A 72,089-nucleotide genomic window follows, 5' to 3' on the forward strand; every position below is an offset into this window, starting at 1 on the left:
TACAGTAACACACCTCTATGCTTCCTTCTACGGTCAAGACAAACTGGAATAGACCCACTGCTCTGACTTGAGCTACTTGTAGACCTCGTGTTTTGCTTTTTGCTTCCAAAGGAGCTGCCATTTCTAAACTTGCACCCATACCTCTTACCTCTCCATTTTGTTATTGTTGAAGGCTTAGTTTGTTTCATAGCTGCTAAGTTAGTTTCTGTCATTAAGGCTCGGTCGAGCACATCCACATACGTAAGCAGTTTCAAGACCCTGACTCGGTCAAACACTTCCAAAGTCAAGCCTCCTTTAAATTTTCGTGCCTTTTTGTAATTGGTATCCACCATGTGTGGAGCAAATAGGGCCAATTCAGTAAATTTAGCTTTATACTCGACTATTGACATATTGCCCTACTTGAGCAGGGAAATACTTCAAATAGTTTTTCCATTTCAAGTAACCATGTATCTACCCTTAATGGTTCAATACCACCTAAGAAAGTTGGTGGTTTCATTTTCATGAACTTTTGAGTCAGGTTGATTATATCATTGTTATCCGGTTCAACTTGCACTAGCGGAGGCGGAGGGGGCAAAGGTTGTTGCCTCAAAGATTCTATCAAGGCTGCAAGCATTTGTTCCATTCGGCTCATTCGAGCTTCGGAAGAGTCAGCCGTACCATCACTCCTTGTATTTTCCATTTGCTACAGGTACACAAAAACAATAGTAAACAAAGGCAATAACTCTTTTCACGAGGTTCACATTCAGTTCATTCTATTTAGAATTCACATGTTCTTATTGTCGGTTCCTTATTCATAAAATTTACATGTAGATATAATGTCTCTAATTCTTACTTGAACATCTTGTAGCTCATATGGACTCGTGTGTGCGGCATAACTTGTGCTCTGATACCACTTAGTCACAACCCAAACTCGCCCCTATAGGTTTAGCGTCGTAACCGGTCAGTAATCATTGGATTACCCTAGGCCTCTATAGAGAATAGCATACAAGTAAGAGGCTAGCGAAAGCAAGTAGATAAAACATACATAGCCCAATGAGTTGTGCTAACATACATGGGACATAAAAATTTAAAACTTATATACATGACTTACATATGACATCATGTTCACATCTATCTTACATCGTCATTACACATATATGACAAAAGAACTGTTCACAAAACAAAAAAAAAAAAGTCTTAAATTTATAATTGATTCACAAAATTTGACCACTTGACTCTTTCCGAAACCTCCTCAGGAGGCACAAAGGTTGGCCGACAAAACAGACTTTCAGACAATCATCACTGAACCTGGTTACGCACCTGATCACCTACATACATAAATAATAGAGTGAGCGGGAGCCTAGTGAATAACAACAAAGTAAAGATTTTAATGAATAATGTCCATATCAAATTCAAATTTCAAATCGGAAACTTAGTCATAACCATATTCAAATCATGTGTGGTACATCCATTAACATTAACATATCACGTTGGTCAAGCATATCAAGTTCTATAATGGAACCTCTAGTATGGAGTAACATATCTCATACGTGGGCCACAATATTGTTTCTCCCGGGTGAGGGCCTGTGCCACGGTATTGTTTCCCCCGGGCAAGGGCCTATTCCACGATATTGCTCTTCTAGGTGAGGGCCTCATGACCATAAGCCACAATATTATGTCCCCTGGGTAAGGGCCTCTGCTAAGGAAACCACAAATACATTTCAAAAAATTGAATCATCATTTATTCATACAAAACATAACATTTTAGAAAACTGATCGTTTCATATCATCAGAAAATAATTGAAGTCAAACATAATTTTACAGAGTCATTACTCATAATTGGCTCCAAAAATAGACAGACAGAGCAGACCGATCAAATAGCTCACGGCCCGTGACCTGCACAAACAGATAACGGATACACTTATTGAAACACACACTCGGATAGTACTTAACTTATTTCATTTTGTTCTTAGTGTGGTTCTAAGTCTTATCCTCATTATTGTATCTTAATTATGTCCTAGAAATGCCTATGATGCAATGAGGATGCCAAAATGTACTTTGAAACACTTAGTAAAATTTTCAAAAATAGGGCACCTCGCTCGAGCATCACTTTCTACGCTCGAGCAAGCCCTTAGGTTTGCAAAAGTACTAGTTGCATGAATTTTCCAATTGATGGACGCTCGATGGTCGCTCAAGCGGAAGACTAAATAAATAGAGTCCTCGCTCGAGCTCAACTCTTGTCGCTCATGCAGTCTGCAAAACATGCAAAACTTTTGAGAGCATGAATTTTATGCTCGAGCTTAGACTTCTTCGCTAAGCTTGAGCGGAAGCACAAAATAAAGGGTAATCGCTCGAGCGCAACTTCGATCACTTGCGCGGAGAGTCAGAATTCTGGAATTTCCAGATTGCTCTTCTAGCTTCAAAACTCAAATTAAATCACACAAAACACATATTTTTGGGCCCAAAACTTGAGAAAACAAGTCTAAACTTGGAAACATTGAGAATTAAAGATCATTACATGAAATCAAGGCCCAAAAGCATGCCACTTGTTCAAAATCAAATTTAAAATGTTGAAAACATAATATGCATGTATTAATTCATGTTCTACACTTTGAAAACATGATCAATTAATGTCAAAAGATGTGAAATGAGACCAATTGTCAAAACCATACTAGAATAAACACATGCATGTAAGAATTCCTTGGGAACAACCTCAAAACATGATAAAATAAGCATGCATGCATGAATCATGTTCAATTCTACCATCTAAACTCACTTCTCTTTGAATCGTGTATAAAGTAACTTAAACTCATAGAGTGTGAGTTAATTTCTTACCTAAAGTCCACAATTCCCTTAAATACTAGCTAGGCTTGAATAACTATCACAAATTCTTTCCAATTCTTGATCAATCTTAGCAAATCTCCCTTAATCTTTTTTAATTAATATCTTTCCTTGGTCTCTCTCTCTCTCTCTCTCTCTCTCTCTCTCTCTCTCTCTCTCTCACGTTTCTTAGCTCAAGGAATGAAGGTGAAGTGGTGTATAAGAGAGTTCTAGAGTTGTATTGGCCTTATATAGGCTACTTAGTGGGGCTTAATTAAGCTTTGCTTAAGCTAATCACTTATCATTATTTTATTCTAGTTATTTGGTTCCAAATCGAATTCCGATATTTACCTTAAATTTCTAAAAATTTCAAATAACACATAAATTAAGTCAATTTCATGATCAGATGCCGATAAAGCCTCTAATTCGCTTACCGAATCAGAGATACATGCAGATCTTCCTACCATGAATAGATATAAATGCAAATGACATATAACGCATGTAATTAATGTAGAATCTCATCTTAATTACTTATTAGGCATTCTTAATCATGGGTTATAGGCTAATCACAGGTCGGGGTTGTTACACCTAGCTTGCCATAGTGCCAGCAAGCGTTTTTCAGCTTCTTAGCATCTTTGTCGAGTTGGCAGATGCACTTATGCTTCCCTTTGTTGACCTTCTTGCCATCTTCCACCATATGGATCATGGAAGTTTGAGGCACCTGGTTATCTTTACTTTCAAGACGCTTTGTCTCTTCCTCCACTCGGGGGTGTTGAGCTAATTCCTCTAAAATAATATCTTCTTTTTTGTGTTTTAGGCTCTTCTTAAAATCTTTCCAAGAAGGTGGTAATTTGACACTACAACAGTTTCATCTATATTCATATTCTTTTGTTGAAATTAACTTAGAATATATTGAATCTCTTGGAATTGTTCCATGATAAGCTTTGTATCAATCATAGTAAAATGCATAAAATTACTAACAAGAAATTTCTTACTGGTGGCATCTTCGGTGAGGTACTTGGTCTGTAATGTGTCATAGAGTTGCTTTGTCGTTTTCAGATGTTGATACACATCGAATAGAGAGTTTAACAACACATTCAGAATGTGTACTCAGTAGATGTGTTCTTCATTCTCTTATTTGGTTGTGGTACGAGTTTGCTCCACTATCTCATCTTTTTGATCTGTCCGATATAGGGTAGTCAACATATAGACCATCTTGACGGTGGTGAGCAAGAAATACATTTTCGTTTGCCAGCATTAGAAATTTCCTCCATCAAATCGATCCAACTTCATGAAATCTTGAGTCATTTTCTGAATAGACATTGCCATTGTGAATTATTGTCTTTAGATTGTTGGAAAAATTTCTTGTAGTGGTATTTGGATTCAAAATTTAGCGATCAACTTAAAATAAAAAATGGATGCTTCAAGTCACATTACTAAGTCACTTTTCTAAAGACAATATTTTCCGTCAACAAAAGGTGTGCGGAATATTACCAACAAATTCGCCTCTAGGATACAATGGAGCCTGATCTAATGATCAAATCTATCGGTGTCTGTACTAACGATAGTAAATTAGAATACTCTTGATATGATCAAGAGAACCAAAACACTAATAGTCAAATATGCAGAAAATGATTATTAGCAAGGAAAGCAAAAACTTGCTTTAGAAACTCTTAATTGAAAACTCAAAATCAAACGGGGGAGAGAGGAAGAGAGAGAGAGAGAGAATTATAGAATGATTCTGGAAATTTTGATGATGGAAATGCAAGATTCGCACCTTATCGAATGGGTTATGTCCCTTGATCACATTCGATCAAATCTAATCGTTGGATCGATGATCCATAGTGCGGATTAATTACACACCGAACAGACACCTTAACTGGTCACACCTGATCACAATCAAGTGCCATCTGATCGGGTCGATTATGCGCTTATTCAATTAACGACTAAGATCAAGCCTGCAACATCCTCATATTTATGAAACTCCACTCATTGGATACAACCCACATTCATTACCCAATTCCAATTATCAATGGTATTAAACATGCGGAAGCAATAATTTATCTCAAACATGTCGATAATCATTATGATAGTAAATCTGCATCTTCATTATATTTCATTCAAATGTTTCATTATGAGACTACAAAATTGGATTACATGCAATTATACATTCACAATACCTAAGACTTGAATCTATAACATGTAATATAATAACTACAAAAGTAAACCATATCCAATCTATGCCCTATAGGCTTACACATTTCAAGGGTCTTGCCCAATTACAACAAAAGTGGGTTTTGACCCAAATAAACTTAAGCCCTAGGCATTACAAAAAGGAAATAGAAATGAGCTTCATGCTCCAAATCCTCCATGCCTTCATCTTAGCGGAGGCATGTCGTCGACACCTAAAACATGGTTTCCACATAGGGATAAGCATAAAGCCTAGCAGAGATAATCTTAACAAAGTGCATGAGTTTTAATAGGATCATGATTATGAGATGTAATGATGTGCCATGCTCAAAATACACCTTTTATTTCTGAAAGATCATGCCATGCACTTTCCAAAACCATGAATAAATCAATAACTTTCATTTCACCAAAATTCATAGGCGGTAAATACAACACGAGAATATGCTAGTAGTCTCTCAAAGTACTACCAAATACCCACTTTACCGGCTATTAACTAGAAGAAAATTGGAACCTATTCTGCGCATTTTTTAGGACTTTCACCATGAACATCAAGCCAATTTAATTCTCAAACACAACTACACCCCTAACCGAATTTACCAATGTATATACTCCTTTTCTTAACATTTTTCAAAGGTTCTCAACAAACCAATCACGATGCATTTCTCAAATGTGATACAAATTAAAAACCTAAAAATCATGGGATGTCAATGATATGCATGCATTTGCAAACGTTTTGATTTTCTTAATTTTCATGCAATTTCTATACAAAAAGTCTATCCAATCCTCCATCAATTGCCAAAAAATTATCTGTATCAAAATATTCGAATAAGGAAATATATATAGAGCATAATTCACAATTCCCAATTCTTTTGAAATAAGATATGATTTTTCAATAATCTCATCATTCCTCAATACACATGTTCAATACTCATAATTTTCCAAGTATTCAATGAATTTCAATATATAATCACATTCTTAAATTCCACATTTTCTAGGGTTTAAGAAAAATTGAGAATTTCTCATTTAAGGTGTAATTTTCTCAAATTCAAGTACTACACTTTAACTATAAATAAAACATTTGAAAAGTTCATGATTATTTTAAAATTTCCCCAAATTGAAGAATTAATATCAATATAATCAAAACGCTAATGAACATAAGGAACGAGTTTAAAATGAACATAAATGTAATTTGAATTGGAAGGGAGAAAAAAAAATAAAAAAGAAAAGAAAGAGTTTAAAATGAACATAAATCAAGCTACAAATTATGTTCTTAAATAACTTTTCTAAAAGTAATTCTTTCAATTTTTTGTGCATAGAGTTTAATACTAAGGTTACATTTCCTACTTAAGGACTACTAAATTTAATTCAAGTTGATAAATTTTTAGAGAAATTATAAAATGAAAAAAAGATTCATAATTTAGCCCTTGTAAAAAAATAAATCTTGAGTTTTTAATTTTATCAATTTAAATTCTAAATTTTGATTTATTTTTAATCTAAACTATTTGTCTATTTTTTATAAGTAAAACTAACGAAAAAAATATAAATTTTAGTCGTTAAATTCAATGAAAAATGATATTTTAGATATTTTATGTATAGCTACATTAAGTTTAATAGTTAAAATATTTTTTTCGTTGGTTTTTCTTAACAAAAATAGACTAATTAGTTTAAATTGACAAAATTTAAAATTTATTTTGTTATAATGGCCAAACTTTATGATTTTTTTTTTATAGTTTTTCCTAAATTTTTTAAATCATAAAATTTTATATACTCAAATTACTCAAGTTGGTTCTACGCTATTGGTCTTCTCTACGTTAGGTCATAGGATAAAATAAATTTTGCTCAAAAATTTATAATTTGAAAATTCATAATAGATATCCTTATTATATATCTCAAATATAAAAGAAAATAATTTTATAATTTAAAATTTTATACAATATTAATAGATTTCATTATCATATGTATTTAACTGAATAACTACTAGTATATGATACAAATTAGAGATTGACAAACAAATATAGGGAGAATTACTTATCAGTTTGACAGGAAAAAAAATAAAAATAAATTATACAAACATAAAAGAACTTGCACCCCAACAGCTTTTTACTTGCACTCTCTATGTTTTTGTAAATTTTTTTTCCAGCTCCACTTTTAAGTAGCACCCTAAACATATGCAATCAATTAGGCAACTCTTGATATAGCATGAGTGTCACAACCCCATCCCGCCCCAAATGGAATAGTAGCAATGACCGATCAATACTGTCTGACTACCAAAGACCTGACAAGACAAGACAAGATTGTACTATAACCTTGGGGCTTATGCGGAATAACCTGTTCATTATTTTAATTGACATCCTGTAGACACCCCATTTTTTACCGTTCCCAAGACTTGGACGTCATCGCTCGTGCATTCAGTGATTATGACTATTTGTGCTCGTTTTAGTGCCCGAAGTCCTCAGCGGAATGTCCTGTCTTTGAGCCTTCAAACCCCATCCATTCTATGCCCTGTTTTGGACCAAAACTTTCAAGCTTGCAACCCCTGGTGGCTGCTAGCCACCAATTGAGGCTGCCGGCCATCACTGGTGGCTTGCCAGCCACCAATGTCTTTTTTCAGATATTTTCACAATTGGTCTCATCTCCATACACGTGTATGGATGGATTTTTCTCAGCCAAATGCATGTTTATCTATATATATGAGGTCTCCTCCCCCATTTTTAAAGGTTATAAATTTTGCAACAAAAATCTCTCTCTCTCTCTCTTTCTCTCTCTCTTTCTCTCTCTCTACATTTCTCTCTTTCTCTTGCAAATTTGTACACACTTGTCTAGTTACACTACATTTTTGCATACACTACCTTAACCAAAGTTGATCATCTTTGAGCTGAGGTTTCTTGAGGCCATCTTGGAGCTCTTGAAAGTGGTTTTGGCTTGAGTTAACGCCTAGAATTGAGCTTTGCTTCAAAAGGTATAACATTTGCCTCTTTACTTTGATTTTGTATACTTGTTTTCCAATCTTTTCAAATTGTTTTTGGGCTGTTTTTGAGCTGTAAAAACGTCTATTTTTATGGGCTGAAATTGGTGTTTTAGGCCATTCAAGGTTAGAGGGGTGTCTCACCCTTCTTTATTTCTTGCTTTTAAGGCTTTTTCATCTTTGTTTCCCACCTTCAAACTATCTTTTTTTGGGCTTTTTAGCACTAAATTTCAGAGTATTTTCAATGGAAAAAAATCATGTTTTAAAGTCCAAAATTGGAGGGGTTAGCCTCCCCTCCTTGTGTTTTGTTTGCTAGCCTAGTTAGCTCCATGTGTTAGCTTTATTTTCTAGCCTTTTGTAGCTTAATTCCAGCAATTTTTAGGCTCTATTTTAGATTGTTTTAACTCTGTTTTTGGTTGCTTATTGCATTTGAGTCTTGTTTTGCATGCCTCTAGTGTAATAGTCCTCACAAGCTTGGTGTTTTAGGCCTTTAGGCACCACTTGTTTGAGTTGATTGCATGTTTTAGTGCTTTTCTCACCTATTTTTAGCACTTATGATCTCTGCAATCTCCCTCATTTCTTCACTCTTTATTTGCTTTGAGGGTTGTTTAAACCTTAGGATAGTTTAAGCTTAAGACTGAGGTTCATTGCTTAATGGTTTAATCCTCTTTTGGGGGTTCATTACCAACGGCATGACATCTCTCTCTTGCCTTAAACTATCCCTTGTTTGACACTTCATTCCTTTTAGAGGACTTCTCACCAATGGACTTAATTGGTTAATGAATGGAAAGGTAATTAAAATGGGCAAACAAGTTAAAACTAAAAGTGTGCAAGGTAAGAAATTGGTTTTGTTTTGATGTGTTCAATCGAACGTTAATTGAACATAAGGAAAATTGGGACATTTCATACTCAAAGTGATGAAATGTGCCAAGTTTCCAAGGTCTCCATTGCCCTTGATCATGCATGATAGGGTGATGGTCTTTTTGGTCTTATTTATGCATTTATTAACTTGTACACCTTGGTTCTTTGGAATGCATTTATTAACATCTCAAATGAATGAAATTGCTTGATTGATGGTTTCGGGAACCAAGTGTATCACTCATTTGAGATGTTTTGATGATAAGAAGAGGTACACAATACATAGAACCTGTGAGAATACCCTCTCTTTGCCCTGTTTGCTCTCTGTTGCAACATGGAATTGTGCATCACCAGTGGCCAGCCGGCCACTGTTACTGGCTAGCAGGCCATCACTGTTGGACGGCAACCCCTCGATGGTGGCCCGCCGACCACCACTTTTGCCTGCTGGCCACCAGTGAATTGTGGGCAGTGTGCTTGTGAAGCATGGTAGAGTTGATCTGGAGAAGGAAATAGTGCAAGGGTTGTGCAAACAGAGGCTTTCGAGGCAGACAACGGATATTCTTCGGGTGGAAACCGAGCACGCATGGTTCTCCCTCGCTTCCCGGGACTAGTTGGCTAGTTAATTAGTTTAATTAGCATTTAATTATGCATTTGTTGTAAATTAATTAGTTGTAGCTAATTAGTTTGTGTTGTAATATTTAAATTAGCTTAATTAATTGTAGCTAATTAGTTTACTCATTTAATTAGTTTAGATTAATTAAATTAGTTTGTGTTGTAATATTTAATTAACTTCGCCTAGTTAAATTCTTAATTAATTAGCTTAGACAGTTAGTTAATTTTTCATTCAAGTGTTGTAATAATTAGTTAATTAGTTTAGCTATTTATTCAAGTTTTGTAATAATTATCTTAATTAGCTTAGCCTAGCTTGGTTAGATAGTTTATTCGTTTGGACTCTCCTCCGTGAGAGTATGTTGTAATAATGTGCATGTCTTCCAACCCCACGCATTTTTCCTTTTTATTTACCCGCTTTTGATGGTTAGATTAGGGACATGTTTCAATTCGCATACCTTATGCTTGCATCCATTCATCTTGTATTGCATGCACCGAGGCTCGGCGCATCATTCAAACTGCATTGTCACTTCAATATTTCGTTAAATACATGTTTAACCGCATGTTATCAAAATCGATCCATATAACATGTTAAGTAGCCGAGCCTATTAATTGCATTCTTCGCATGTGTTGCATTAGACATTTTGCATAAGTTAGGAGTCATGCATATTTCCCTAACTCTTTTGTTTTATCTTGGCTTGGAGTACTAGGTGAGTTTTTAGTGCTTTAGCATACTTGCATGAGTGTGAGTGATTGCCATGTCTAGCATACTTACCATGAGACTAAATACTTAATTGTTAAACTGCTTGAATGCCTATGGATGAAGGCTTGTTGTTTGAATTGGAACGATTCAATAAATGTACCTTTTTTTAAGCCCACTATGTCTAGTGGCAAATTCGCAAACTTTAAGCCCACTTGAGATGGCAAATTCAAACCCTTTTTTTGGAAAAACAAACGTGAATTGAATTGTTCCAAGTTGAGCAAACTAGTCTATACTTGTATGCACGCATCACATAGTAATGCTAGCCTAATAACTGGAACAAAAGCATATAAGGTTGATAAAAATCATATCATGATTAGTAGAGGCCGATCTCTGATCGGGCGAGCGAGGGTGCTCAATCCATGACCTTCCCCTCTCATACCTAAGTTCCTGAGCCGAGGCAACTTTGGTGATGACGAACACGTGGCCTTTGGCACGAGTTATGGATTTCCTAAATTTTTCCAAAAATCTTTAGGTGGCGACTCTGTATCTAGCAAAGTAGTCCAATTTTGGCATTTTCTATTCAAAATCAATTTTCCCAAACAATTTGCTGCATTTGGACTCTTTGGTGTTTATCAATTTCACATTGTACTTGTGAAATTAGATTCAGAACCGTGGAAGTCCGAACTGTAAGGCTTCTTTCAAACCTCCGAGAGGGGACACGAAAAAGCCGAGCTACACATCCATTCAGAGCAAGTGCATAAGTAATATGAAGTCTAAATAAACATACATTTTATTCATTTACCCTGATATTTACATGTCCAAACAAAAAAGGAAAAGGTACAACAGCAAAAGTCATCCTTACAAAAAGCAAACCATAAGGACAAAACTCTGATTAGGAAGTTAAAACCTTTCCAATAGACAAAATAAAAGAAAAAAAAGGATTCTAGTGCAACTCCTCTTTGTGTCCTTGGTCCACATCTTCACCTACATACATATAAGGGAGAGGGGTGAGCTATAGCCCAGTGAATAGTAATAAAGTAAGGCGATAAATGAATGAACATTGTAAACTTTTAAACATTCTTTCAAAATAACGTATATGTTTAACAAGACAAAACATAGCTTGGCTTGTGAGCAAAGCATATAATATTGATGATCAATCCAAGGATGACAAGGTGCTTAGCCAACCCGGGTACCGGCTAAATGTAACAAGATGAGCTCAGCCATGATACATGATTGGATATTCCCCCAATTGTGGACATGATCCATAAATGCCATTAAAGTACATGATATAAAAATATAGAACGTTCATTCATAGTAAAACATGTCAAGTTTGTAAACATAGTCAAGATTTGCAGTGGAAACATAATTTGTCAAACATAGCATTATGTACGGGGGCGAAATATCCTCTACTTTCTGTACTCCTTGTACTCCAAGCTTCTCTTGACGATGTCTACCTGGCAACATAGAGACGGTGAGCTGCCCGGCGGTGGTGTGCCGGATAGACCCTCCAACAATCAAGTCAGTCCACTTGAGGAAGAAGAAGGCTGATAGAGAGAGAGTATTATCTTTGGGGAAGAAAATTGCATACCTCTAACGTTCGTCCTCCTCCATATTTCAAGGCTGGCCATGCAGCCTCAAGATTATGCGCGTACTACCTCTGCTGTCCTTCCCAGGACAGGTGGCAGTGCTCGCCTCTCACCACCTTACACGTGTAAAGGCTTAGTCCTCCCACTAGTACACACAGAACTGTCCAACGGTATTGGCGCATGCTTGGAGAAGATTTCCTTTATCCCTCACGCCATTGGCCCAGGAGGCACACTTGACCAGAATACCACGACTGGCCTATCACTTGTGGAGAGTTGCCATCACATGCTGACAACCGAGCTATGCATCGCCGGACTGTCCCCTGCGAAGGGGCCAAAGGGCGATACTCATGGCCGAGCTGATATTAACCAGTTCATTAGGCTAACCGGTTATGAGGTATGCCGGTCTCCACCCGTCTTACCTTTATTCTCGGTCACACGAAGCTCACTTATCTCGGCTGGTCGATCAGAAGCGTGCCGGCCCTAACCGCGTCCATAGTCTAGCTCGGGTTGCTCTTAGCTTGGTCATCAGACACTGCTGCGCGCTCGGCCGCGTTATAGCTCGGCCAGGCATTGGTTCATGTCTGGCCGGTCGACCTCTTCGGCTGTAGAAGTCAGGTCGCTGGGCCGAGCAAGAGAGGAGTCTGCTCGGCGGCGTGCGGTTCGTCATGATCGGCGTTATCGTAGCTCAGCCGTACTAACGCACAAATCTCCCCTCTCAATTGCCCCTTAGCCCCATCTGACCTAGTCATGATTGGGGTTACCATCGTGACTGAGCTAACGGATTAGTTGCGCCATTACCAAGCTGAGCACGGTTGGGGGCATACCTGTCGCCGAGCTGTCCCATTTGGTCGGCCATTTCCTCCGCAGTCCCATCAAAGGTCATACAGCCGTACTGACAGCTGCGTTTCCAGTGCCACGTGGCTTCACGCCATTGGGTCGTGCAGCCAGCTGTTCTGCAAGCGCAGAATTCAAACGGCGCAGCCGTTTGGGTTCCTTCCCCTCTCTTTTGTATTCCAACGAAGGGCCTAAAACCCATCACTTTTCACCTTCTCTTCCACACAAACCCTAAACCCTAGCTTCCATATTTCTGAGAAATTGCCCTCACTGCCGCTGCATCTCACCTGCTTCCGTTCCTATTTTTTGTTTCTTGTGAGGTCACAACCAAGTTCAAGAGGCCCTGTTCTTGCATCTAGTATTTGGTAAGTCCTCCTACCCTTCCGTCAAACTCTCGTACTCGAGTTCCACAAGTTTTCCACTTTTTTGTGCTTGTATTCTTCATGTTTATGCTTGGGGCCATTAGAGTTGCTTTCCCTTGCTTAGATCTTGCACACCCTAGGGCGAACAAAAACAGTAGGAATGGATGGGGCTTTCGTGCCCCTTGCTTCTCCTGGGTTCGAACGAGTTCGTCCTATTTCTGGGATGAACAGTTTGAATATGGGTAGAACCGAGCTAAACACTCATTTAGATCCACAAATGGTACTACGGCTGAGGAAAAAACTGGTTGGTGGCTTCTCGTAAAGGCTATGGCCGAGCCGAACCACCAATTAGACTGGTAATAGAACTGAACGGGGCGAAAACTTGAGGTCGTTACTTGGGCCTTGACCGGGCTAAAGGCTCAGTTAGTTCGTCAAATAAGACCCGACCGAGCTATAGGATCTCCTTCTTGGACCTTGACCGAGCCAGAAATGGAGAGTTGGAACCGAACTAGGAAATCGACCAAGTAGCCTTGGCGAGGTAGGGGTCGAACCGGCCAAACACTAATAATCCCTTCACTGAGCCAATTCCCATAGGGGCCGTGTAATTTGTGCTGTGCTAACCCTTGGAATTATTTTTTAACATGCAGAACAAATAGGACCGACCAAGCCAGTCCAGCACTATAATTGGTGGAGCTCAAAGTCCGAGCAAACACACCAACATTTTCGTCTGAGATACCAGTTAGTTTACCAAATAAAACCGAGATAGATGGGCAAGTACCGATTCATGGTGAGCTCGCCCGGTGTGATGACCGAGTTTCGTAGGGAGTACAACATCCCAGATGACGTCGTCTTAGAGCTCGCCAAAAAGGGAGACACCCCTTTGGGGGATCTAGACCGGTGCCCCTTCACCGTCGTATCAATAGTAGAGGGAGGGCTCCGCTTCCCGGTTCAACCCTTGATCTGTGAATTTTTGAGGCAGACAAGGCTTTGCCCGACCCAAGTTTCAAATAACACTTACAAAATAATAAACGGGGTCGCCGAGCTGAACCGGAGGCTCGGTCTCAATCTCGGTCTGGCCGAAATTTTCCATCAGTATAGTCTAAGTAGAAATAAGAGTGGTCTTTGCTGGTACCTCAAAGTCAAGAAGGGCCAAGCAAAGCTAGTAGAGGGCAACCCGGACAAGGAGACCAACGACGACGACTTCTTGTGGGTGTCCGGTCGCTATGAGGACACCGAGGCACCCATACCGGGATGGTATATTAGAAAGGATTTTGGCAATGCCGGTGAGTCGCTCGGCTAACTACGCTATTTTCTTTATGCATCAATTACTTTCCATGCCAATCTAACACTTGTCTTCTTTTTGCAGATAAACACCTAGCAGCAAACTACTACCAGGCCAACCAAGAGGCCATCAGAGCCCTGTTGTGCCATCCTGCTGAGAAGAGGGAGGCTGCGAAACTGCTCGGCTTCGAACAGAGCTACCACTACACCGCGCCGCGCAAGAGCCGGGTTACCAATTTTCTGCGTGCGCCAACCCCAGAACCGGATCCAAACCTACCACCGATCAGGCTTATTCCACTCACCGCTAAGCAAGAAATGGCGAAAATCAGGGCCATCAAGTCCATGATCACCAGGGAAGAAGACGAGTCCCAAAAACCAGAGGCAACCGGGGGGACATCCTCTACACTCTCCGGGCAACAAGAAGGGGCAGTACTGGCACTTGCCAGCGAGCAACCGGCTAGTCGGTCCAAGAAGCGGCCGAGGAATGAGAAAACTGGGCCGCGTCTGGCGGATGAAGACTCTACCGATCGCGTCTCCACCGAGCTCGAGGACCAGACCGAGCAACCACAGATCGGCAAATCCAAGGGCCCAGCCACCCCCCCAGTCTGGGCGCCCGAGTTCAAATACCAGGGCCGAGCAGTTTCTGCTGAAGACTCTGTCTACGCGGACAAGGACTACTCGCTTGGTTTCAATTTGACCAAGGGATTGATCTTGCCCGCTGATATGAAAAAACCGACGAGCTCTCCGACCTCAAGGTCCTCCACTCGGCGGCAAAATCCATAGTGCTGGTAAGTTCTCCATTCTTTGCGTCAAACTATTTGCTCGGTTTTTGCTCGGTTTCTTGAATACTCACGATCTCTCGCTTGTTTTCAGGCCGCGCAAAAGAACTATTTGGCCCACGACCGAATAATCAAAGTGCGGCAGAGCCTGCGGGATGCAATAGTTGAGAACAAGGCCCAACAGGCCGAGATAGCGAAGCTTAAGGCCGCGCAGGAAGCGGTTGAGGCCGAACGAGATAACCTGAGCCAAAAGGTCGACCGAGCTGAAGCGGACAAACAGCAGGCCGTGAAGTTGACCAAAGCCTGGTATCTTGCCGAGCTGAGGAAGCTGCGCGATGCCCACAAAGAGGAGAAAGATAAAGCGGTTAGCAACGCCGAAGACAAGGGCTATGCTCAAGGCGAAAGAACGTATGAACGGCAGGTGCAGGCGACCAAGGACATCTTTTTCCAGTGCGGTTGGAAAGCCGTAGTGGAGAAAGTTGGCCTTGGTCAGGATGCTGACATGTTCCTACATCCGCCTGCGGCCTTCATACCGCACTATATGCAGGCCTATGCGAGCGCCGCGAAGAGGAGGCTCATAGAAGAGGCCAAAAAGGAAGATGCGGAAGAAGCCGCCACCGCGCAACAAACCGAGCAAACTTCTCCTGAAGTGTCTCAGGATGCTGAAGATCAAGTAGCCGATCGGGATGTTGTCGTGGTGGAGGGCGCGGATGATGGGTTGGAAGAAGGCCTGCCCGAGCATATCCCGGAGGTGGCCGAGCGGACTCTGGAGGTCGCCGAGCAGACGGTTGATCTGGAGCTGGACTGAAATGCCTCCTATTTCTTGCTTTATTTTCATCTCTTGTCTTCTTCTTTTTTTTGTTTAATGTAACCGGGCTAGGCCCCACAATTGTAACGCAATTTCGTTAATCAATGAAATTTGAACTTTTTGCCCGTTTAACTTCTATTGCTTTTTGGCTTCGACGTGAAAAATTTCCATAAACGCGTTCAAATTCCAACTAGCAGCTCGGCTCCTTTGGAATTTCAAATGCACCTTTAAAAATGCCGAGCGAAATATGCTCGGCTCGAAATTAAGGGCTCATGAACGCAACCGAGCAAAATTAGCTCGGCCTTAAGGGGTTTTCAAACTTCATAAAATTCCAGTACTTTAATGTGACCGAGCAAAAACCTGCTCGCCCTTTCAGTTGGGTAGATTGCCAACATTTCTTTTCCGAGCAAAATCAGCTCAGCTTTTTATCGGTTGGACAAAACTCCAACATTGCGAATCCTGCCGAGCAAACTCCGCTCGTTTTCCATATTGGACAAGACACCAATATGCCAACCGGGCCGAGCAACATCAGCTCGACCCTTGCATTGGGCAAGACACCAATGTTTCAGTTAAGTTGGTCATGACGCCAACATTTCAACCGGGCGAGCAAAACCAGCTTGGCCCTAATGCGAATTGGTCCATACGCCAATTATATCATTGGACAATGCACCAACTGTTTGTGCGGTCTGCTTCCATTCCGGCGAGCGGAAATCAGTCTGATCCCATTCAGGTTGGTCTCTTTGCCCCTGGCATCCATAATTGCCTTGCGTCCTTGCGAATTCATTGTACAAAGATGTAATACCAAACAACAAGAGGGTTATTTTTCATTACAAAAGCATTACTATCTTTTACATTAAGTGCCAAAAGGCTAAAGGTCTAGAAAAGCTAAACAACACAAGAAAATTACATTTTAAAAGTAAAAGACCTTGAGGTTGGTCGTATTCCATGGTCTGGGGACAGCCTTGCCATCTAAATCTTCCAGATGGTATGCCCCTTTACCAGCAAGACCAATCACCTTGTATGGTCCTTCCCAATTTGCACCGAGCTTTCCTTCGCCAGGGACCACTGTGTTGCCAAGCACCCTTCTTAATACCCAGTCCCCAATCTTGAACAACCTGGGGTGCACAGCCTTATTGTATTTTTTGGAGAGTTCTTGTTGATAGGCCGCTATGTGGATCAATGCTTGCTCCCTTGTTTCTTCAGCAAGGTCCAACTCCAATGCCACCGCTTCATTATTCAGATCTGGCTGGAAACTTTCAGAGCGGATAGTTGGCATGCCAATTTCCAACAGGATGACGGCCTCCATGCCATAGGCCAAAGCAAATGGTGTTTCCCCGGTTGACCGCCTTGGCATAGTGCGGTATGCCCAGAGCACATTAGGGAGTTCTTCAGCCCACTTGCCCTTAGCCTTCTCAAGCTGCTTCTTCAGCCCGCCCAGGATGGTCTTGTTTGAGGCCTCTGCTTGACCATTTGACTGAGGATAGGCCGGCGTCGAATTGTAGAACTCGATCTTCAACTCTTCGCAAAATCCGCGAAAGAGTTTACCATCAAATTGAGTTCCATTATCCGAGATGAGGGCCTTGGGTATACCGAAACGGGTGATGATGTTTTGCCATACAAACTTCTTCACGTCCTTTTCCTTTATGGTCGCTAGTGGCTCGGCCTCAACCCACTTGGTCAAATAGTCGGTGGCGGCGATGAAGAACTTGCGATTGCCCGGTGCAGCTGGGAGTGGCCCAACAATATCCAACCCCCAAAGCGCGAACGTCCAAGGACTTATGAGAGGGAGCAAATCTCTAGCCGGCTGGTGGATCTGGTGGGCGAACTTCTGACACTTCTCGCACCTGCAAACATATTTTTGCGCATCTGCCTGCATGCACGGCCACCAATAACCCTGAGAAATTGCTCGGTAAGCCAAGGATCTGCCCCCAATATAGCTGCCACAGATGCCCTCGTGTATCTCATAGAGGAAAGCCTCCACCTTGGTGGGGTGGACACATTTCAAATACGGCCCGGTGAAAGATTTCTTGTACAAGGCCCCGGACGGGGAGAGCCAAAACCGCTCTGACTTTGCCCGGATCTTATGTGTCGCCTTCTTTTCTTTCGGTAGAATTCCATCTTTCAGGAAGGCGATGTTATGATCCATCCAAGAAGGGCCCAAGTCGGTGCAAAGTACCTCGGCCACTTCCGGTTCTTCTATACTTGGCCGAGGTTAAAATTCTATCATCAAGGGGTTGGGAAAAATGTCTGAGTAGAAGCGAGTCCGACCAACTCATCAGGCGTGTTGTTTCCTTCGCGATTGATCTGCTCTACCCTTATGGCATCGAACTTTTTGATCTCTGCACGGACCAGCGCCTGATACTTGGCCATTCTTTCATCCCTGGCCTCATACTCCCCTGAGACTTGATTGACCACCAGTTTGGAATCGCTGAACACCATCAGGGCCGACGCTTTCATTCTTAGTGCGCTTCTTAGCCCGGCAAGGAGAGCTTCATACTCAGCCTCATTGTTGGATGCTGGGAAGCCGAGTGTAATTGCCTGCTCGATGACCAGCCCGTCCGGTGAGTTCAGCACAATGCCCAGCCCGGCCCCATGTCTGTTGGATATCCCATCAACGAAGAGCTTTCACATCTCGCCAATAAACAGCTTCCAGCAATCAGAGGGGTTCTGGGAGCTTCTCAATTCCAAGTCTCTGATCGGTTCATTATGGTCTCTTTCCTTGTCTTGGTTGGGTTCATCATCGCCGAACTTTGTTAGTTCGGTCGTGCTCGTCCCTTTTCCCACTTGCGAACCAACACTTGTTTTCGTTGCCAGAACCATGGGTTGTGCTAAATCCGCATCAACCAAATCAATCGAGCATACTGGATACATCCCAGGGGCAAATTCCGCCACAAAGTCAGCAAGTGCTTGAGCCTTGATTGCGGTGCGCGGTCGGAACTTGATGTCATATTGTCCTAATTCCATGGCGCATTTCAAAATTCTCCCAGTGAAGTCTGCCTTTTCAAAAAGCACCTTGAGCAGGAACTCAGTTAACACAACTATTGTATGGGCATGAAAATAGTGTGCCAGCTTTCTTGATGCCATCATTAGGGCCAGCGCCAATTTTTCCAAGGGAAGATATCTCGTTTCGGCTGGGAGCAGAGTCTTTCTTACATAGAAGATCGGTAGGTGCTGGATGCCTTCAGCACAGACCAATACCGCACTGACCGCGTGTTGAGAGACAGCCAAGTAGAGGTACAACTCTTCGCCCGGCTGAGGCGTGACCAAAATAGGGGCTGAGGAGAGATATGCTTTCAAGTCTGCTAGTGCACGGTCGCACTCGTCATCCCAGAAGAACTTGGACTTCAAGGTCTTAAAGAAGGGCCCGCAATGATCCGAAGACCGGCTGATAAATCTGTTCAGCGCGGCTGCCATCCCGGCAAGATGTTGCACATCATTTGTGGAGTTTAGGCGCTCCAGCTCTTGTATTGCCTTGATTTGGGATGGGTCAGCTTCGATTCCTCGGTTTGTGACCAAAAAACCCAGAAACTTTCCGGTGCCAACTCCGAAGGCGCACTTGGTGGCATTCAAACGAAGCTTGTGGAGCTTAAGTATGGCGAACATCTCTGCAAGGTCGGCGAGGTGTTGAGACTTCTCCTTACTCTTCACCACCATATCGTCGATATAGGCCTCCATTGTTCGGCCCAAGAGAGGAGCGAACATTTTTGTTATCATCCGTTGAAAGGTGGCCTCGGCGTTCTTTAGTCCGAACGGCATGACTTTGTAGCAATATAAGCCTCTGGGGGTTGTGAACGACGAGATCTCTCTATCCGGTTTATACATGGCTATCTGGTGGTAGCCGCGATATGTGTCCAAGAAGCTAAACCTCTGATGGCCAGCTGTTAAGTCCACCAGCTGGTCAATTCGTGGGAGGGGAAAGCTATCTTTGGGGCAAGCTCGGTTGACGGTCTTGTAGTCAACGCAGACTCGCCACTTGTCGTTCTTCTTCGGAACAACCACCATGTTGGATATCCACCGAGGGTATTGCACCTCCTCTATGGCCCCAGCTTCCAACAAATTCTTCACTTCTTCTACCACCACTTTAGCATGGTGCAAGGCTGAGCGGCGCGTCCTTTGAATGACTGGTCGTGCATTGGGGAAGACATTCAACTGATGACAAATGAAGCTCGGGTCGATGCCAGGCATGTCGTAAGGCGTCCAAGCAAAGGCCTCCAAATTGGAAACCAAGAAGTTGACGTAATCCATCCGCTCGGCACTAGACAAGGATGATCCCAAGAGGAAGAATTTAGTTGGATCGTTCTCGTCATTGCGCACTTCCACCAAATCTTCGACCGATTTTTCCTTGGCCTTTCTCCCTACGTCTTCAAGGACCTTTTTACCCTCGGGCCCCTCAATTATTTGGACGAACCCTTTGGTCGCTCGGCTGCCATTTACCGCAATTAAGCATTGTTTCGCCATCACCTGGTCCCCCCAAACTTCCTCTATTTGACCGCTTGGTGCCGGAAAGCGCATGACTTGGTTGAAGGTCGAAGCAACTGCTTGCATGGTGTGCAGCCAACCCCTGCCTAAGATCAAGTTGTAAGTCGATGGAACTTTGAGCACCCAAAACTCTACTTGCTTTACGACCGATCCCGCTTTGACCGGCAAAATAATCTTCCCGATTGGCCATTCTGGCTGTGAGTTGAAACCGACCAAAGGGGACGTTGCGGGGGCCAAGTCCTTGTCTTCCAACTTCATTTGTTTAAATGCATCATAATACATAATTTCTACCGAACTCCCCTGGTCGATCAAGATTCTCTTGATGTCAAAGTCTTTGACGCGAAGAGTGACTACTAAAGCATCATTGTGCGACATCTGAACTCTTTCCAAGTCTTTGGTCGAGAATGAGAGGATGTCCCTCTCTTCGGTCTTTCCCTTCTTCACAGCGGGCTGAACAGAGAGCACTTCCCTCATGTGCTCGGCCTTGTTGATCATCCCTCTCAGCTTGCAGACCCTGGCCGGTTCAATGATGTCGTGGATGACGTTGATTACACCTTGCGGGGGCGCTTTTAGGGCGGCTAGGCCGTTTGGCTCGGCTTGGTCTGCTGGCGTGGCCTTGACGCCCCCATCTATGTATTGGTCAAGATGCCCCGCCGCCACCAACTCCTCTAAGTGTTGTTTGAGCGGCAAGCAGTCCTCTGTTCGATGCCCCCGCTCTTCATGAAAGGTGCAGCGATATTTTGAATTGAAGCCCCTCTGCACACTCCCCAACTTGGCCGGCCAACGGACGAAGGGTTCACCTCGAATCTCGCTCAAAATGCGGTAGATGGGATTTTAAATACCGTGGTGATTCCAGTCCATGCCTTTAATTTTCTTTTGGCATCCTCCGCTGCATCACGAGGAGTGTCAGCCCGTTCGTTTCGGCGACCCTTGTTTCTGTCATCATGGTTTGAGCCATGGCGCTGATCTTTTGACCGGTTGTTTGGGCGGTTATCCTCCTGCCCAACCGAGTGAACTTTCCCTGCCACCCTTCTGTCCGCCGCGAGCGGATTAGTCTTCTCGGTCGCGGAGGCGGCATCATCCTCCACACGAATGTTCTCATTGATCCGCTGCATCAATGACTCCATGGTTGTGGGTTGATGCATCGTGAGTGAATCTTGCAGCCTATGTCCGACTGGGAGACCACGTTTGTATTGAGTGATCGCCAAATTGGTGGGGCAGTCGAGGATCTCATTGTAAGTTTCCCAGTATTTCGCATTGTATGCCTTCAACGAACATCCAGACTCCATCTTGACACCCAGGAGATGGTCGACCTCCTTCGGCGTTCGTGTGTTGGTTTTGAATCTGGTGACGAAGGCTTCCGCTAGTTGCTGCCACCCCTCAATACTCCCCTCCGGGAGCCTTTCGAACCATTTCAAACCCAACTCTCCCAAGCTTGCTGGGAATATGAGGCACATTAAGGCGTCGTTGCACCGGTGTCCAACCATCACTTGTTGGTAATGGCTCACATGCATGTACGGATCCGTCTTGCCGTCGTACAAAGTGAACTTTGGCTGGTGGAATCCGGCGGGGAGTGGCGTACTCTCAATCTCTGGGGACAGTGGCGTGGTTGTAAGTCGCGCTAGCTCTTTGTCCACCAGCTCAGGGGCTATCACTTTGGGGGCTGGCATCGCCATTTCCTCACTACAACGAACTGGAGCGCTTAACCTCTACAATGCCGGCACTCTCCGAGCCTCTCGACGGTGTGCCCTCTCCTCCAATACATCCCTTAAGTCCCTGGAACGTGCGAAGAAAGAAGATCCCGACGTCGGCGTCGGGCATGAGCAGCGGTAGGTGCTGTCGCGAGAGAGGGTCCTGCCCTTTTTGGTCAGAATCTCTAACCCCATAGTTCCTGGTGATGGAGAGAGAGTGAGTCCTCCCCTGGCGGCGACTGCTACTACGAGGGGACGGGGTGCGCTCACTGAGGTTGCCCTCTCCAGCAACACCCTTCCCTTTAATCTAGCGTTTCAGCAGCTCCATCTCCGCCGCCATCTTGCGAATGAGGGCGTCTTGGTCCTTGAGTTTGTGCTCCAAGCACTGCACATGGGAGTCCCTCCGGCGTCAGCGGCTCTCCAGACTCTGCAAGCGATCAGTACTCCTCCCGCATTTGTCTCGCGCACCTCGCGAAGGAGTCTCTAGGCCCGCCATGGCTGGAACATTCGGAGGACCTTCTCTCAAGCGGACGTACTCAGGTGTGACGCCATCGACGACGGACAGTGGGGCTTCGTCGTTGTTGGCCATGGAAATGGTTGAAGAAGCTCAAAGAACAAGGGTTGAGTATCAAAGATTTCCCACAGACAGCGCCAATTGTACGGGGGCGAAATATCCTCTGCTTTCCGTACTCCTTGTACTCCAAGCTTCTCTTGACGGCGTCTACCTGGCAACACAGAGACGGTGAGCTGTCCGGCGGTGGTGTGCCGGATAGACCCTCCGACGATCAAGTCAGTCCACTTGAGGAAGAAGAAGACTGATAGAGAGAGAGTATTATCTTTGGGAAAGAAAATTGCATACCTCTAACATTCGTTCTCCTCCATATTTCAAGGCTGGCCATGCAGCCTTAAGATTATGTGCACACTACCTCTGCTGTCCTTCCCAGGACAGGTGGCAGTGCTCGCCTCTCACCACCTTACACGTGTAAAGGCTTAGTCCTCCCACCAGTACACACAGAATTGTCCAACGGTATTGGCGCATGCTTGGAGCAGATTTCCTCTATCCCTCACGCCATTGGCCCAGGAGGCACACTTGACCAGAATACCACGACCGGCCTATCACTTGTGGAGAGTTGCCATCACATGCTGACAACCAAGCTATGCATCGCTAGACTGTCCCCTGCGAAGGGGCCAAAGGGCGATACTCATGGCCGAGCTGATATTGACCGGTTCATTAGGCTAACCGGTTATGAGGTATGCCGGCCTCCACCCGTCCTACCTTTATTCTCGGTCACACAAAGCCTACTTATCTCAGCTGGTCGGTCAGAAGCGTGCCGGCCCTAACCGCGTCCATAGTCTAGCCCGGGTTGCTCTTAGCTTGGTCATCAAACACTGCTGCGCGCTCGGCCATGTTATAGCTCGGCCAGGCATTGGTTCATGTCTGGCCGGTCGACCTCTCCGGCCGTAGAAGTCAGGCCGCTGGGCCGAGCAAGAGAGGAGTCTGCTCGGCGGCGTGCGGTTCGTCATGATCGGCGTTATCATAGCTCAGCCGTACTAACGCGCAAATCTCCCCTCTCACATTACTAAATTATTACTCACAAATAGCTCGGCCAGACAAGGATTCTCTTCAAGACTTGACCTATACAAAACAATAGCAAACATCGAAGTATAGAAAACTTCCAAATATGCAATTAGACTTAAATCGCCTTTTCTATTTAAACGTATTTCAAGTGGGTTTCTAGTTAAGTTATTCATATGTTTAGGTCCTAAGCATACCCAAAAATGTCCAAGGGAAGGGGGAAAATGAACGAAATCAAGCTTTAGGTTTCCAAAACTGGGCAATCCGCTCGAGTGATCTATTCACCACTCGAGCGGTAAATGAGCAATCATAAAAGTTTAGGCCTGCAAAAAGAGATTTTGAGAATGTCTAAAGTGTGCTTGAGACACCCTTTACCGCTTGAGCGGCTTACCGACTTAACCAGATTTCTATGTTGTCCGCTCGAGCGGTGATCTACAGAACAGTTTATGCAGTTCGCTGGTTGCTCTATTCTAGGCTATCTAAAGCTTCCAAACCCAAATTCTAAGCTTTCAAAACCCAAATCTCAATCTATAACATCTTAATGAACACATACATAATGAGGAAGTAAATAAAACTTAGGATTTTACATGAATTTGAAGATTAAACAAGCAATAGGTAATTTAATATAAGTTTCTCAATCTTTTCAATCTTTCCCCTCATTCAATGCTTTTAATCCTTCAAAACTAGATTTTGAAGCTTCTTAATCTTAAATAAAAGGTGTAGGTTCATAGCATAATACTTGTCTTGCTCAAATCTTACATGAAACTAGTTGAAAACATAATTTTTCTACCATTTCTTCAAATTCTCGCCTAACTTCCAAACTTTCCTATTTTCTTTGTGTTTCAATCTTCTAAAACGTATTCCTAATCAATCTTTGGCTATGTTTTGATACGAGAATATGGAAGAAGGCCAAGTTTCTTACCTTATAGTGATTTTTTTGAAATTTCTAGGCTTGAATCCTTAGCTCTTTTGGATTTTCTCTCATTTTCTCTCTTTTCCTTTCTTGTTCCTCATTTCTTCTCCTGTCCTTCCTTTCTATTGATTGTTCTTGAGTTCCCCAGCACCCTCTCCTTATTTGTTTCATTAAAGAGTATGAGGTTTTATCATGTGTGGCAAGGGCAAAAGGTGAAGTGGTGCTTGATTATTTACTAACAAATCTTACTTATTTACCTTAACTAATCAAAGTTTGTATTAACTAATCCAAGTTTAATCTAACCTTGATTAACTTAATTAATCCTAATTAGCAAAAAATCGAATAGTATGGAATAAACAAGTTCATTAGACTAAAGCCTTTAAGCTCCTCAATTAAGGCATAGGGACATCCTATGGTTCTCAAATTTCAATCTAAATCATTCCCCAACTTTAAACATGATACAAGCAATATTTTCTAAGTTTAGGTTTCTAACCTAACTTCTCCTTCTCTTATACTCCCTTCAAGTTCTAGTTCAAGCAAACAAGTACTTAACATGAAACTAAGATGCATGAATATCATGATATGCTTATGCATGAAGTGTCAGTTGTCACAATAAGACACGTGTCCCAACAAAGGAGTACTTGACCACCGTGTCCAAAATGAAGAATTCATGTCTTTCCTCAGAACCAAACGTCACGCAAAATGTCATTTTCCATGGATAAAAAACAAATAAAAATTCTATTTATATATCATAAATTGTCTCAGTATACATTATTACTTAATTCACACTTTTGATATTTTTAACTTTTAATTTTCTACTCAAAATCACCACAATCTTTCTTTTTTTATCCTAAAACACACAAAAAAATAGATCTCAATACACACCACTATACAAATCACACCCGGTACACAATTCACCCTCACTTTCACCATAACTGTATATAGGTGGTGATGACACATCGACGAAACAATTGTCAACATTAAAGACCTTGGATTCTAACCTCTAAAGATCTACGATGCTTCCCTCCCTACCTAATCTCTTCAGACCTGTCCATATTCTTCTTATAAGGCTTCAATCCGAACCAACATCGATGAACCAAACCATCTATCTCGTAGGCTCCGCAATAAAGGTCATCTATACAAAAAATCAACTTCATCATAAAATTATAAATACAAAAATAAATTTTATTTTATAAGATGAATGATAAATATAATTAAATTTAAACCATCCATTTTACAAAACAAAATGCAATTTGTTCCCATGTTTATAGTTGTTCGATAAAGCTAATTTTTTGCATGGATGACCTTCATTGCAGGGCCTATGAGATAGATGGTTTGGATCATCCGTACGGGTCTGAATTAAAACCCATAAAAGGAATATGGAAAGATGAGGTATTAAGGGATACTTATCCCTTAAACCTCACCTAGGTTAGTTTTTTCTATCTGTTTTTTATTTGCTTAATGATTCACCTTCCATAGCTATTTCTACTTCAAATTTGGCTCAACACTGGTTATCTAAACATATTATTATTGTACAAAAAAAAAAAAAATTGAATAGATTAAATATATTCAAAATATTTATGTTGAACAAAATTAATAATTTCATACTTTTTATGTTCGGACTTATCATATTTAGTTTTTTATGTGTGAACATTTAATGTTTAGTATACCTTAATAATTTGAACAAAATAATTTTGTTCACATATAAATATTTGAATATTTTGTAAATGCTCAACTCTGATTAATCCAAACATGTGATGAACAAAATCATCATTCTAGTGATTTCACGAATGAGAAAAACAAATAAATAAATAAATAAATAAATAAAATTGCCTTTATAAATAATAAATTACCATTTTCATTGATGCATTGTTCCAAAGTAAGAATCTGAGTGCCATCCATAGTGTGCAAATCTTCAAAATTGATGATTCTAATGTTTTTAAACACTAAATTTTCAAAGATAATAATATTTTGAGTTGGGAATAGAAGTAAAATGGAGAAAAAAATAAGGTGAACTAATTGATAGTGAATGATAACATGAGTGTAGTGTGTTAGATTATAATGGAAAAAATGATGAGTGTTGGATGATGATAAAGAAATACATCGTGTATATATCTGTATGTAATGATGTGCAAAAAGTGCTTTATGTTCTGATGTATGAATTCTTTAGATTGATAGAATACGCACCATTATTTTCCTTAATAGACATTTTATTTGACGATAATATTATAATATAAATTTAATGTTTTAATGGTGTGTATTGAGACAACTTGTGGTGTATAAATAGAATTACCCAAAACAAATATATCTTCTGAGATTTACTTAAAATATGAATTGTTCTTTGTGATTTAAAAAATTACAAATATCTCCTTATCAAAAAAAATTATTTAACAGAATTAACTGAGAAAAATAAAAAAAAAATTTAGCTGCTCTTCTATATAATAATAAAATTACTTGAATTATTAATAAAAATATATGTCTAACATTATTAAAAGTTGTTAATTGATTTGATAATGGGAGCTTTTGTCATAAATCTCATTCCTAACAGTTTTATACCATAAAACCCAAGTCATTTTTTATTATTCCATTAGGTCCCATTCAGTGTAGTAAGACCAAATTACCCTCCCTCCATTTCTCTCGCGCATACTCCATTCTGAAAACAACCATTCCTATTCCATCTCTTCACTCCACAAAACACTGATTTCCCAAAAAAACTCATCGTTGGCCCCAAAAAGCTCCCAAACTGTAACCTTAGATTTACATCGCCTCACCACCGTCGTCCTCTGCTGCCCACTATTGTTGGCCACTGCTATTCCACTTCGTCTCACCGCTACGAAGGTTTACATTGGAAAGAGGGTGGTTCGTTCTTCCATGTTTCCCGTCGGTCGACTGAGTGTGGTCCATCGATTTCCATACCCACCCACAATGAGGAGCAAAAGTAAGCACTATCATTCCACCTCTATTTTTCAGTCAATGATAACATAATGTAATCACCAATGTATATATTTACATTGCCCTATTACTATTGTTGTTTTTGGATTTGATTTTGTAATGAACTCCCTATTTTCACTCTTTGTCCATGTTGATGATTTTGATTTTTTTGTTGAATATGAATAACATTAACAAACAAATGTACAATTTACATTCCTTTCCGCCCTCTGTTTTTCAGTTAATAATAACATAATGTAATCACCAATGTATATATTTACATTGCCCTATTATTATTGTTGTTTTTGGAATTGATTTTGTAATGAATTCCCTATTTTCATTCTTTGTCCATGTTGATGATTTTGATTTTTTTATTGAATATGAATAACATTAATAAACAAATGTACAATTTACATTCCTTTCCACCCTCTGTTTTTCAGTCAATGATAAAATAATGTAATCACCGATGTATATATTTACATTGCCCTATTATTATTGTTGTTTTTGGATTTGATTTTGTAATGAACTCCCTAGTTTCACTCTTTGTCCATGTTGGTGATGTTAATATTTTTGTTGAATATTACATTCATTTGTTATTAATATTGTTTGTGGTTGTAATTTGGTAAAGAAATCTCTGTTTTTTCCCTCTATCATTATTGGTATTGTCGATTCCATAGAACCCCCAATTTTCACCGAAAAATATGATGGAATATGATGTAAATATCAACACAATATATATAAAGGCATACTAGTCCATTAAAAATAATAAAAATGAGGAAAAAAGATCTCATGGAATAAAAAGATAAATACATGGGACTAATCAGACTATACTAATCCTTTGTGGACGTAATAGGTTGCAACAACTCTAAAATGGATTTATCAATAAAAACCCCTAGATATAATGTATTTTGATGATGTTTAATTTAATGTTTTGATTCATCTTAGAATGATTAATTTAGTAAATCATTATTGCAAACATGCTAATTGATTTATCCATCTCAAATCTATCAGGTTGTTTTAAAGATCAAAATGGAGTTCAAATATAATGATTCTTGATGAATGTTCTTCATCTCAAATCTATCAGGTTGTGTTAGAGATCAAAATGGAGTTCAAACTATAATGATTTTTGATTAACGTTCTTCAAATATTTTGATTTATGTTTTTGATTTATTTGAAAGAATTAAATTGATTAAAATCTTATAATTTAATACCATCCATCTTTTCATCTTAATTATGTTATTTTCGAGGTCAAAATGAAACTCAAATCAAGCAAAGAACAAAGTAGAAGAAGCAACAGAACACAACAGAAGTAGCAGTAGAAAACAGGAGTTGAAAAATTACAAGACGACCAACCGGTCAACTAGTTAGGCCAAATTTTTCCCATTTCGCTCCAATTTAGTCCAGCTTTGCTTCGATTGTCAGACTAGCAGTATGCTCAATGACTGCGGTAATCATCCTTCATGATCGGGACTCAACCAGACATACAGGTGGACATTCAAGTGGACGACCACCATGAACAAATCTTCACCTTGATCATCCAGGTGGATGACCACTGTGAAGAAAGTTGAAAATATCGGATAGATGCTGAGAGTAGAAAAGAATTAATTCTGTATTATACACCCATCATTCAACGGGCAAAATACACATGGGCAACAAAGATTCTCTGAGTATTGAATTGTATATCATCTCAACCCATCACCATTCCATCTCTTCAATGGAAATAAAGGAATAGGCACTGTCAGAGTAAACAAATCACTCACATCTGTTATATACAGAGGCCTGGGAAATGAAGAAAAGAAGACACTGATATAGAGAGATATACAACAACAACACAACTAGCTAGAACATATTCTTCATCTTTCATCAATCACATGCTCTCCATTTTTCACTGATTTTCTGAAGAGTTCTTCAACTGAGTTTTCATTTTCCTTCAAAAGTTATACACTGAACTTTAGCCTTAAGCATATACATTTTTGAGAGGTTTTACTGATAAACATTTTAAGCTTGAATATTGTGTATCTATCTTTCAGAGATTATCCTTGTAGCTTTCTTTGAAAGGAAAAACATCTTCATTTCAATCTTGTAAGAGTATAGTACACTCAGTGTTTTTGATTCCTTGAGAGTGATTGAGAATCACCTAAGGAGTGCAAGGTTCTGGACTTGGAAAGCCTGTGTAAAATCTGTGAAGGATTGCTCCATTTATGAAGAGTTGCTAGCATCTCTATGAAGCTAAAAGATAGTGAAAAATCTCAAGTGAAGCCTAAGGAGTGGATGTAGGCTTGGTTGAAATTGAATCATTTTAAATTTGTTTGCCTCATCTTCCATAATTTCTTTACATTTCTGCCATTGCTATAACTGTTATAGTATTTTCTATTATTGTGCTAAATCATTTAATCTCCATTTACGGTGATAGCTAAATCCATTGCTAATTTATCTAAATCATAATATGTTAAGGCTCTAATCATCTTATTCATACACCACATTAATTGTTAGCCATACTTCATTGATATTTCATCATTATGCTTGATGACTTTTGTTAGCCATCTACTCTTTATTAAATAACAATCTGCTATACTAGTTGTAATTTTTATTGGGATATTATCAATTTTAATTTACAGAAATCAATTCAAGCCCCACTTGGATTGCCTTTTGGGTAACAACAATATTCTTACCTTTTATTTAAGATGTAGACTCATAGTCATACAACCTTTGCTAATTAGAAATTATTTATGAATATAGACTAGCAAACAAATCAATCCCACCAACCCTCAAAAATGAAATGCAACATTTGAGACACTGAATAAACAAAAAGGTGAGATCAACTATGAAGTTGGACATGATTCAAAAGGAATAAACTTGTAATAACCCTCACCACTGCTTACCGATAAACACTGATTACCGTTAAACTTAACTGATTATGACTGATAACTGAACTGATAATAATCTGCTTAAAGTACTAAACCGACTGACTGAAAACCAGAACTGAATTGACTGAGTATGTATGTTAATTTGCATTCTATCTGTGGATTGATTATTTGATCTGTTTGTGTTTTATGTTTAGACCGTTAATGGAAGGCCTTATCGGCGGCCGAATCCGGAAGTGATTGAGGTTTTATGATCATCATAATTTATGTGATTTTACGGTATATTTATCTGAAAACTGCTTAGGTATGATTAAATTAGATTAAATATTGACTTAATGCAAGGTTGCACTTATTTACCATTTTGCCATGGTGAGTGGCCACTACCTATACATCTTTGAGCTCATTACACATAACCAAAACATTTGCTCAGCCTTTTCTCTTGAGTGTATAGCCGACCATGAGAGGGAGAGAGTGAGAGAATTTGGATTTCATCTTGAATTGCTTGGTAATTGAAGTGTAGATTGCTACTTTGAGCTCCCAAACCTTGAATACAAGACTAAGGTAGAACATTCATCTTCTTGCTGTTGTCATAGAATTGATTCTTGCATGATTCATGCTTCAATTGTAGAGTTAAGTCTTGGTTTAGTTCATACATGTTGATATAGAGCTCATTTCATGCTTGCATGTTTGAATTGTTGAGTTTTGAGTTGAATTCATGGTAAAATGGTACATGCATGTCCATAATTTTGTAATGGTCCATGTTTTCAACTTGTTTTTGGATCAATTGGCTCCTTAGAGCATCAAATTGGAACTTCAAAATGATTTAAATTCGTGCATGTTTGCATGTTCATATTGTTCTTGAAAATGGTTTGAAATTGGATTTGAATTAAACACCCTTGGGCTTTGATTTCTTAAAATTGAGCTTTGAACCATGTCCTTCTGTATGCTTACAAGTGTTTTCTGGAAATTCAGCCCAAGAGGATCGGTTTTGATGCATTTAAACTTGGTTTTTGGCTTGGAGGTGCAATCTGGAATTCCCAGATTTTGCACTTCCGCTCGAGCGGGGAAAGTGGCGCTCGAGCGTAGAATCCGAGCATCCAGTATCTCTGCACTGTTTTACAGTCCGCTCGAGCAGAGGATTGGGCGCTCGAGCGGAGGATTGTGTCTCAAGCTCGAGCGGGCGTCGAGTGGAGATTTCACCCATCCAGTACTTTTACAGTATGCTCGAGCGGGAAAGTTGACGCTCGAGCGTGTACCTTTGTTGCATGACTGCTCGAGCGGGGAAACCTGCACTCGAGCGGAACTCTATTTTTCTGAAAATTCTGAAACTGCTTTTTGAGTACATCTTGACATCCTCATCCCATCCGAGGCATTCTTAGGCCTAGTTTAAGGCATCTCATTGAGGGCATAGATGTAGAACACACCGAGACATTAGGGGTTAAGTTACTATCTTTCCCAACTGTGTAGCTTAGTATGTTCAATTTGTTAACTGTGTAGGGTTGGCGACTGGAGAGGCACACTCTAGCATACTGTAGCCCGAACTCTGTGAGTAACGATTGTGTAAAGATATGTTCACAAATGATTATCTTCTGAACAACTGAACTGTACTGTTTTCTGAACTGATTACTGTTAACTGAATGAATGTATGTCCTATATTCTGAACTATATTGTGGCATCCTTGGCACCTACTGTTTACTGTTACTGAGACAGAATTCTCTGTCGGTTCCCTTGTTGGAACCACTACTGTTTACTGACTGATGGCCATCACTACTGTTCGGTCTTTTAAGACCTACTGCTTACTGTACTGTTATGCTAATGGGTGTACCACATACGACTGTACTGACTGAACTACTGAAATACTGTTTAAATGAACTGTTTTCATACTGTAAGGACATTCATTCTTAACCTCTTTACACATTATGTTATTCACTGGGCTTTAGCTCACTGCTCATATATATATGTAGGTGTACAGGCACCAGACCGCGGCTAGAGGCGTCAGGGTTACTCCAGTTTTGTCAAGCCAGCCTTCGTGCCTCACTACGAGGTTCGGAGCCTACTGTGATGGCTTTGGGGTGTTTTGTTTTCCCCCGTCTGTCTTACTGTTTGGTTTACTGTATAGACTGTCAGCTGCTACTGTACTGTTATCAAGGGATTAGGTCCCTGTACTATGTGACTGTAAATTTTGTATAGACTGTACGGGACTGTACGGTTGTATGTATGAATGCATGAAAAATCTTTTTGGCATGCAGACTGTCACAGCTCAATGGACATTATTTAATTACTGTATTGGCTTCCGCCGGGCCCTGTACTCTGTTTTACTGTATTACTATTCTGCAGGCCTTCGGTAATCTCGGATTATTGGCCGGTTACAGTGCTAAACCCATAGGGCCGGGTTTGGGTCTTGACAGAGTGGTATCATAGCGATACTTAACCACGAGTCATACCGCACGCACATGTCCAAATGAGCTATAGGGTGTCCTAGAAAAGTGATTAGGACATTTCATGAGCATGATAAGTGTACGGTTATGTTATGACTGAATATATGCTAGCATGTTAAACTGTTAAACAAATGACTGCTTATGTTTAAAACTGTTATAATTATTATAGTGAAATGGACAATGCAAATGAACCTAAATCCTCGTCTACCGAGGCAAGAATGGAAAGAATGGAAAGAATGATGGAACTGATAACTGCTAGACTTGAACAACAACAGAACCAACAACCACCTCCTCCTCCGGTACAGCCGGAACCTAATGTGAATGTGAATGATGGGGATATTATTGCTCTCACCCATAAATTCAGCAAAATGAAACCGCCGTCCTTTCAGGGAGGCCTCGAACCATTGAAGGCTGAAGCGTGGGTTCTTGAGACAGAGAAACTATTTGAGGTATTCCCGTGCTCTGAAGCACACAAAGTATTGTTAGCCACCTTCACCCTACAAGAAGAAGCTAGAAGGTGGTGGATGCTTATCCGTAATGAAAATACAGTTATGACTTGGGCTCAGTTCAAAGGAGCCTTCTTTGAAAAGTATTTCCCTCAGTGTGTCAGGGATAGAAAAGTGACTGAATTTGAACAGCTGAAGCAGGGCACGATGTCCGTTGCGGAATATGAAACAAAATTTACTGAACTTGCCAGATATGCACCACACATGGTGGACACTGACTACAAGAAGGCCAAAAAATTTTAGGGTGGCCTTAATGTTGTAATACTTGATCGAATAAATGTTTTGAAACTACCGACTTTTGTGGGTGTTCTCGACCGGGCATTGATGGCCGAGTCGAACATTAAAGCACTGAAAACTGAAACACCGACGTCGGAATGGTGTGGTAAGAGGCAGGGTTTCAAATTCAAGAAAGGCAAGCATAACCCATTGAATAAGAAACAGAATACGGGGTCAACAACTAGCCCCAGCCAGGGAAGTGGTTTCATACCACCCTGTTCGGAGTGTGGCAAGAAGCACAAAGGGGTCTGCTACAAAATATCTGGAGCCTGTTACAGGTGTGGTAGGGTGGGTCACATGGTCAAAGACTGCCCCTCTGCTCCGCAAGTTAGTAGCAAAGCTACGCCAAGCGCAGCAGCCTCCACCGTAGCACTAAAGCCTAACCCCAAAGCTACCGGGAAAGAGCCCATGAGGCAGAGCTGAGTGTTCGCCCTAGTACCGGGAGACGTGCAAAATACTGAAACCGTTGTGTCAGGTATCCTCTCTATCTGTACGCAAAATGCATATGTACTGATTGATTCGGGGTCTACGCACTCTTATGTGTCGCATGCTTTTTCGCGTAAATTGAATAGACCCTTAGAACCTATGAACTATCTGTTAGCTGTATCATGACCCGTTGGGGGATCTATGACATGTGCTTATATGTACCCTGCATGTGAAATCATTGTTGGGGACATGCATCTGTTTATCGATTTACTACCATTGAACATTGATCATTTTGATGTAATATTAGGGATGGATTGGTTACAAAAATATCATGCCACTATTGATTGTGTGACCAAGCAAGTTGTTTTCTGTCCACCTGGTTTGCTTGAATTTGTGTTTAATGGGGTTGGAGTAGTACCTCCCCCGTATCTGATTTCATCTGTGAAAGCTGTAAAATTGATTAGAAAGGGCTGTAAGGGATATCTGTGTTCTGTATTGACTGTGTCTACTGATGATAATGCTAATGTGAACCGTATTCCTATAGTCAGAGAATTCCCAGATGTTTTTCCAGATAATCTTCCAGGAGATTTGATTGACAGGGAGATTGAATTTACTGTTGATGTGATTCCCGGAACACAGCCAGTGTCTAAAGCTCCTTACCGAATGGCTCCAACTGAACTGAAAGTGCAATTGCAAGAGCTGTTAGACAAAAAGTTCATTAGACCTAGTACCTCACCGTGGGGTGCACCGGTTTTGTTTGTAAAGAAGAAAGATGGCTCGCTAAGACTGTGCATTGATTACCGTGAATTAAACAAGGTAACTGTGAAAAATAAATACCCATTGCCACGTATTGATGATTTATTTGATCAGTTACAGGGTGCACAAGTGTTCTCCAAGATTGATCTCAGATCGGGGTATCATCAACTGAAGGTTAAACCGGAAGACATTGATAAAACTGCTTTTAGAACGAGGTATGGCCATTATGAATTCCTAGTTATGCCTTTTGGAGTCACGAACGCACCAGCTGCTTTTATGGACCTCATGAACAGAATTTTTAAACCATACCTTGACAATTTTATTGTTGTATTTATTGATGACATATTGATTTACTCCAAGAATATAGAAGAACATGAACATCATCTGAGACTTGCCCTACAAACCTTAAGAGAACAGAAACTGCATGCTAAACTGTCTAAATGTGAATTTTGGCTTGACCATGTTATGTTTTTGGGGCATGTTGTTAGCAAAGATGGAATTTCTGTTGATCCGCAGAAAATCGAAGCTGTAGTGAACTGGCCTAGACCAACAAATGTGACTGAAATCCGAAGCTTTTTGGGATTGGCTGGATATTACAGAAGATTCGTCAAAGATTTCTCCAAAATTGCTCTACCATTAACTCAACTGACTCAGAAAGGGATATCATTTGACTGGACTGACCAAAGAGAATCTGCTTTCCAGGAGTTGAAAACTCGATTAGTGATTGCACCTGTTCTTACCTTACCTTCAGGTACGGATGGTTATACTGTGTTTAGTGATGCTTCTCATAAGGGTTTGGGATGTGTTTTAATGCAGAATGGGAGAGTAATTGCTTATGCTTCCCGACAACTGAGACCGCATGAAAAGAACTACCCGACCCATGATCTGGAACTTGCTGCAGTAGTATTTGCACTGAAAATCTGGCGTCACTATCTGTACAGGGTGACGTGTGAAGTATGCACCGACCACAAGAGTTTGAAATATTTCTTCACACAGAAAGAACTGAACATGAGACAGCGGAGATGGCTAGAACTGATTAAAGATTATGACCTACAGATATTGTATCATCCCGGAAAAGCCAATACCGTTGCCGATGCATTGAGCCGGAAATCGATTGGAAACTTAGCATGTTTGCTTACCGGACAGAAAGAGTTACTTTGTGACCTTGAAAAATCCGAAATTGAAGTTGTTTTACGAGAACAAGGTGGAACCTTAGCTGCTATTTCTGCCCAACCGGCACTGATTGAAGAGATTAAAGAGAAACAGCAACTGGACGACTTCTTTAAGAAGGTCATCGAAGAAAAAGAATCTAAACCGAGACCGGGATTCAAATTTGAGAACAATGTACTGAAATTTCAAGACAGACTGTGTGTACCAAATGATACTGAACTAAAAAGAAGAGTTCTGCAAGAGGGCCACAATTCAAAGTTTTCTATCCATCCGGGGAATACGAAAATGTACCAAGACCTGAAATTGAATTTCTGGTGGCCGGGAATGAAGAAAGAAATTGCTGATTTTGTATCGAAATGTCTTCATTGCCAACAAGTTAAAGCCGAACATCAACAACCCGCAGGCTTATTGCAACCCCTACCCATACCAGAGTGGAAATGGGAGCATATCACGATGTATTTTATCGTTGGGTTACCTCGCTCCAGAAAAGGTATGGATTCAATTTGGGTTATTGTTGATAGACTAACCAAATCTGCTCACTTCTTACCTGTCAAGACAATCTATAATGCGGACAAATTGGCTATTATATATATTGATGAAATTGTGAGACTGCATGGAGTGCCTGTGTCTATTGTTTCTGACAGGGATTCGAAGTTTACATCGAGATTTTGGCAGAGTCTACAGACCACATTGGGTACTGAACTGAAACTGAGTAGCGCTTATCATCCTCAGACAGATGGACAGTCAGAAAGGACCATCCAAACTCTGGAGGATTTACTGAGAATGTGTGTCCTTGATTTTCAGGGAGATTGGGAAAGTCATCTGCCATTAGTTGAATTCGCTTACAACAACAGCTACCATTCGAGTATTGGCATGGCGCCTTTCGAGGCATTGTATGGCAGAAAATGTAGATCTCCGATTTGCTAGGCAGAAGTTGGAGATGGGCCTTTGCTTGGGCCCGAGATTGTTTATGAAACAACTGAGAAAGTGAAACTGATACAACAGAGATTGAAAACTGCACAGAGCCGACAGAAGAGTTATGCTGATGTCAGAAGACGAGACAGAGAGTATGAAGTGGGTGATCATGTTTTTGTGAAGGTGACACCAATGAAGGGCCAGACTCGTTTTGGAGTCAAAGGCAAGTTAGCACCAAGATACGTCGGACCGTATGAGATTATTGAGAAAATTAATCCGGTGGCGTATCAAGTCGCACTCCCTCCTAAAATGGAGCATATGCATAACGTCTTCCACATTTCTATGTTGAGAGACTACCTCCGGGATCCTTTCCATGTAATTGAGCCTACTCGGGTAGTGTTGAGTGATGACTACACTTTCGAGGAACGGCCTATACAGATCGTAAACAGACGGATCAAGAAACTGAGAAACAAAGAAATCCCGCTGGTAAAAGTTGACTGGCAGAACCATGGTGGCGTGTATGCCACTTGGGAAAGGGAAGATGACATGGCTAAGCGATATCCTGAACTGTTTCCACTGAATCCTGTTTTCTTCCAGAATGAAGGTAACTCGAGTTTAGAGGACTAAACTCTTTATAAGGAGGGGAGATTGTAATAACCCTCGCCACTGCTTACCGATAAACACTGATTACCGTTAAACTGAACTGGTTATGACTGATAACTGAACTGATAATAATCTGCTTAAAGTACTAAACCGACTGACTGAAAACCGGAACTGAATTGACTGAGTATGTATGTTAATTTGCATTCTATCTGTGGATTGATTATTTGATCTGTTTGTGTTTTATGTTTAAACCGTTAATGGAAGGCCATATCGGCGGCCGAATCCGGAAGTGATTGAGGTTTTATGATCATCATAATTTATGTGATTTTACGGTATATTTATCTGAAAACTGCTTAGGTATGATTAAATTAGATTAAATATTGACTTAATGCAAGGTTGCACTTATTTACCATTTTGCCATGGTGAGTGGCCACTACCTATACATCTTTGAGCTCATTACACATAACCAAAACATTTGCTCAGCCTTTTCTCTTGAGTGTATAGCCGACCATGAGAGGGAGAGAGTGAGAGAATTTGGATTTCATCTTGAATTGCTTGGTAATTGAAGTGTAGATTGCTACTTTGAGCTCCCAAACCTTGAATACAAGACTAAGGTAGGACATTCATCTTCTTGCTATTGTCATAGAATTGATTCTTGCATAATTCATGCTTCAATTATAGAGTTAAGTCTTGGTTTAGTTCATACATGTTGATATAGAGCTCATTTCATGCTTGCATGTTTGAATTGTTGAGTTTTGAGTTGAATTCATGGTAAAATGGTACATGCATGTCTATAATTTTGTAATGGTCCATGTTTTCAACTTGTTTTTGGATCAATTGGCTCCTTAGAGCATCAAATTGGAACTTCAAAATGATTTAAATTCGTGCATGTTTGCATGTTCATATTGTTCTTGAAAATGGTTTGAAATTGGATTTGAATTAAACACCCTTATGCTAATGGGTGTACCACATACGACTGTACTGACTGAACTACTGAAATACTGTTTAAATGAACTGTTTTCATACTGTAAGGACATTCATTCTTAACCTCTTTACGCATTATGTTATTCACTGGGCTTTAGCTCACTGCTCATATATATATGTAGGTGTACAGGCACCAGACCGCGGCTAGAGGCGTCAGGGTTACTCCAGTTTTTTCAAGCCAGCCTTCATGCCTCACTGCGAGGTTCCGAGCCTACTGCGATGGCTTTGGGGTGTTTTGTTTTCCCCCGTCTATCTTACTGTTTGGTTTACTGTATAGACTGTCAGCTGCTACTGTACTGTTATCAAGGGATTAGGTCCCTGTACTATGTGACTGTAAATTTTGTATAGACTGTACGGGACTGTACGGTTGTATGTATGAATGCATGAAAAATCTTTTTGGCATGCAGACTGTCATAGCTCAATGGACATTATTTAATTACTATATTGGCTTCCGCCGGGCCCTGTACTCTGTTTTACTGTATTACTGTTCTGCAGGCCTTTGGTAATCTCGGATTACTGGCCGGTTACAGTGCTAAACCCATAGGGCCGGGTTTGGGTCGTGACAAAACTATTGACAGGTAACTATGAATCTTGTAAAGTTTCTAAAAATTTTATTATTAACTATCTTCAGAAATCGATTGTTATTTTTCCAATTGGTATATCATAATACTGTTAGTATACTACATATTCCAAGACTTAGACAATCTTATAAGTGTAGAATTCAGTCAACAAAAATTTAATTTCCTATTATCTCTAGCATCATTTCCTTCATTAGAATCTCAGATCAATACACCGACTATAACTAATATTGGTGACCAAGGAAAAACATACATTCATCGCTTCAACAATTATGAAATTTACCAATACTTTCCTTTCTCAATATACAACTACTAACTAATCTTTCCCTCAATTTTCATTATTACATCACTATCAAAATAAATCAAGTTCTCATTGATTTTACTAGGTTCAACTTCCTCACCAGTCAACAATTCATTCACGTCTATAAGTAAGAAATGATATCATTTTTCCTTCTTCAAATTTATTTTCCTTCTTATACTAAGACAATAAGAGTATAACCTTTTTACATAGGAAGTCATAGTGCACGTCAAAGAAAAAATTCCAAATTTCGATCATATGATATTCCCACAAAGGCTATTGCTTTACGAATACAAAAATCGTGTTCCTATTGTTAAATGGGCAAATCTCTTTGTCTCCTATTGATGCTCCACTTGAACTTCAAATGTAGTACACTTCAGATTCTAATGAGGGAAAAGAATTTCAAACATACATCCGAACTTACAACAACTCTTTTCCTTTCACGTCATTTGGAGTAAAATATGACAAAGATTTATAGAAACAAAAGGATTTACACTTTTAGGATACAAGGCCAAATTCATCACTTTATGAATGAGCTTAGGTCTGTCGATGATAACCATTTGCAACTCTATTTCTATGGCACTGATCATGAAATCCAAAATAGAATGAAATGTTCTAAAAATTTTAAGCAGTCTATTATTGAAAGGCTTATTCGAATTTCATATCTGAATCCATATTCCATGTTTTTAAGGAGCCTCGCAAACATAGAAGATTTAGATTTTGTAAAGATTGTCATCAGATGTGATGTTGGTTTAGATCAAAGAGTGTATAACTGTCCATCAACCTCACAAGTTGTAGCAATTTGGATTGAAAATGAGAGCTCTAGAGAACAAACTGAAAGATATATTATTGTTTAACAAATTTCTGGTCATAGTGAAAAAGGTTCGTTACTACTATGGATGCTACGATCCATTACAATATCCATTAATATTCCCATTTGACGAACCTGGATGGCATCTTGGAATCAAAAGAGTTGATAAGAAAAGCACAGGAAGTACTTGTGCTAGCCAAATCTTACTAGATTTTAATGACTTGACTTGTGCCTCAGATTTGCTTCAAAAAGAAAATCGAGGTATTAACTTTACATATACTCTTCTTTCCCTAATTAAGGAATTATTTACTTCCAGTGTTTCAACAACATAAAGAGAAAAACACTATTGTATCTTGTCATGAATACTATTGCTATAGGTTATAAATGAGGGTCAATGATAAATCAGTTTTATTCTCCTCTAGTCGTCTACTTCAGCAATATTATGTTGACATATATATGAAGATTGAAACATCTAGGCTTCAATTTTTTAGAAACAACCAAACACAAATCAGAGCGGATTTGTACCAAAGAATCATTGATAACATGTCAGTAGGTGAAGACAGAGGTTTAAATATTGGTCATAGAATTGTACTTCCCACATCATTCATAAGTGGACCAATAGATCTTAGCCGTCGTTATGATGATGTTATGGCATTAATGCAGTGGTTTGGTAAACCAGAAGTCTTCCTTATAATGACTTGTAACCCTTCATGGCCTGAAATCATAGCAGAGTTAGAACAAATGAGGAAGCCCAAAATAGACCATATTAACATCTCATGTGTTTAGAGAAAAAATGGAACAATTGCAAGATGACATTATAAAGGGATAGGTCTTTGGAAAAGTAACTTTTGTGTATGTGATTGAATTCCAAAAGAGATGTTTGCCTCATAAACACTTATTGGTAATATTAGAATGTGGCCGCAAGCTTTTATCTCCAGAAAACTATGACTCCACTATTTGCACTAAACTTTCAAATGAGAAAACAAATCCACACTTATTATGTGGTGAACAAAATCCAGCTAATGTTTGTCTAAAGAAAAGAAAATGTAAAAATCATTACCCTAAAAAATTTTAACCTATAACCCAATCTTCCAAAGTTTCTTATCCTATTTATAGGTGTCACAATGAGGATTAAACAGTTAAAATTCAAGGTCAACAACTTGATAATTGTTGGGTGGTTCTTTGCAATCCACATCTACTTGCAAAGTATGATTGTCACATAAATATTGAGGTTTGTTCAACCGTAAAAGCTGTAAAGTACTTGAACAATTACATTTATAAAGGCCGTGATAGAATTGGATTCCATGTTGCTTAAGATACTCATTACATAGATGAAATTCAACAATATCAATCAGCAAGATGGATCTCTCCTCCTAAAGCAATGTGGAGGATCTATGCATTTCCATTGAATAAAATATGTCCTTTTGTCATTCATCCTCAATTTCATCTTTCGAATCAGCAGTTTGTGACTTTCAACAATTCAGCTGATCACAACTCCATAGTGAAAAATGAGTTCTTGTCAAGAACAATGCTAACATAATTCTTTTCAATGAATTCAACAAATAAGAAGGCCAAGCAAGGAAAACACTTGTATAGAGAATTCCCAAAACATTTTGTATGGTCCCAAAGAGACATCATGTGGACAGAGAGACAAAAGCAAGAATTATAGGACAAATTATCACAATACATCCTACTCAAGTGAAAGATACTATCTAAGATTGCTCTTGGACAACATTCGAGTACCAACATCATATGCATTTTTGCAAACTGTGAATGGTACAAGAACAAAAACATTCCTCGAATCTGTGCTTATGTATGGTTTCTTAAAATCTGATGATAATCACAAACGATGTCTACAAGAGGCTACATCATACCACATGCCCTATTTATTGAGGCGATTATTTGCAACTATTCTTATGTACTATGCACCAAATAACCGAAAGCAACTCGGGAAAACTTCAAAGACTTTATAGCTGAAGATTATATAAGAACAACAAATTTGTCAAAATATGACATATTAAGGAAAGTCTTACAAAGCATTAATTCAATTATTCAATCTATGGGAAAGGATATCAAGGATTACAATCTCTGCTCAAATAAAATGACTTTATTAGGTGATGACACAATTTGTAGAGAAATAGATAAAGAAATGAACATTGTTGTTTCTGAGATTGATTATCAATCAATTTCGTTGCTATCTTCAGAACAAAGTCATGTATTCAGGATTATATCTGAACGAGTTCTCTCAATAAATGGGGGATGTTTTTTTTATTGATGGTCCTGGAGGTACTAGAAAAACTTTCTGTTACAAAGCTCTCTTAGTTGCAATTAGATCAAAACATTATGTTTCTTTAGCAACTGCAACATCTAGAGTTACAGATTCTATTTTACCAGGTGGCCACACAGCCCACCCTCATTTCAAAATACCTATTGATGTAGACACTTACATATCTTGCAACTTAGGTAAACAAAGTGGGTTAGCCAAACTTTTAAGGATTGCGAATGTTAAGTTTTTGTTATTGGCAATCTCGTTTGACAAAACTCTTTTCAGTTGTAATTGTATTCACTCTTTTATTACAGTAAAACTATAAGTGTTAAATGTGAATCCAACCCGAATTGTGCTTATGCTAAGAAGTTTGTGATCCTGATCCTTGCATGTTTGCCACTTCGCTGACTATGTATAGAGGTCTTCGGAAAAAAAAATGCAGTTGAAGTTATTTGACTACTTGAGCTGTCATTTGTGCACTCGAGCGGTGAATGGCATCATCTATTACTTTTGCAGAGCGTCCAAACTTCTGAGAGCATCTTATATGCACTCGAGCAATGGGTACGCATTTTAATGAGTTTGCTCGAGCAATGTAGTGGTCACTCGAGCGTTCAACTTATATGTTTTGCACCACCTTTGCTCACACCACTCGAGCGGTGAAATGTGCGCTCTAGCGGTCTTTGTGATTTAGTTTACTATAAATTGCGCAATTTGCAGTTTCTAGGTTTTGAACCGTCCAGATTTTCAGAGAGGAATAAGATACAAAGTGTTTTATATTGGATTGTGCTTTATGAGTGTTTCCTTGATAATTTAAGAGTAATCAATGGATTCGTGAACCTCATATCAACATTGTCAAGGGTTTGTTTGTTTTTGTTTATTCACAAAAGAGAGAATTGTTCTTCGATGGATTCCGGGGAACTTGGACCTAAAGCTTTGGTGGATTTCAAAGTGGTTCATCATCATGGATTTGACATCGGCGTTATGGATTCAACATTAGGCAAGACAATTCCGAGGTGAAGACGGTGGTGAAAGAGGCACACAGGGGTCGATTAAATTCGGGCATGGATTCGCTAGGTAATTAAAGGTACACTTATGTAATTCTTTTTTGTCTTCTTAGTGGATTGTTTTATGGCTTTGGCCCATGGTTTTTTTTATCACGATTGGAGGCATTTCAATTGTGATTTTTTCACATTAAATTGTTTTGTCAATTTGTCTTGATTGTTTGATTGGGAGTGTTATTTATTGTTTTAAATTGGAACGTAATCACAAAATCAATATCTAGATTTTTCAGCGAAGATAATCATTTGGGATGAAGCACCTATGGCTAGGCACCAAAATATTGAAACATTGAATGACATGTTGAAGGATGTTAATGATTCTGAATTACTATTTGGGGGAAAAAGTTGTGGTCTTTTGTGGTGATTTTCGCCAAATTCCACCTATCATTCCAAAATGGACAAAGCATGATTCCATTGATGCTAGCTTAGTGAATTCTGAAATATGGAAGTCCTTGGAAAACATACCACTAACTCAAAATATTTGTGCAAAGAAAGATGGTTTTTTCAACAGCTTCTTATTGCGAATTGGGAATGGTTCTAAACCAACAAATGCTACGAATAAAGTCGAGCTACCATCTTCTATGATTATTCCTCAAACAAAGAACTCTATCAAAGATTTAACTGATGTCATCTTCCTAAATCTTCAAACATACTTAACAAATACTATTTCAATGATAAATTTTGTTGTGCTAACTCCCAAGAATGATTGTGTTGATGAGGTGAATAATTTTTTGATTGAAACCTTTCCAGGAAAAACAAGAGAATACATAAGCATTAATAAAACAATTGATCCATATGATCAAGACCAATATGAAGATTTCTTATTCTCTCAATCCAAATGGCCTTCCATCTCATCATCTACAATTAAAATTCAATTGTCCAATCATGGTATTGAGAAATATTGATCCTTTGCAAGGTGTTTGCAATGGGACACGTCTCATTTGTCGTGATTTTCAAAATCATATCATTTGTGCAGAAATTGTAGTTGGTAATCACAAAGAGAAAATAGTTTTCATACCATAAATTCCATTGCAACCTTCTGATCAAGAAAAATACCTTGTGCATTTCACCATAAACCAATTCCCAATAAAATTATGTTTTACCATGACGATTAACAAAGCGCAAGGCTAAACATTGGACAAAGTTGGTAGATACTTACGAGAGTCAGTATTCTCATATGGACAACTATATGTTGCCTTATCTCGAGCTACAACTGCAACAACTGTTAAAGTTCTTATTGAGCGAACATATGAAGATAATAAATATAGCAATTCTACTAGGAATGTTTACCCAGAATTGTTGGCACTTGCAAATTCATACTTAATTTTATTTTGCATATTCTTGTAAGATTTTAACACATTTGAAATCCATCTACACATATAGCTGATTTCCAATTTTATCTCTGCTATCATACTAAAAAATATATGATGTTAACATTTTGTGCCTTGATTTGTAGGATGGGTGAAAAAATTACACCTGTGAAGAACATCACAAGCTCTACTCATGACTGGAAAGCAAAAGTTCAAGTTTTGGAAAAATGGAATCCACGAACTAGGAAAACAAGCCTTGTCATATCAAAAACTAGTTCTTGCTGATGTAGAAGTCCAACATCTACGCTTTACACATCTAGCTTTGAACTAAAGAACAACAATATATATATACATCATTTATAATTACCACATTTTCAGCCTTTATTCAGTCACTAATTACAAGTTTTCGATGGCACCTAACTATTTATTTTCAGTATCTTTCTTTTTCTCAATGTTACTTGCCTTTAATTCACTTTGTACATATTTACAGGGCATAAGGGTGCAAGCAATTATTTATGAAGGCCAAATAGATAAATTCGAAGACATACCTGAAGTTTTCAAATCTTACTACATATCAAATGCTATGGTCAAATCAGTTCAAGAGAAATATCGCATAGTTCCAAATTAATGGCAATGGACTATAAATGCAAGTACATGAATACAATCTGCTGAAAGTGCTAATATAGATGACAACCCACCAGCACATGATTTTTTCACATTCAACAAGTTGGAGAAACATGTTGACAAGCAAACAGAAATTGGTAAGGTTAATCAATCGCTACTAACAATTCCTAATACACAAACACATGCTCTTATTACATACTTTTAGAATAATACATTCATACTATTTTAAGCACAAATATCTTAGCAGTTGTTGTAGAAGTCAGGCCACTCAAAATAGTCACTCCACTTGCTGGAACAATAATTGTGCAGGAAGTGGTTCTCATTGACCAAGAGTAAGGTTCTCAGCTTTTGTTTTTTCCCCCTACATAACCATGCTTAGCTAACAATCAATGTTTAATTTATCAGACTGAAACCTGTTGTCATGACTTTGTGGGGTTAATTTGTCAAAAATGAATGCAAGAAACTCCTGACAATCGGTGAATCTTTCCTTACTCTAATAGGGATCAGGTTAAAGTTACATCATTTGGTGGTAATAATTCATTTCAATTCAACTATGTAATAAGCAAAAAACAAACCAAAATTCTAATACTTTCCTTTCTAGGTCTATCACTCTCAACAAGGCCAACAAGTTCATTCATGTTGAATCCAACTTCACCTGCTGCTGCTGCACTTCACACATGGTATATTTACTTATTTAATTTTACCAAACATTCCATTACTTATACCTAACTACAAATATTTCTTTAATCCAGATGTGTAGACAATGAAGAAACCATCAAAGCAATGGTCCTTCAAACCAAAAATCAATTTGGCAAACTCCAAGCTCTAACTCCAGAGGCTGACAAAATCATTTCAATTAAAAATATTGCAACTTCTCCTAAGGTAATAAGATCTTAATACTATTTCCTTGTACTTACATATATGTTCTAATAACTACAATTAAGTACCATTGTCCTTTAAAATATCATATCAGAACATCTACCGAGTGAAAACAACAATGTCAATCAACTCTCTTGATCAAACATTCTTGTACATGGCTTGTAGCAACTATCATAAGTCAATAAATGCAAAATACCAAACAATGTTTGATTGTTTTCCATGTAAGGCCAAAGAAGTAGCTGCATTGCCAAGGTATCAACTTCCAATATCCATAAATTTTTGGCATTACCTTTATTTTACATTCCAATTCATCTTATCCTTCACAATAAAATACTAACTTGCAAGCTCAAGTTTGAAATTCAACTCAAAGATAGCTTTGTTTCAATTACAGTAACAATATTTGAAGATCATGCAGAAAGTTACTTCTTTGTTAATGGTGTTCAGAGGGGAGTTTTTGCCATGCTAAAAGGGTTGAGTTGAGATGGGCCGAGATCGGCCCACTACTTTGTGGATAGATAGGCCAAACTAAAGATAGATTTGAGTTTGCTAATTAGGCTCTCTTATCTCAGCCGGGGTATTCTTCTAATGGCTCGAGCTAAGCCCATCGAGCTGTGGTAGGCTGAGTAGAGTTGGGCCATGGTAGAGGGCAAGGGCAGAGCACTTGCATGCTGTCAACCGAGCTGGTAGCTCGATCGAGCTCTGAATGGCAGCACAACACATGAGTTGTAGTGAGGGTCGTGGCCTTAACCAAATTATTGCTACCTCGGTCAAGGGTGGCTTGGGTAGGTATTTCTCATGCCTCAACAATTAGTGGTGGACAAACAGTGACCTGTCCAAGTTAGTGTTGTTTCTAACAAGTACATGCATCTAAGGGAACAACAAAACAGAATATCCTTGCCCTAGGACAATGGGGATAATGCACACTATATGGAGAAGTGATACAAGTTGTCTATATAAGACCTACGAGTTCATTTTGAAAGGTAAGCAATCTTGAGCCAAAGAACTCTCTCATTCTCCTGTAATCTCTAAGGGTGCTAACTTAACCGACGAAGGGGTTTTTCGGCGAGACACCCGCCGATTAGCTCATTTCTGTTGTGTTTGCAAGAGAGATGACGTCGTTTGAAGTGAGACGAATATGGAGGCAAGGAGTACGGAAGTGAAGAATATTTACTCCCCGTACAGATGTAAAGCTAATGCAGCATACATTGGTACTAATAAATTCAACAACTTTATCTTATCTTCTATTATTATCCTTTTAATTTTCCTCAATAAAAATTTTGTATCTTAAACGATGAGAAGGTATTAACAAAAGCTTTTTCAACACTGGCCACAAATGAAGATTATATAATACAAGTTAAGCATTGACAATATAAATATTGTGGATCTCCAGTCATGCAATACATTGTTACCTCCATTAATAGTGATGCAAGCACTTCTGTCACAACTGCATCCTCTTCAACAACCCCAGAGAAGCTGCTTTCTGAACCAAAAGTTAAGAAAGAATTGTTTCCAGCAACCACATCTACTGACCCTCCTATAACCACTGAAATTTCATCTCCAAGTACCTCTGCATAAGACATGTTTTAACTAAATCTCTCAACTCTTCAACATTTTGCAAGCCTGGATATATAGTATTGGATAGGATTTAGTTAATGCTCTTAAAAATATCTACAACTTTCAATTGTTCTGTTTTAGCATGCCAATATAATATTTTGGTATTTTGCTAGATCTATATCTACTATATAGAACAATATCCTTTCTAATCTATTGGCAATGGCATTGACTTCTTATAAATGATCTCTCTAAAATAGCACCTCATATATTTTGTTTGACTAACAGAAAACTCTATAACTTTTCTTCAAATTTTTGTATCATATAATACCATATGCCTTGATTCTGGCATTTATGATCTTTGGTTATGACGTATTATTGTGTTAGTTATGACTTAGCTACAATTAATTGCCCTGTTAATTATGATTCATGGTGGCCTATAAATATGTTTCATTTTGACAAGAATTTTAAAGTTTATGTTCTACTTTTCTGATTGATATTTTCAAGTCATTGTGTTGGCTATGTATTTTGTACAAACCTATCGTAGCCTGACACGTGGATTATAAGGCGCAAATTGGGGAATCAGTAAAGGTCTCCAACCATCAACAGACATGTGACAACTTGCAGCAATGGCAATGGATCTGCGAGACATGGGAACAGTCAAGATATCCAAGGTGATGTGGCCAAACGATTGTCTACAGCTTAAATTCAAATTTAGGATAGAAGCACAATCATGAAGAGTGGGATAGTGGAAACAAGCTGATCAAAGCCACAAGCCACACTCAAAGATCATGGAGATCATTTCGACAGTTATCACCTACTTCGACGAATTATCAACCACTTCGAAGGTCATATTCCGAGCCTATAAATAGAGAAAAGTGCTGATAATGCAAAAACCCATAAACCAGTTCATTTACTTTATATTTTCCAGTCCTTTAAATTCTGGTCTTTATACTCCTGTACTGCACTTTAAATTCCTAGGAGTAATTCTAAGTTAGTCTATTGCTGTAATCCCATTCGAAGCTGTGAAAGTGTGAAGGTACAATTGTAAACTTCTGTTTACTTAATAAAAGATTGATTCCTGGCATTTTTGTTCCCCCTCTCTTTATTTTTTCTAGTCATCTTAATTTTCTCCTAAAAACTAAGCCATCGGTAAAGTCTTTTTCATTAAGGCTGAAAGAATGTCGAAGCAATCTTCTAACTAATTGGTTGGCATTTATTAATCTTTGTAAGGACTTATTGATCCTTGCTGGCATGCTCAAATTAAAATTCTAACCTTTAAAAGCCAAAAAAATCAATATATATTTTTGGCACGCCTAGTGGGACCTTTATAATGGCTCGACATAGGAGACAAGAAGAAAATAAGCACCTTGAAGAAGGTGTAGAAGGAGATTTAGACATACAAAACTCAGAAGATAATGTAGTATCACATCCCATAGATGTGCCTGCCTCAATGGGTCCTCCACAAATGGTCAAAGAGACCAGCACTTCAGGGCATACAACATATGTCTAGAATATTGGACAGGGCCATGAAACTGGACCATCAACTGTCCCCTCTAACCAACCATTGAATCCATGAGAAAGGTTAGTCGATACTATAGGACAACAATTACAATGGAAAGATGGGCAACATCCTTTTTGGATCGAATGAATTCTTATCAATCACCTATCACAAGGCAAGTTGAAGAGAACATAAGTCCTCTTCCGCATAGATTGGCTCGAGATAAACAGCCTATGCAAAATAATGGACAGACTAGTGGTCAAACTAATAATCAAAACCATGAGAGATCATCACCTATGCCTCAATCATGGTATGAAGCTCCTCATAGACCACTGGCAAGTCAAAATGCACCAATACCTACTAGCAAAACCATACATATTGGTGGGTTTGGACTGACACAAAGGAATGGCATGCGAATATTTTCAAATCCTATGTTTGAACCCATGTCTGAACCCATGTCTGGCACATGGGTGTTCACCAATCTTGTGTTCGAATTCACAACCGGGGGGTTGGAAGGAGTTTCTGCGGTTGGAAGATAAACAACACATGTTCCTCCTCTTGTAGTTCCCTTCGCAGTACCTTTCGTAGGGCAAATGTCTACCCCAAGAGGGCAAACATACCCTCAACATTAACCAACACAATAGGGATAACCAGTCCCTAATGTGCCTTTACATGGGCCATAAGTGCCTCAAGCATGTGGAGTTCCTCCAAACCCTGTGTTTGTTCCTCCTATAGTGGTCCAACCAGCACAAAATATGGTACCTTGAGACCAAATTACTGACATTGTTAGGGAGATTTGTATACCCATGGCCCGGGAGGTCCAGACTCCTATTTACAGAAAACCTTACCCAGAATGGGTAGATAGGTTACATGAATACCCAAAAGAATTTAGGATACCAGACTTTGCCTTCTTTTATGGAAATGAAAACCAGTCAACTGTCAAGCACATTGCCAGGTTTATAGGCTAATGTAGTGAATTCACCAACAATGATTACATGAAGTTAAGGTTTTTTCCAAATTCTCTAACTAGGGCAACTTTCATATGGTATACAAACCTTACATGTGGTTCCATCCAAACTTGGCAACAAATGGAAGAGGTACTTCATGCCTAGTTTTTCCAAATAGGGCTTGAACTATCTATGCAAACTTGGCAAGGTTGAGCCAGAGGCCTAATGAAAAGGCAGCTCAATTCATTGCCAGATTCAAAAGGGCAAGAAACAAATGTAGGGCCGTACTACCTAAACCTGAATTTGTAAGATTGGCCCAAAATGGGCTAGAGATTAGGCTTCGAAAGAAGTTTGACACAACAAAGTTTTGAGACCTAGTAGAACTAACTTATAAAGTTGCTGCATATGAGACTCCCCTTGAAGAAGAACATGATCGAAGTAATGCATCTTATAGGACTTATTATAAGGACCCTAATTTTGAAATTGATGCAACAGAGATTATAGGACAAGAACCTATGATCTGTGAAGCATTAATTCAGAAAGATACCATTATCGACCAACAATTTAAAAACAAAGATCTTCACAATAAATATTCTTTCGATATATCATAAGCAGATGGCATATTCGATCATTTGTTAGTAGCACATTTTTTAAAATTGCCTAAGGGAGTTAAGATTCTAACTTCAGAAGAAACAAAAAGCAAAATGTACTGTAAATGGCATAATTCTTGGTCTCATTCAACTAAAAATTGCATTGTTTTTTGAGACAGGATTCAAGAGCAGATTTGGAAAGGAAAATTAAAATTTCCAGCTAAGGCAAAGAAGGCAATGAGAATTGACATTGACCCTTTTCCAGAAATCAAAGAAGCTGCGGCCAATGTTGGCACACCAGACTTCCTTGTCCAAAAGGTGGAAAAGTGCCTTTCCTTGAAAGAGTTGGCTAAGGTCAACGTGCAGGTGCATATGGTTGGTCCAAATGCCTTTAAGAAGAATGCACAGTTTTCACCAGCAAGTGGGCAGAGCTTTGTAGGCCAAAAGGATGATCCCAATGAAGAGCTTGTAGATGATGACTAACTTGAAGTAGCCGTTATACAACAGATATGTCCCAGATGTAGGCTGAGTTATAAATGGTTTAAAGGGCTTCCAATTGATGGGAAGCAGTATTATAAAGATGTGTAGAGAGATTGTAGGCCAATCAATGCCCACAACAAGAGGGCATATCCAAAGGGTCCTAACCAATAGCCATCCTTGGAGAGGCCACTAGATGCCAAGAATCTGTCGAAAGGCAAGAGGCCGTTGTATGAAACCAAGCCACCAAACTACTACAGAATGGCCAGTAAGCCTGTGAGTAAACCTGAGCTTGGTTTAAAACAAGGAATTAAGGCCAGCGATTGGCCTTCGAAGACAAAAGCAATAGGCCCTATAGTTAGCACAGTGGGTTCATGGCTAGGAGTACCAGTTTGTCATGCAGAACAAACCTAAGATGATACTAACCTAGGAGAAGGCCTTTGGAAGTAAGGATAGAATGATTAAGCCTCCTTTGGTGGCCCCAAACAATTAGGTTTTACTCAAAAATCCCAACACAAAGGAACCAGACATGGTTCTTGTCACCGCTAGATCTCAAAGAAGAAAAATCCAGCGAAAGTTCACTCAATACCAAAGGGATTTTAAGGGCACTAGTGAGGGCACCTCTTTGGTGCAATCAAGAGGTCAAATGGGGAAACGTTCGAAGACTATTCCCAAGCTCAACAGAAGTGCCAGCAGAGAGAAACTGGCTAAGGTTCATACTGAACTGAAAACAAGAGAAAGATTAAGTTTGGCAGGCCTCTAAAAAGCCTTAATGGAAAGTGATGATGACAACGAGACAGACAAAGGAACTGAAACAGGCCAGGGACAGATATTGGCTGAAAAAGATATGTTCAAGGCCTTCATGGATGAATACACAGTGTTTGCATTCAAGACAGACCAACAATAGACTATTATTAAGGAGCCTGAAGTTCCAGAATGCCGCATGGAAGATGCATCCCAGGTAACAGATTAGATCAACACAGAAGGGAAACAAATACAACCAGCGATGCAGTTTGGCTCATTCTCCCTAATACCAATCAACATGGTCTACGTACTACCTCAAGAATTCCAAGCTAAAGAAGGCAATCAAGAGGGTCATAAGGGTGAGCCCATAGAAGTTTTCAGTGAGGTCTCACAAGCCAACATAGTCCAGGATGACTCTGAAGTAGCCAAGCCCATGGACACTGATGAGGAAAATGAAGAGGTGAGCATAGTTACTCTATCATACCCCTTTGAATATCCCACATCATCAATGACTTAGCATGTTAAGCCTCTGTGCATTAAGGCATTCTTTGATGGAACAAAGATGAACAGGGTATTAGTGGATAATGGGGCAACAGTAAATTTGCTTCCTTGTTCATCTCTGAAAAAAATGGGCAAAAGAAACCCTAGATTGATCCTAACAAACACGACAATTGTTGGTTTTGCTAGGGACAAGCAGATGGCCTAAGGCATATTACCTATTAATTTGAGTGTGGGAACAAGGGATTGCATGACTGCCTTCTTTGTGATTGGCAGCAATGCCAAGTATAAAGCTTTGCTTGGTAGAGATTGGATCCATACCAACAAATGTGTGCCTTTCTCTTTACATCAGAAGGTGATGATAGCCTTGAGCAATGGAGAGACGGAGGAAATAAGTGCAGACCACCCACAACCCTTCATTACCTGTGTAGATTTTATAGAAGCAAAGTTACATACAGAAGGCGTGGTTCCACTAAGTGTACTGAGGAAGCTTAATGGAACAGCCAAAGTAATGGTTGATGAGGAGTTGGCACACTTGAAACATTTGGTGCAAGAAAGTACTGATGATGAATATGACTACATCATCAAGGATACCAACAATGCCTGGTTATGAGCAGGAGGATCAAGAAGCCAGACCCTTAGCTTTAGTGAAGGTCTTCACATTGGACATTAAGACAATAGTCCAGAAGGTTCAGAAGGAAGAAAGAGAAGCCATGATGATTGGCTACAAACATGAGTAACAAGAGGCCAAACTATTAGCTCTAATCAAGTATTGTCATTGGACATTGAGACTAAAGTCTAGGAGATATAGGAAGAAGAAGCTCTATGGATAGACTTTGTCTATGAGGAAGAGAGCAAAGAGGTTGAGCCAGGAAAGGTTGTGACTAATCAGGATGAGAGGCTTGTTTCGAAGCCAGAAGAATCTAAAGGAGCGACAGTGGTAAGCACTCAGATACAAGACCCTTCAGAGGAGATCAATCTAGGGGATGCATCACTACAACAGTCTACCTTTACTAGTGCCTAGTTGGATCCTATAGCCAGGAACCAATTATTGGCCCTTCTGAAAGAATATAAAGATTGTTTTGCTTGGTCTTATAATGACCTGCCTAGGTTGGATAGATCATTAGTGGAGCATAGACTTCCAGTTAAGCCAAATTTTAAACCATACAAGCAGAAGCCTAGGCGAATGAGTCTTGAGATGATTCAAAAGGTGAAAAAAGAGATTGCTAGGCTCCTTAAGGTAGGCTTTATTAGAACGGGCAGGTATGTTAAATGGTTGTCCAATATAGTGCCTGTGATTAAGAAGAATAGCAAATTGAGGGTCTGTATTGACTTCAGAAATCTAAACTTGGCAACTCCAAAAGATGAGTACTCCATGCCTGTAGTGGATCTATTGGTAGATAGTTCAATAGGACACCGGATCTTGTCAATGATGGATGGCCATTCTGGCTACAACCAAATATGCATAATAGAGGAGGATATTCACAAGATGGCTTTCAGGTGTCCTAAGAACATTGGGACCTTCGAATGGGTTGAAATGCCATTTGGTTTGGAGAATGTTGGGGCAACATATCAAAGAGCAATGAACACCATCTTCCATGATCTCACTGGGGGGTACTTGGAGTGTTACATTGATGATATTGTGGTAAAATCTCAGTCTATGGAAAAGAATTTGGTCCACTTGACAACAACCTTCAAAAGAATGAGTAAATTCAAGCTAAAACTCAATGCACTCAAATGTGCTTTTAGTGTGTCAGTTGGAAACTTCTTAGCATATATAGTACACAAGAAGGGAATACAGATTGATCAGAACAAAACCAAAGCCATCATTGAGGCCAAACCTCCATTAAGTAAGAAAGACTTACAAAAATTCCTTGGTTAGGTTAATTTTTTTCGAAGGCTTATTTCTAACACTGCTGGGAAAACTAAAGTTTTTTCTTCTCTGTTGAAACAAAAAAATAAAGAAGATTTTAGGTGGACAGCAGAGCATCAAGCTGCTTTCGAAGGGATAAAAGCCTATTTGGCCAAACCTCTAGTGCTGATTCCACCAAGGAAGGACAGACCTTTAAAGTTATACATTGTTGTAGTTGAAGAATCATTTGGAGTCCTTTTGGCTCAAGACAATGAAGAAGACAAGGAGCAAGCAGTATATTACCTTAGTAGGTTTTTAAACTCTTTTGAATGTAAATACTTAGTTGTTGAAAAGCTGTGTTTAGCTTTGTATTTTACAGCAATAAAATTAAGATATTATCTTTTTCCTTTTATGTCTTGGTAATTACAACCACGGATTTGGTTAAACACATGTTATCCAGACCTATATTAAGAGGAAGAATAGGCAAATGGATTTTGGCCTGGTTAGAGTTCCATTTGGAATATGTTCCTCAAAAAGTAGTGAAAGGGCAGGTATTGGCCAATTTCTTAGCTGATCATCCATGCCAATCAGAGTGTTAAGAAACAATGGAACTTGACATAGTGGATTTAGTGCCATGGCAAATGTGGTTCAATGGATCAAAGGCTAATGGCCTGTAGCTTGCTTTCCGTGCTCCTTGGAGGGGTTTTCTCCTCGGATATAATAACCCTATAGTTTGGACTCCCTTGGTTCTGAATCTGGTTTCACAAGTGCAATGTAAAATAGAAAGAACACAAATGAGTCCAAATTCGACAAATCGTTTTTGAAAATCCATTTATCATCGAAGATGCTGAAAATGGACTACCCAGATTTCAGAGTCGCCACCTAAATATTTTAAGGAAATTTATGAAATCCGTGACTCGTGTCAAAGGCCACTTGTCTGTCATCACCAAAGTGTCTCGACTCGGGAACTTAGGTATAAGAGGGGAAGGTCATGAATTGAGCACCCCACTCACCCAATCAAAGATCGGCATCTACTAATCATGATGTAATTTTTATATGCAGTATATGCTCTTGTTCTGATTATTAATGCTAACTTACTATGTGAGGCACATAAGTATAGGCTAAGTCATTCACATTGGAATTTTTTGATTTCATGTTTGTTTGTGAAAAGGTGTTTTGAATATTTGCTACTTGAAAAAACAAGCTCATATGTACATTAATCAAATCATCCCAACTTAAGCAAAAAAGCCTTCATCCACAACATTCAAGAGATATAACAAATAAGCACTTAGCCTCATGGTAATATGCTCCATATGACAACACAAACATACATGCAATATGCGAAAGCAAAAAATGCTCACCTAGTACTCAATCGAGACACACCAAAAGAAAATAGTCAGAAAAATGCATGTTCTAATATGCAAGGTGACTAATACAACACATACAAAATGCAACTACAAGTTTCTATTTTTAACATGTCATATGTCCCAACTCAAAGCATGCGATAGCGCACGTATTCAATTAGGTAGGAAATAACAAGTTTAGAATGATGAACCGAACCTAATGCATGCAAAAATGGATACAAGGCATAGCAATGATATGAAAAATGTAAAACGTGATGCCACCATTATAAGCATATAAGTAAAAGGGAGAAAGAAATGGGGTTTGGAAGACATACACAAATATTACAAGTGTGCCCTCATAAAAGAGGGTCCAAATGTTCGAATTTAAACTAATTATTACGACACCAAATTACTAATTAAACTATCTATTACAAATAACTAAATTTAACTAGCTATTATAATTTCAAATGAATCTAATTAATTTAAACATACTACTACCAAAGCATTTAAATAAAAGGACCACGGGAACTGAAACGTCATACATACACAAATTTCTCCCAGAAACCTCTCTGTTTTGCTGCCAGAAACTGTTCTATTTGCAGTTAGAGAACTAATCTATTTTTGCCCCAACTTCTACTATGTTTTTCCATGAAAATGACACTGCCTGCACAAAATAGGGTGGTCGGCCGGCCTTGGAAAGTGGTCGGCCAGATGGAAGGGTGGTCGGCTGGCCACTGTTTTTTTGGTACTGCCCTGTTGCCACAGAAATGAAACAAAGCAAAAACAAAGTGTTTCCTGGAGATGTTCGTCCTTTTTGCCTCTCACTATCGTGAAGCTGATCATGGGAGGAGTAGATTCAGTTCATAAACCATCAATATTTGCATGTTTGTTAAGTGATGATATTTGAACTGATAAGACAAAGGCTCAATAAATGGAAATAAAAGACCAACAAAATCTCTCCCCTATCATAGAGTTACCTCAAGGGAAGTGGTAGGCATTGCTTCTTGAATCATTAACATCACTGAAGAGTATGTAATGACTCGAGACGCAATAGGTTCAATATAACATCCGATTGAACTCGAACCAATTATGTTATTTTGTTACCACTTTTATTAGCCTCCTTTATATTACTTGTCATTCTTTATTCATTTTGTCCAAAAGTGATAATTATGTCCACTAATGAAGAGAAGTGTCAAACAAGAAGTTGTGCTTAGCATGAGAGAGATGTAATGCCCTAGTAATGAACCTCCGAAGAGATTAAACCATTAAGCATGAAAGGTCTCTTTCTCATGCCTTAAACAACAATCAATTGTTTGAAATAACTCTTAAACAAAGAAAACCAAGAAAGGAGAAAGGTTGCAGAGATGATTATTACATGTGTGAGTACATGTATGAAGACTATGGAATAAAAAAAGCTAGCAACTCAAATATATTGGTGTCTAAGGCCTAAACCACCAAATCTATGAAGACTTACAACAACACAAGCATAATATCCAAAGCATAACTAAGTAAACACACTAAAACAGCCCCCAAAAACAACAAAAACAGTGCTGAAAAAGTAGTTTGAAAAGCTAAAAAAAAGTAAAACAAAAATGGGAGAGAATAAAGCTAGTAAGCAAGCCAAAAGAAGGGTGGCTAACCCCTCCATTTTTGGACTTTAAAATCACATGTTTTAGCCTCTAAAAACTCTAAAAATCATTATCCAAAAGTTGAGAAACAAGTGGAAAACACAAGGATATAAGCTTACGGAATAAGGTTTAAGGAATGGTGGTTAACCCCTCCACCATTGGTAGCTTTTAAATCACAAGTTTCAGCCCAAAAAACAGTCCAAAAATAATATAAAAATAGCAAGAAAAAGATGAGAGAAGAGTAGTTTAAACAAGGCCAATGTTATACCTTTGAAGAGAATACTCTTTGGTTCACAAACCACAAAGTGTTCATTTTCAAGAGCTAAAATTTTGGCAGTAGTACTGGGGAGGCAGTGAACGGGCGCTCCGAGTCTGAGAGTGATGATGATGAGGCTGGCTCTAGATTGAGGAACGGAGAGGATGCCGAGACTGGCTCTAGGTCAGGGAGTGGCGAGGATGATGGTGACTCGGAGTCTCACTCCTTTGATGATAGCAGAGCTGACGGAGATAGTGCCCCTGAGTCCCCTCCGCGGAAGAGGACGAATAGGGCCTCTCTAGTCTAATTTTAATTTTGTATTCTTTTGCTCATTTTCTTTTGTTTTTGGAATTTAGCACTCGTACAGCTTCAGATAGGACTTTACTTTTGTATTTAAACGCTTGTATTTTCTCTTTTATAAAGCTATGATTAGGGTAAAACCCTATAATTTTATAAAAGGAGTTTTATTTTGCACAGCATCTCGAGCATGGCACCACACTTGCATAAAATTGGAACAGAGCTTGAAACTAAAAATGCTTGTATTTGGACTGATGTTCGTAACCGGATATTAAGCCTTCAACTGATCAAAATGCAAAATACAACTCAATAAATGAAAAACAAAGTAAAAACAACCAAAACCCAACTAATAACACTTGCTAAAACCAAAAGACTCAAAACAAGACTCAAGAACAAAAAGCGACCCAACATAACACTGTTGCCAACTGTCTGGCCAACAGACTTGGTCGGCTGGCCACTTAAATGGACGGCCGGCTGAGAAATGTGGCCGGCCGGCTAAGGCATGTGGCTAGACAGCTAGCAACAGCTGTCAGCCACTCACTTGCTAGCTGTCAGCCACTCACACAACCATATCCTCTATAAACGTCTTCTTTTGCTCATTCCTTCAACAGAACACCATCTCTTCTGCAATTTTTCTTAAAGATGGAGATATTTCTTGCCAAGAGGCTCAAGGATTGGATGGCCACTTTCGATGGCACGAAATGGTAAATTTTTGTAGTTTCAGCACAAGCATGTTTTTTTTATTGAGCTGTACTTCACTTTGTTTTCCGTTCCTTCATGCTGGGACTCGATGTTGGAACCCGATTATACACGTGTTTCACTTCAAAGCACAAGAAATGTGTCCTACTCTTGAAGAGCTTCAAGCATTAATGGAGTCCCAATGTGATGAGGAGATCATGCCTCAATCTCGTTTTGGCCATACACGAGCTCTTGAATGGATGTATGGGCTTACTTTATATGAGGCTCGGTCTTTGGCTCACAACGGGGAGTTAGATATACCCAGCTTGATTCATCAATTTTTTGACAATGGATATAAAGGTGACCTTCTCTAGCAAGGTTATCATCAACATGCCCTCTGCTTATGTTTACTTGCACACTTCCTTATTGCCCCTAGTTGCAGCGAAGCTAGTATTAGATTGATCAAAGTGGCTTAATGTCTCAAGGAGAGTAAGAGCTGCATAGTGTAGCTCGGCTTTTTCGCGCCCCCTTTCGGAAGTTTGAAAGAAAGCCCTACAGTTCGGACTCCTGCAGTTCTGAATCTAACCTCATAAGTGCAATGTGAAATTGATAAACACCAAAGAGTCCAAAGCCGACAAATCTTTTGGCAAATCGATTTTGAATCAAAAATGCCAAAATTGGACTACTTTGCCAGATACAAAGTCGCCACCTAAATAATTTATCTTGGGGAAATTTAGGAAACCCATGACTCATGCCAAAGGCCACGTGTCCGTCATCACCAAAGTTGCCTCAGCTCGGGAACTTATGTACGAGAGAGGAATGTTATGAATTGAGCACCCCCGCTCGCCCGATCAAAGATCGGCTTTTACTAATCATGATATGATTTTTTTATCAACATTATGTGTTCTTGTTCTGATTATTAGACTAGCATTACTACGTGATGCGCACAAGCAAGCATAGACAAAAATTTGTAAGAATTGGAACAATCAATTTCATGTTTATTTTTTGAAAAGGGTTTGATTTTGCTACCTCAGGTGGGCTTAAAGTTTGTTAATTTGCCACTTAACAAAGTGGGCTTAAACATACATTCATTGAATCTTTCCAATTCAAGCAACAAGCCTTCATCCACAGGCATTCAAACAGTTATAGCAAGTAAGCATTTAGCCTTATGGTAAGCATGCTAGATATGGCAATGACTCACACTCATGTAAGTATGCTAAAGTACCAAAAACTTACCTAGTACTCCAAGCTAAGAAGATATGAGTTAGAAAAATATGTATGATTCCTATCTATGCAAAATGTCTAATGTAATACATGCGAAGAATGCAATTAATAGGCTCGGCTACTAATACGGCATATGGATCGATTTTGATAACATGTGGTTTAAACAGGTATTCAAAGAAAGTATTAAAATGACAATGCAGTTAGAATGATACGCCGAGCCTTAGTATATGCAATACAAAATGAATGGATTCAAGCATATGGTAGTCTAATTGAAACATGCCTAATCTAACCATCAAAAGGGGGTAAATAAAAGGGAAAAAGACATGGGGTTGGAAGACATACACATTATTACATTACGCTCTCACGAAGGAGAGTCCGAACGAATAAACTAGCTAACCAAGCTAAGATAATTATTACAACACTTGAAATGAATAATTAACTAACTATCTAAGCTAATTAGTTAAAAGAAGTTAACTAGGCTAAGCTAATTAAATATTACAACACCAACTAATTAGCTACAACTAATTAGGCTAATGAAATATTACAACACAATTTATTCACAATTATGATAATATTACTAATGAAACAATCAATTGCATTTGATAAGAACATAATAGAAGATGGATGAAGGTTGCATGCGTATCGCTTGAAAGCTACTCTATTTGCCCAAGCCATCTCTATTTCACCTTTAGCCACTGCCTCTGTTTTTGCAAAATTGCACTGCTAGCCACACACCAAGGGCCGGCCGTGCATCACTGATGGCCTACCAGGTATACAGATGGTCAGTCGTGCATCAATTTGGTGCAAAGTTCTATTTCTGTGCTTTGAGGTGAAATCAGTGCAGATAGAGTATTTTCAAGCTCTATTTGTCCTTCCTTCCTTCTCTGTCATGGGAAATTCTCAAGAGTGGGTTGGAATTGATTCCAAAACCATCAATGAGCAATATGATTACTTGATGATCTCGGATTCAATTTCGGACAAAAGTCAATAAAATGCAAAGAATGAGACTGCCCATCCCTCTTGTCATAGTATAAACTCAAAAAGAGAAGTTGCAATGCTTCAAGAATCATCAAAATACTATGAATTAACATGTGACGACTCTTAACACAGGTAACTTGGCATAACGTCCAACCAAGTTGAAACAATTTTAAGCTTTTTTTTTAAGTGTGTTGATCCAAGTTTTAAACCAATTTTATTAGGCCTTGTCATTCTTTAGTCCATTTGTCCAAATGTGATATTAAAGTCCTCTAAACAAGAAATAATGTCAAACAAGAGGTTCTTCTAAGACATGAGAGAGAGACTACATCGTTGACGATGAATCTCCGAAGAGATTAAGCCATTAAGTGTAGGTCTCCCTTACATGTATTGAACAACCTCAATTGGTTGAAACCATTCTCAAGAATGAAAGATATGGATGGTTGATTGATTAGTTAGAGTGAGACGGAAGTAAACAACACAATACAAGCTTTGTATGCAAACTAATGAGACAATAGACAAACTAATCAAAGCATGAAACAATTTTAAAGGCTAGGACAACCCTAAAACAGCCCCTAAACATGTGAAAAACAATAGCTAAAATGATGTTAAAAGAGCGCAAAACAAAGCCAAAAGCAAGGAGGCACAAAGCTAGTAAACAAAGCTAAGGAGAGGTGGCTAACCCCTCCACTTTTGGGACTTCTAAAACATATTTTAGCCTTTGAAAATAGTCCAAAAATAGTCTAAAAATAGCCTCAAAACCAGTGGCTAAAATCAGAGAAAAAAAAGCTTAAAAGTTAAACAAAAAAAGTGAGGAAAACAAGACAAGTGAGCAAGAACAAGGAGGGGTGGCTAACCTCTCCACTTTTGAAACCTCAAAGAATATTTTTTAGCCTCTTTTGAACTTTGAAAATCAATTTTAACAGCAAAGAAAAGAGTGCAAAAACAAGGGCGTGAGCTATGAGGTAAGGTGCGAGTAACGGTGTCAACCCTCACCACCTTTGGTAGCTATCCAAACCTAAGTTTCAACACTTGAAATGGACTCAAAACAGTGGGAAAACACAAGAAAAAGATAGAAAGAGATTGAAATAAAAGCAAGAGAAAAGGTGACAAGCTTATACCTCTTGAAGAGAGCAAGCTTTGGTTATTGATCAAACTTGATTCCAAACACCCTCAAGTTTATGAAACTTAGTTTGAAATTCTACCAAAAAGCTTCAAGTGGAAGCTCTAATGGTGTATGTATTGTGTAAGTATAGCTAAAAGAGGTTTGAAGGTGAAAGGAGGAAGGAAGAGGGAGGAGGCCCTTTTTGCTCTTCAAAGTCTTTTGGAAATTTTTCTAACCTTGAATTTTGAAGAAGAGGCTCTATTTTTAGAATTTGAGCCAAAAATATCATAAATATCTTCAAACAAAGATATTTGTTCAATTCCTGCTAGCTGTCTGTCTGACGCCATCGAGGCCCGACCGGCCTTCACTGATCCACGGTCGACTCTCACTAATCCATGGTCGGCCCTCAAAATCTGCATTCAAGCCCAACTTCAAACAGGCATATCTCCCTCATCCGAACTTGATTTTAGATGATTCTTGAGTCCAAAGTGAAGCCCCAGAAGTCTTCTTTCCAATGTTGGTGGTCTCACAACTAAAGTCCAAGTGGTCAGAGAGATAGGCCTGGTTTAGTGAAGGCTGCTCAATTTCTCTCTCAACGGTTTCACGCTTAACCATTTTCCCAATTAGTTTTCTTCCCTCTCCTCCAATTTTCTTTAACTCCAAACCTATAAATAAGAGGTTTTAAAGATTTTTCAAAGAGTTCACCTCTCTTCCATTTATTTCCACTTTGTCCTTACTCGGTTTTACCAAAAAGTGCAATGTTTTAAACGAAATGCCAACCTCGGAACATCGTAGAAGCATTTAGAAAAATATTTTGAAAAAGAGGGTTTTAAGATCTAAAATAGTTTGGCCGAAATTGGGTGCAAGGTTTGGGATTAGAGCTTGAATCTAAATTTCTTTGCTGAGAATTCAAAAGATTGCACAGTGTAACTTTCATCATCGGGTGTTTGGAATAAAGCACCCAAGTCTTAAGAGCGGTCAAAAATGGGGTGTTTACACATAGGTTATTGGCTGAGACTCTGATGGGTTTAGATGCTTTCCATCAGCGAGAGACCACTCGATTTACGAGAAGTCTACTGCTTCTCTAAGTACTGTTTCCCACTTTCTTGTCTATAATTCCTCATATCACATGGCACTCGCTCTCTATTTTCTCTCAAAAAAACCTTTCCTTACCTTTTCCTCTCAACATATATCTCTTTATTCTTTAATCTCTCTTATTTTTCATCCATTTCCAAGTGTGGCTGATGGATGAGCTAACGGTTGTGGACCTTTACCCCGAGTATTTAGCCAAATCTTACTTCTTTCACCCACAGCCAGTGGACTTTCCCATAGAGAGATTGTGGTACGATTAGATGTGCAGCAGATCTACAAATGATATTGCTTGGTGTTGCCCCTAGCTTAACCTAACTGAGATGAGCTACAACATATCCTGACAGCCAGGTATATAGTTAATTGGCCTCATGCATTGTGTATTCTAGTTTCTACTCCAATTTAGACGTCAATTTGGACGTGATCAGACCTACCCAGATGAGTGGGTGGAATACCCTGCTCCATTTCCAGTTTGTGCTTCGCAATTAGCTCGATACCTCGTTGCTTGGAGGACGAGAGACCTTCTGACCCCTGTCACTAGCTCTAGTTATGCCCTTTCTAGAGAGTTCTTAGCTTAGCTCAAGGATAAAACACAAGTGGGGCCATCTTTGGCAACAGAGACTTTTGCGAGTGTGAGTAGGAGGCAGAAGATTGGCACCTGACTTATCTATACCCTTAGTTTATTCCTTTGACTTTTCCTTTCAAGTTTTGTGATGTAAAAGCAACTTTGATTTAATCAGAGAGTTGGAGAATGTACTTGTATTGAAATCATGGAATTAAAGTTTGTGAGTACTGAAAACTTTCATTTTTGGTCCAAATAATGTCTATGTTGTAAAAGGTAAAATTTTGAGAAAATCAACTCATTAAAACTTTTCAAAAACAATTTTTGGAAACGATCACCACTTAACACACATGGAATCAATCCTCAAGACATACAGGCCCAAATCACAAGATCATAGTTGTCCATAACTGCATTTACCATCACTGCTCTATCTTGCAACTGGCCCTTCTACCAAATGGAGGGAACACAACCAAACTAACAGATAATGGAAAAAGATGGACCAATCAACAAATGGATAGGACAGTTGAGTTGGGGATGGTTGTGGCCGAACTTCGGGATGAAGCTGCCTACGAATCCCAAAGATGGGAATCAGGCCTTACGTAGTTTGGTTGAGGTTCGCTCGAGTATTAACTCTCTCCTTTTGCGCTCTAACTTTTGCCAAAGCTACCCATTCGGGTTTTCAAACTTTGTGTGCTCTATTCTTTTTTATTTCCAATTTTTCATGCTCTAACTTTTGCCTAGGTCACCCTTTCGGGTTTTCGGCCTAGCAAGCCTATCAAGGATAGTATTTCTTCAACTTGTCCATGTTGATCAGTTGTGAGAACTCCAAACTATCCAAATCCATAAGGGTAATCGCTCCTCCTGACCTGATAGATTTGATGATGTAAGAACCAATCCAATTGGGTCTGAACTTGCCCCTAGGGTCATGAATAGGAGCTCGGTTGTCTTTGAGCACCATATCTCCTTCATTGAGATTTCTGGATTTGACTTTCCTGTTGAAGGCCCTGGCAATTTTGTGCTGATATCCTTGGACATGGTACAACGCCTTCAGCCTTTTCTCATCAAACAACATCAATTCTTCGAATTTGCTCTGCTGCTAATCCGCCTCTGCTATTTGACACTCAGTTAAAATTCGCAACGATGGTACTTCTCAATCGACAGAATAACTTCCATCCCATACACTAAAGAGTATGGGGTTGCCCCCATGGATGTTCGAATCAACGATCTATATCCCTAGAGTGCAAATGGAAGTTTATCTAGCCAGCCCTTATAAGTTTCCACCATCTTTTGCAAGATGTTCTTGACATTCTTGTTTGCGGCCTCAACAACTCTGTTGGTTTGTGGTCTATACATTGATGACTTGTGAAAAGCCACGTTGTATTTCTCGAGCAAATCTACCACCTCTTTCTTGAAGTGTGAGCCATTGTTCAAGATGATCTCATTTGGTACCCCATACCTACAGATGATGTTGTTCTTGACAAACTTGGCCACATGTGACGCCTTTAACATAGAATAAGACTGAGCTTCTACCCACTTAGTAAAATAGTCAATCACCACCAAGATGAGCTTATGTCCATTCGAACCCTTTGGTGAGACTGCTTCAATGACATCAATTCCCCAGGCCGAGAAAGGTCATAGCGAAGTCATGTTGTAAAGCTTTGACAGCAGAATGTTCATGCGATTAGCATGACTTTGACATTTGTGGCATCGCTGAACAAAGTTAATACAATCCTCCTCTATAGTTGACCAATAATAGCCTTGCCTGAGGATCCTCCTAGCCAGCATCACAACATTCTTATGTGCTCCACACTCTCCTTCATGGATGGCCTCCATGAGATGTTTAGACTCTTCTTCCTCGACGCAGAGCTTGTGCATTCCCAGATGGCCTCTCTTGTGCAACTTGTTTCCGCAGATAATGAACTGAATGGCCAGACACCGTATTCCTCATTTATCTTTGGCATTTGCCCCTGGTGGATATATGTTCTTCTCTAGGAAGTTCCAAATGTCGTAATACCAAGGGTTCTTGTCTTAAACCTCATTTATTGCGGCTATCATCTTATAAGCAGGCGTATACTTCTGTTCAATGATGATTAGATGCATCTTAACTCTGAGCGGTATGTCTACCATAAAGGATAAAGTTGCCAGCACATCAGCAAACCATTTGTTCTCTCTTAGCAGATGTGTGAATGTCGATTTTTCAAACCTTGGAATCAGAATATCCAGGGTCTGATGATAAACCTTCATCTTCTCTTCCTTGACCCCCAAATCCCTGTTGGCTTGAGAAACAATTAGGTTCGAGTCTCTAATGACGTCCAACCGTATTGCCCCTAGTTCTAGGGAAGCTTCCAATCCAGAATACACGCCTCATATTCTGCTTCATTGTTAGACACTTTGAAACGAAGTTTGAAGGCTAAGGGTATATGGGAATCATTAGGTGCTATTAGAACACGCCTATCCCATAACCATACTGATTATCTACTCTATCAAAGTATATTGTCCATGTTTCTTCTTTTACTTGTAGAATCTCCTCATCTAGGAATAGGTACTCTACTACTTCATCTCCTTCCACGTGGTGGTCTGCCAAAAATTTTGCTACTACCCTTCCTTTGACGGACTTGCGAGTAACGTACTTGAAGTCAAACTTGGAGAGAAGAAGCAACCAATGAGCTAGCGTACCCGTAAGTGCCGGTTTCTCAAAGAGATATTTGATGGGATCTAATTTCGAAACCAGAATTACGGAGTGAGCTAACAAGTAGTGTCTCAACTTCCTAGTTGCCCAAACCAAAGCTAAGTAAGCTTTCTTTAGGGGAGTGTAGCGGATCTCGTAATCCAACATCTTTTTGCTCAGATAATAGATGGTTTTTTCCACCTTAGCTTCTGATTCTTGAGCTAGTATGCACCCTATGGTCGAGTTTGTTACCGATAAACACATGATCAGTGGCTTCCCCAGTTCTAGCGGCAACAATATAGGTGGATTCTGAAGGTACAACTTGACCTGTTCAAAATCGAACTGACATCGATCATCCCATCTGAACTTCTTCCCTTTCTTCAAGAGACCAAACAGTAGTTCAGAAGTCAAGGTTAATTTTGAGATGAATTATCTTATGAATTGCACTTTACCCAAAAAGTCACGCGCCTCCTTTTCAGTGCTTAGTAGTGGCATTTCTAAGATGGCCTTGATCTTAGATGGATCTACTTCAATTCCTCTCTATGTAATCAGAAATCCCAGCATTTTCCCTGTAGTCACCCTGAAAGTGCATTTTTGTGGGTTCAACCTCAGTCTGTACTCCTTGATCCGTTCGAAGAATTTTTCCAGCGCGATGTAATGGCCTTCTCGCTCTTTGGACTTTACAATTATGTCATCCACATACACCTCGACTTCCTTATGGATCATGTCATGCAAGATTGTGGTTGCAGGCTCTCTGATATGTAGCCCCGATGTTCTTTAACCCAAATGGCATAACTTTGTAGCAGTAGGTACCCCACGGCATGGTGAATGCAGTCTTCTCTCTATCTTTAGGTGCCATCAGAATCTGATTATACTCGGAAAACCCATCCATGAACGATAGCAATGCATGGCCGGTAGTAAAGTCTACCAATTCGTCGATGTGCGATAGTGGAAAGTCGTCTTTCGGACTAGCTCTGTTCAGATCTAGAAAGTCAACACAAAATCTAATTTTGCCATCCTTTTTCAGAACCAGAACAATAGTGGCCAACCAATTTGGATATTCAGATACTAGCAAAAATCCCGCATTACTCTGTTTGGTGAACTCTTCTTTAATCTTCAATGCCCAATCTGGACGGATCCTATGGAGTTTCTGCTTGACAGGTCGGGCCTCAAGGTCAAGAGGGATCTGGTGCTGTACAATCTTAGGATCGATTCCAGGCTTGTCTTCGTAGGACCATGCAAAAACATCTTTGAAATCTTTTAATAAAGCTATTAAACGCTCGCATTCCTCTGAAGGCAACATGGACCCGATCTGGACTAAGCGGAGATCGTTCTCAGTACCTACGTTAATTGTAATGATTTCATCTATACAGGGCTTAGCACGTCTCTCCTCCTTTTGATCAATCAAGTTTTTCAAAGCCCGAGGAATTTCTTCCTCTTCGTTTTCATTAAAATTTTGAAAATCCTGGTCAATGCAATAAATCAACGGCACAGAAAAGTAAATGAAATCTGTAACATTTCCATTCAAAAGTTCTAACTCTTCGGTTACAATCGACTCAAAAGAAAATGCAAAAGAGGACCTAGATAGAACCTTGGTACTCAGGTTACCACCCCTAGACGTGCCAGACTCAGCCTTCTCAAAAGGACTCGAATTTGATTCCGACTCAACAAACTCGATGGAATCAGATTCAGGCTCATCATCCGGTTCAAAACTTTCAATGGTGCCCTTATCAAATTGCCAAACTAGACTTAAAGCCTCAGCTGTGTCCACAATGAGGCCAGAGTAATCTACCACTGGTTGATCCCCGATCATAGAGATAGTAACACTATCCCCCAAGTTAACGGACTTAGCCCTAATGTTGGATTTCATCAGTAGGTCAACCAGTGTCATCCCCAACAGCTCATCTTCATCGCTATCTGAGTTGGCATTTCTATCTTGCCCTATACCAACACTCGGGTTAATCTACTCCTCCTCTTCTTCATTGTCTGACCACTGGTGATCAAAGAAGATCTCAAATCCCACGTATCTCATCTTGGTTTCTCATTCGATCCATGATTCCAGAAATCCACAGAAAGGGAAATCCTTCATTTGGCGAACAAAACGTCCATTCAAAGTCCCCTTGATCAGCTTGTGGACCAATTCATATTGCATTCCAGCCTTTTTTGTTTTTACTCTCCCCATCAATTCCTCTCCCTTTCTTTTCTATTCTTTTGTGGTTGGCTTGTATGCTAACCCGAAAGCAAGGGGATTGTGGCTTATTTCTCTAGCAATAGTATTTCCTTGCCATGCACTTCTACCCAGTCTTAACCCGGGAATATGCCCTTTCTTATTCATCATATAGATGGATTGGGCGCTCACATAATTCCCATCATCCTCCTTCATGATAGACTATACCAGCCGGGCCTTTACCAAGGAGAAACCAGAGAGGAACACATCTTCTTCCCCACAGAGCATTTCTAACAAGGGCGTGGTGATTCCCAAGGGAGGGTGGATTGAAGAATTGCCAAAAATAGTAGCAATCCCTCACTTGAATAGATATTTCACCAGCTAGTGAACCGTTAATTAAACTGCCCTCATCTAGTGCAACCAAGGCCTTTCCAAGAACAAATTAAAGGTTGCTGGCACATCCATTACACGAAATTCAACCACATGCTTAGATGGGCTAATTAGTATTTGGCTCTTGAAAGTCCCCATGACATCCCAGCTAGTATTGTCGTAGGCCCAAACAGCTTGAGTTATAGGCTTGAAGTTAGTCAGCTTCAAGCCTATGGCATAAGCGGTCCGTGCGAGACATACGTTAATTGCTGAACTGGCGTCCACTAGCACTATCGGAATCCATTTCTTTTGGCTCTCTAAAGTCATGTACGGGGGTTTGTTGTGGTTGGCCCCTTTAGGTGGTAGTTGTTTGTTCGTAAAAGACAACATTGGCGTAACATCCCCAGACGTGACTAAGGACACCAATTGGTCAATGGTGGTGTTTATGGGCAGCTTAGTCTTGTTCAATGCCTCCAACAATGACTGCCTATACTTCCAGGAAGCCATCAGCAGCCCTCAAATCGATATATCTGCTTGGATCTTTTTAAATTGTTTCAAGGCCAAGTCTTCTTCTATGTCTTTCTCCTTTGACTTCTCAGCCTCTCTTCTGGAGGGTTCTGCTTGATCTAGGGCTAGGGGTTTGAAATAGCAACCATTTCGAGTAATATGGGTAATCTCATCTGCATACCATGTGTTGTCAGGGGTACCGGCTTTCCACCCCTCATTAGTGTATGCAAGGCTCAGATCACTGTCCTCCCACCATTCCCCTGCAGCCATTGCTGGGTCATTATTGGACTCCACCTGGATCATATTCACATCGCGCCCTCCATCGGCGCACCACTCCTCTTCTACAACTAATTCCATCTCTGCGTCTCGGTACTGCCTGAGCTTCTAGGCATCATTTTCCTGTCATTGGATTCCCATTCAGGCTTTTCTGTGGTTTGGAGATCATCTGCTTTTGACTCGACCTCTTCTTTTCTCTTCTCTTTCTCCTACTCCCGAGCTATCTTTCTCTGTATTTCTTCTATCCTCTCTCATCAGAACTGCTCCAATGCTCGTTCTGTCTCAGTCATAGGCATGGCCTCAGTCTTGCTATACTCACCAACTTCCTCTCCTTTTGGGTTTTTCTTCATCTGATCCTCCGTATTGGATTCCTCTTCACTACTCAACCACCCATTGCTGGATTCGGGCTGGCTTGGGTCCCACCACCCAATCTATACATTGTCTATATCCTCTTCCTTAAAGAAGTAGAGATTCTCTAGGTCTTCCTCTATTTCTGCTAGGTCATCAAGACCTTGTTCGGGCCAGTCATTCAGATTCTGTCCAGGCTCATTTTCTCCAATGGCGTTGATATTAAGGGAGTCTGGCAGTATGATTGTAGGCTTTGGCTAGTCCAAAGCCACAATGTACTGGCTGGGATCATACTCCTCTACAAGTGAGGGCCTATTCTCTACAACTTAAGTTTTAGACATCCATGCTTCTAGTGAATTCGTCTCCTCTTCCACTTCAGCCACCGTAGGCCTTAATTGGGTTTTGGGTGTTATATCCATCATGCACATATCCGTGTTGTCAAGAATAACCACCTCAGGCTTTGGCAGATGGGATGGGGTGATATATACGCTTGGGTTAAAGATGGGCGATAGTGTATGGATAAGGTTGATATTTTTTATGGGGGGACTTGGTTATGGACAGGGAGTGGGTTAGTGGTCACATTTGGTTTGGAGGGTAAGGCTATGATTTTATTATTGATGAGATATTGGATCTCATGACTAAGGCGATAGCAACGATCAGTAGGGTGACCGTGCTGTTGGTGGAAGATGTAGTATTGGGTGGGATCGTGTTTAGCTGGGAGTGGATCAGGGAGAGGTCAAGGGTCGACGGGCTTGAAGTGCCCTTTCTCCATCAAAAGTTTAAGAGCATGGGCTAGGCTCATGTGAAGGGGGGTAAAGGTTCTATATTGGTTTCGGTTTGGACCGGTGGGTTCTAAGGTTGCACCGGCGAAGGGATCAGCTATTTTGGATATTGTGGCAATGATGTTGATCTCAGTTGGCCGAGGAATAGTGCTATTGTTAGCATTGGTACTCCTGGTAAACAACCTCTTTGTTGGCTCACTAGTTCTCTGAATGATGCCTTTTGTTAAGCGCGCTTTCAATTTGAACTCCCAACTCATGCAAAACAGCAAATGTAGACAGTGGCACTACTATCATTCTTTGTAACATATCCGGTTCAAGATTTTGAACTACTAACCGAACTTGTCCCCTTTCTGAGGGACTGTTCGTCATTCTGGCTGCCTTTTGCCCTCCATCTTGCAACAAAGTCAATAAAGGGTTCCTTGGGATTCTGAGTGGCTGCTTCTAGCTCGTTGATCGTCACTTCTATCTGAGTATTATAGGAATATTGATTGACAAATCTCTCAGATAATTCCTCCCAATTCCATTTAGTTGAGTCCTCCAGTTTGGCGTACCAGATAGCTGCCACGTTCAATAAAGTTCTTCCAAACAATGACAATTTTTTAGCCCAAGTTAGGCCCTTTGGTCTCAGAACATCCAAGAAAAGACGAACATTAACAATAGGATCTCCACTCCCATCAAATCTATTGATGTGCAGTATCTTGAACTTTTCCAGCTATCTGACGGAGGCCTTGGTATAACCATCTTCAATATCCGGGATAGAATTGAAGCCTTGGGATTTTTTGAGCACCTTCTCTAGCTTGGAAATTTTTATCATCGTCGGATCAATGCTGTTGATGTTGAAGAGAAGGAGTCCCTTGTGGGGTTATACCAGAGGCCTGAAGGCTTGAGCATGTGCTAATATCTCCTAGGGATCCGGAACTTGAGGGTAGTCGACTGGTGGAGGTGGATCAAGATTCGGCTGGGCAGCCAGGACTAGATGTACAGTAGATGTCGTTGCCCCAGATGGGCGTCGCATTTCAGAAATAGTTTCATCATGGGCAGTGATCCTCTAATTCAGTGTATCCATGGTTCTTTAAAAAGCTGACATCATAGCAATAACCTCTTCTACACTCTGCGCCATTACGGGTCTGGGAGAGTTAGGTGTTGGTGAGCTGAGTAAGTGAGAACGAACAGGTGAGCTTAGCCTCCCTCATAATTTCCACATACGCCGCAGCTTCCACCAACTTATCATATTCCCGATACACATGACCATCATCTTTATTAGTATCTTAGGCCTTAACCTCTTCTCAAATTTGAAACACCGACGTTCTTCAGTAGCTATGAGTTCAGGCGTAAAACGTGCCAAACTAGTGAACGTGGCTTCAAATTTTGCCATTGGTGTGTCTAGTTACCGTAGCTCTTCAAATTGCTTCCTCAATTTTTCCCTAGCCATAAGAGGCAAAAACTTCTCTTGAAAAGCATGAACGAATGCCTCCCAAGTATGCTCCACCCTATGCTTAACCGGTTTCCACCATTGACCGGTATCTCCTTTC

General features: G+C 39.8%; 2 protein-coding genes across 2 annotated transcripts; both read right to left on the reverse strand.

Annotated features, from left to right (window-relative positions):
* Positions 1 to 16,684: 16,684 nt before the first annotated feature.
* LOC145807285 (uncharacterized) lies at positions 16,685 to 17,128 on the reverse strand. Its single transcript, XM_082905248.1, has one exon. The coding sequence runs from the start codon at positions 17,126 to 17,128 to the stop codon at positions 16,685 to 16,687; it is 444 nt and encodes a 147-aa protein (XP_082761374.1).
* An 872-nt stretch (positions 17,129 to 18,000) lies between these two features.
* Positions 18,001 to 20,727, reverse strand: LOC145807286 (uncharacterized). The gene is made up of 3 exons (XM_082905249.1): positions 19,804 to 20,727; positions 18,419 to 19,668; positions 18,001 to 18,370 (listed from the first exon to the last, which is right to left on the reverse strand). Exons 1-3 carry the CDS (start codon positions 20,725 to 20,727, stop codon positions 18,001 to 18,003), a joined length of 2,544 nt encoding a protein of 847 aa, XP_082761375.1.
* Positions 20,728 to 72,089: the final 51,362 nt, after the last annotated feature.

Source organism: Camellia sinensis, chromosome 14 (assembly GCF_055761805.1).
Source record: "Camellia sinensis isolate YWXY chromosome 14, ASM5576180v1, whole genome shotgun sequence".
NCBI lineage: Eukaryota > Viridiplantae > Streptophyta > Magnoliopsida > Ericales > Theaceae > Camellia > Camellia sinensis.

Bases quoted from the DNA above. Each gene is read 5' to 3' on its own strand.
- LOC145807285 (XM_082905248.1), bottom strand. From the start codon at position 17,128: ATGCCAAGGCGGTCAACCGGGGAAACACCATTTGCTTTGGCCTATGGC.
- LOC145807286 (XM_082905249.1), bottom strand. From the start codon at position 20,727: ATGAGGGAAGTGCTCTCTGTTCAGCCCGCTGTGAAGAAGGGAAAGACC. The intron at 19,669-19,803 runs GTGCAATACCCT...CGAATTGACCAG, and splicing joins AAGCTGGGGCCATAGAGGAG to CTGGTGGACTTAACAGCTGG. The intron at 18,371-18,418 runs GTTTATTGGCGA...GATATCCAACAG, and splicing joins CCCTCTGATTGCTGGAAGCT to ACATGGGGCCGGGCTGGGCA.